Source organism: Echiichthys vipera (assembly GCF_963691815.1).
Source record: "Echiichthys vipera genome assembly, chromosome: 10".
Lineage (NCBI taxonomy): Eukaryota > Metazoa > Chordata > Actinopteri > Perciformes > Trachinidae > Echiichthys > Echiichthys vipera.
Window position 1 is genome coordinate 17,776,631 of NC_139835.1, and position 72,089 is coordinate 17,848,719.

General features: G+C 39.8%; 4 protein-coding genes across 4 annotated transcripts in view; 3 read left to right on the forward strand and 1 right to left on the reverse strand.

The window, feature by feature from the left end:
• Positions 1–662: 662 nt before the first annotated feature.
• Positions 663–12,925, forward strand: ttc21b (tetratricopeptide repeat domain 21B; the record flags this gene model as incomplete). Its single annotated transcript, XM_083920986.1, has 29 exons — positions 663–686; positions 1,039–1,168; positions 1,272–1,382; positions 1,504–1,670; positions 1,783–1,905; positions 2,208–2,365; positions 3,030–3,114; positions 3,248–3,346; positions 3,476–3,668; positions 3,770–3,867; positions 4,209–4,409; positions 4,630–4,759; positions 5,206–5,363; positions 5,886–6,110; positions 6,625–6,863; positions 7,295–7,367; positions 7,875–7,985; positions 8,346–8,484; positions 8,827–8,933; positions 9,618–9,806; positions 10,003–10,113; positions 10,215–10,296; positions 10,398–10,548; positions 10,639–10,800; positions 11,188–11,383; positions 11,706–11,930; positions 12,093–12,213; positions 12,312–12,379; positions 12,462–12,925. The coding sequence occupies 29 exons, from the start codon at positions 663–665 to the stop codon at positions 12,537–12,539; spliced, it is 3,954 nt and encodes a 1,317-aa protein (XP_083777112.1). The 3' UTR covers positions 12,540–12,925.
• An 874-nt stretch (positions 12,926–13,799) lies between these two features.
• galnt3 (UDP-N-acetyl-alpha-D-galactosamine:polypeptide N-acetylgalactosaminyltransferase 3 (GalNAc-T3)) lies at positions 13,800–23,805 on the forward strand. The gene is made up of 12 exons (XM_083922242.1): positions 13,800–13,857; positions 14,012–14,300; positions 15,246–15,785; positions 16,558–16,730; positions 18,274–18,423; positions 18,640–18,874; positions 18,974–19,091; positions 19,242–19,442; positions 21,134–21,265; positions 21,500–21,601; positions 21,695–21,847; positions 21,952–23,805. Exons 3-12 carry the CDS (start codon positions 15,289–15,291, stop codon positions 22,063–22,065), a joined length of 1,875 nt encoding a protein of 624 aa, XP_083778368.1. The 5' UTR covers positions 13,800–13,857; positions 14,012–14,300; positions 15,246–15,288; the 3' UTR covers positions 22,066–23,805.
• Positions 23,806–27,360: 3,555 nt separating this feature from the next.
• csrnp3 (cysteine-serine-rich nuclear protein 3) lies at positions 27,361–32,203 on the reverse strand (the record flags this gene model as incomplete). Its single annotated transcript, XM_083921881.1, has 4 exons — positions 27,361–28,488; positions 29,055–29,351; positions 29,502–29,761; positions 32,041–32,203. 4 exons carry the CDS (start codon positions 32,201–32,203, stop codon positions 27,361–27,363), a joined length of 1,848 nt encoding a protein of 615 aa, XP_083778007.1.
• Positions 32,204–68,652: 36,449 nt separating this feature from the next.
• Positions 68,653–72,089, forward strand: part of xirp2b (xin actin binding repeat containing 2b) — a 17,677-nt gene continuing 14,240 nt past the window's right edge. Inside the window, exons 1-3 of the mRNA XM_083921437.1 lie at positions 68,653–68,797; positions 71,141–71,304; positions 71,691–71,819. Of these exons, the coding sequence (XP_083777563.1) occupies positions 71,254–71,304; positions 71,691–71,819 (180 nt within the window). The 5' untranslated portion in view covers positions 68,653–68,797; positions 71,141–71,253. The remainder of the gene's footprint in view (positions 68,798–71,140; positions 71,305–71,690; positions 71,820–72,089) is intronic.

Sequence of the window (72,089 nt, forward strand, 5' to 3'; positions counted from 1 at the left end):
ATAGGCTACAGCCACTTCCCCTTCATCATAATTGCCTGTGATTACCATCTTATTATTATTATTATTGTTATTATTATTATTATTATTATTATTATTATTATTATTATTATTATTATTATTATTATTATTAGCACCAGCAGTAACAGCATACGTAATAATAACAGCAGCATTGGTAATGGTTATCACATTTTATAAAAGGATGAGTGCGCCACCTGGAGATACAGAGGCGAAACTGGCGCGACTCAAATATAAAGATGGCGTCATAAAGTGATTGTATTTTCCCTGAGCTTGGTCTTTCAGGCTTCATTCCAGTCTGTGAGGCCCGCACTGGTCAAATCATCGCCCGAAAAATCTTTAGCAAGTAAATCTTTAATAATGTAGAATCAGTATAAACTATGGTTGGAGTTCGGATATGCCAGTCAATCTTACCAAATGTGGCTAAATATTAAGCAGCCGGTGGACAAGTGATGCTTGAAAGACAAAGCACAGGGAATAAATGCCCCACTCTATCTAGCTGTTACTAAGTTACCGGATAACGCTAAAGGAGTTGATGCAAGATGGCGAAAACACAACGAAACCTACAATAATATTGTTCTTATACCGAAGCACACTTCAGACATGTTCAATTAGTTACTGTTTAAGCACAACGCATCTCAGTCAAGATGGAGGATGAAGAGACAACGTTGGTAGGTGAACACGTTTTAATGATACAGCAACCCAAGGCTCCACATATAACATGTTTACGCTAACGCCATTACGCCAGTTCGTGGCAAAATTATAGAGATGTGGCATAGTTAACTTTGCAATAAATGAGGGAGGACTTTTCAAAACGCTTAATAATAACTGTTAGTTGTGACGGTGGGGATGAGGACTGATATCGACTGTGTGTATGTCAACTTAGCTGACATAGCCTGCTGAAGCTAAACGCAGGGTTCCTCTTTTGACTTTGGTTCCCATGGTAACTTTGTTCTGTTATTAAAGAAAAAAGAACATTGGTTGCAGCAGTGATATGTGCCTTCTTTATGTGTTTTTCCACAGGCTTTGATCAGGTGCTATTGTTATGAAAAGTATTTCAATCACGCCGTAAACGCTGCAGCAGCTGCTCAGAGGAAATTCAGCAATGATCCGATCTACATTTTTTTCCACGCATATGGTGCCCTTATGCAAGGTAAACTTGAAATAATACAATAATAGCATGGTCCATTTGGGGTTAGACTAGTGTCCCTTTGCCACTTCCCAACGTGCATTTATGTCTTTTTTTTTTTTTACAGATCAACTTCAAGAAGCCTCAATAGAGTTGGACACAATAAAAGATAGTCGAGATGTGTCTCTCTGCACATTAATGGCCATTGTCTATGCTGAGAGAAAAAAGTCAAACCCGGGTAAGCCAGCATAGGCCTTTTTATTCATGTCATGTGGTTTATTATTATTATTATTATTATTATTGCCTAAAGGACACACTTGATGGTAATATTCTAATTGTGAGTGGCTTTGTATTCACAGACAGAGAAGTTATTCAAGAACTTGATGCTAAGGTCAAAGAAGATCGTAAAAGTGCATCTCCCAAGAGTCTGTACTATGCTGGGATGTTTCTCTGGCTGTTAGGGCGAAATGATAAGGCAAGGGAGTACACAGAGAGAATGATCAAACTCTCCAGTGGCTCGAGAGAGGTAAGATTTGCATTTTTGTGATTTGTTCAAGAACATGCGTCAGTATTAGCCTACTTAGAGAGGCATCATCTATTTTCACTGTTGTAAAATTGGACTGATATTTGTTGTTCAGGGGATAATCCTAAAAGCCTGGATAGATGTGACATCTGGTAAAGACGCCTACGCCAGAAAGGCTGGAAAGTACTTTGATGAGGGACTGAAGGAGAGAGCAGATGTTTTTGCCCTGATGGGAAAGGTGAGTCACAGCTGTATATGCTACGATGCTATCGTTTCTCATATTTCCCATCTTAAAGTTTTTATAATTTATTTGTGTTTTTATTTAATGTGTCTCTTGCAAACACTGTGATTGTTGCATTTTTACATTTTTTTTTCTGTTTAGTTCAGCCATTCCATTCATCATATGTAATATCTTTCAGTTCTTTTTGACAGTTTTCGATAGACACTTTGTTTTTGAAGACATTTTAAGACGTTCTGTTCATATTAAAAACTAAAGTAACTCATATGATACACCCTAAGTGATGTTCCATCTGTCTATAGGCACAATACTATGAATATCGTCAGAACTACTCGGGAGCATTGGAGATGGTTAACCAAGTCATTGTTAGTTTCCCTGGGTTCTTGCCTGCCCTCATCAAGAAGATGAAACTGTTGCTCAGCCTTCAAGACTGGGAGCAAACCCTAGATGCAGCACACAGGTAATTGATGGGTTGGTAGGAGGTTTCTCCGGAGTTACACACAGTTTACGTCTTTCTTAGTGTAAGCCCATCCGAGGTTATAATGTCTCTGGAGTAATCATAAAGCGCAAAATCATTCGCAATCATCACCAGGGATGTAAGAAAATACACCGTCTGCTTTTACAAATGGCTCAGCATTCAAGTGCAAATGGGACACTAGCATGATGCCTCAAACCAGTGTATACTGATTAAGCCATTGTTTGTGCTAGCCCCTCTGGAACTGCGGCAGTGTCAGACAGCATAAAAAGGCCTTTGAGCCAGAAGTGCAGCAGTCTTAGGGCGTACTCACACTGTCCTTCCGCACCGCACACAATTCCAATGATTCACTATTGCAGGTTTTCTGAACAAGAAGAAGAGTAATAACTCAAGTTGAACCAAGCATAGAGCCACATCCACTTTAGATGTTGTACAGTGGGAGGGGTGCAGGCAGCATGCGGTACACTTAACATCCTTTGGCAGCCTTCAAAAGTTTCTTTTAGTTTTAATGTTATTGGTCGTATTTGTCTGGAAGCTCAGCTCAGTTCTGTAGTAGTATCATATATCCTATTACTATTAATTTAAGAAATCCAAGCTTATCAAGTCGAGGTTATGGACTTCATTCATATCACCTTGTGTCACATTTCAGGCTTTTACAGAAGGATAAGAATAACCTGGAGGCACTACGGATGCTAGCTCTACATTCTTTATGTAGAGAAGGAGATATTACTGAGGTAAAGTTCACATTTGCTCATGTTCATATTGTGAACGGGTAGGGATGCAAATCAGCGCAAATTAAAATAACATTGTAAATACTGGTGTTCATGGATCAATTTACAGATGCTCTTTTTTTGTCCCTCTTGTCAGTCGGTAAAGCAGATTTCAAACCTCATCAGCAGCTTGGAGATTCTTGAACCACACAATCCAGAGCTTTTCTACAGGTTGTCTCTAGCCTTCACACGTGTTGTAAGACAATTTTCACTATTCTCTCTAAAAAAATTTTTTAAAAGGCTACAGTTTTGGTCCCCTTTATATCTGAGGAGTTGTATGACTTGTAAGGAATTACAGCATTTACAGTGTTTCTTGTTGTCATAGTGTGGACGAAATGAGAAAGTGATTGAGCAGACGTTTAAGATGGTGTCAAGAGCCTTCTCTATGGCATCAGGGGACTCCGATTTAGCCACAGAGCTGGGTTACCAGATGGTGCTTCAGGGCAGAATCAAGGAGGCTATGAAGTGGTACAAGACAGCCATGACTTTGGACGAGACAAGTGTTTCTGCTTTGACAGGTAATGTCTTGCAATAATGAATCTGCTTTCGACATGACACGTCCATATGTAGTTTTTTTTATTTCTTAAGGTATAATGTTTTTTTAATTTTTGCTATGCAGGAATAATTCATTGCCAGCTGATAGAGGGCCAACTTGAAGAAGCAGAACAACAGTTGGAATTTCTCAGAGAGATTCAACAATCTATTGGAAAATCAGGGGTAAACATCTTTTTATGTGATAACATCAAATGTGTTTCACACTAGTAAGAGTATCCTACAGGAAGAGGCTTATCATGGTTTAGAATAATTTATTATGTTTAATTTATATTGTTTGAAAAGCACTAAGCAAGAGCACCTGGCAAGGTAGGCAGCAGCTGCTCCTGTAGGCCTTTCAGTGTTTTCTCTTAAGTTATTCCTCCTGAGAGACTTGTTTATTTGATCCATCTCTTACAGAATTCTTTGTAAGGTTTTCCTCTCTGCTACTTCCCTCTTTTCTTGTATCAAATTATCTTTTGCATTTTCCCTTCTAATAAAGTCAATTTGTTTTCTGTCTCCCTCAGGAGCTTCTCTACCTTTGTGCCCTTCTGGCTGTGAAAAAGCACCGGCCCCAGGAAGAGGTGACCATTCTGTTGAATGATGCTGTGGACACACACTTTTCCACACTGCAGGGTCTGCCTTTAGGAGTGGAGTACTTTGAGAAGCTGAACCCTGACTTCCTGTTGGACATTGTCAAAGACTATCTAGCACTGTGTCCTGCTAAGGTAACTGGGAGACCCATCAATGACTCGGTGTCAGTGTTGTCCTTTAAATGTCTATATAAAGTGAAAGAGAGCCTCAGTCAGTTATGTATTTATTTTACCATTAATTATTGTGTGTATTGCACACATTTGATATGCATATGCATCCTGTTGAACTGAGACTCATCATAAAAACGTTTGAGAATCACTGCAGTAAATATAACAGTTACTGTTCATGTTTTAGCCTCCAGCCCAAGGCCAGCCTCCTGCTCCTCAGCTCCAGCACTGTGCCACATTGTTGGATACTGTGGTCAAGATTGTGCCAGGTATCCCCCAGGGGGTCTTCCTGCTAGCCAAAGTCAGATATCAGTCTGGTGAGTACCGCATTTAAAATATGTTTTGGTTTACTTTCTGAGCGAAGGAGAGTTTTACACGGGTCACGTTGCAAGGACATCAGAAAACCATGTTAGGAAAAGATAGATGCAAATCACAGTTAGGAAATATGAAAAAAAAACAAACACCAGTTATTTCCATAAGTATTTTCTTGTTTTTCAAAAATGTGTGTTTCAGGGTCTAGAAAAATACACATATACGATAGTACTTTCAAGATTCAAGAGTTTATTGTCATCACAGCCATATACACAGTACACAGGGCATTGAGCTAACGTTTCCCTAGAACCTCGGTGCTACTTAGAACACAACATACATATGTGTACTATATATATCTACACATATAGGGAGAGCCACCATAACACAACCAACATCTTGTATTATAGAGAAAAGGTTTTTATCTCATACTCTTGATTCTGTGTTCATCCAGGTGACATTGACGCTGCTCAGAGCAGTCTACAACATTGTCTGGACCAGTGTCCTTCTCTTGCAGATGCTCATCTGCTAATGGCCCAGATCCATCTGCTGCAGGGTAACTTCACACTATGTTCCCAGTCTCTTGAACTCTGCCTCAGCCATAACTTTGAGGTAAGATCACCATCAAAATGGACAGTATTATTGGCTTCTAAATGTTAAAAAAAAAAACAGTGTTCAGGCTCGTATTCGACCCATGGTAAATGTGCAAATACAATGCAGCTCTGCCACCAGCTGTAACATTAAGGAGCATGTCAGCTTGTCCACAGTTAAGCATACAGAAAAGGATATAGGTGACAGGATGAAGAATGTTGAGTCCAGTTAATACTTTGTCTCCACAGAGGGGAACATTGAAGATATTGTCAGCAGTGACAGGATATCAGTGTGTATTGTTAAATGCCGTCCCTTGCAAAATGTTTTGGTTATGTAGTCAGCTTTGGGCTCATTAAAAAGTGCAGTGGCTTGAGCATAAGTCAATAATATAGAATCAATTTCTGTCATCTATGACAGTTTAGCTGGGCTGTGATGATCAAAATGACTTCTGTGGTGACCGTTATTTCTTGCTACAATTAGGAACTAAGAGGTCACTGCAGGGATTACATGTCTGAATGGGTCATCATTTCTTGTCCATTACAGATTCGAGAACATCCATTGTACCACCTGATCAAGGCTCAGGCTAAGAAGAAAATGGGTGAGCTGACGGAGGCTATTCAGACACTACAGATGGCCATGAGTCTTCCAGGTGTCCGTAGAGCTGGATCATCGTCCAAGTCTAAGAACAAGAAGATTGAGTTGAGTCCTGCTGACTGTCTCTCTGTCTTCTTGGAGTTAGCTGAAGCCCTGTGGCTCAACGGAGAACAGGTACAAATTTTGACTTTTGATGTTAGAAAACTTGCACATGATACTATCCTGTTCAAAGCACTCTAGATTAGGGCTGGGGAATGATCACATTTTATTTTCAATTACAATTTTGGCTTCCAACTATCATAAAAACAAGACAATCAAGATAAAACGATTATTGTACCGCATTCCGCTTCACAATGATACACTTATGAGGCAAGAGGGTTCCTGGTTCGAATCCGGGGTGGGGCCCTTCTGTGTGGAGTTTGCATTTTCTCCCCTTGTCTGTGTGGGTTCTCTCGGGTTCTCAAGCTTCCTCCCACAGTCCAAAGACATGTTGTAAGGTTAATTTATGACTCTGAATTGCCCATAGGTATGAATGTGAGTGTGAATGGCTGTCTGTCTCTATGTGCCCTGGGATAGACTGGCGTCCTGTCCAATGTCAGCTGGCTCCAGCCCCCCACGACCCCGTCAGGGACAAGCGGTTGCAGATGTAGATGGATGGTTACACTTATGAATTAATTTTATATTTCAGCATGAAGCAGCAAAGGTGATGCAGGATGCCATCAATGAGTTCTCTGGAACCCCGGAGGAGCTACGTGTCACTATTGCCAATGCAGACCTGGCCCTGCTGCGTGGTGACACTGAGCTGGCACTGAGTATGCTCAGAAACATTACCCCTGAGCAGCCCTACTACATCCAAGCCAAGGAGAAAATGGCAGACATATATCTGAACCACAGAAAAGAGAAACGTCTGTATGCAAGCTGTTACAGGTGAGCAGTAAATTTGGATCCAAATGAACAAAAGCAAATAATCTTGATGTACGATGGTAGCCGTACCAACCAGGAAAGTCCATCTGAAACCTAATGCACTGTAAATATTATGTCTGGACAATAATGACTGAAACTTAATTAAATACATGACTCTAGGATATTTAGCCACAGTGCACCAATCTAATCCATCCAGCTGTGTCTTTAGTAGGATTTAGAAGACCACATGCATAAACTCAATTGAAAAAAATTAACCAAAGCCATTTATCCAGTAAAGATGAAATGTGCTCAGTTGCCTCAGGTCTTCTGCTGTTTTCTGATGCTACTTGCATGAGCAGCTGAGACAGAGTAAAGCATGACTGAACCTCAGACCGGCAGAGCAATACTGTACATCTGAACACCTGCATAATGTGATATATCATTCTTTTCTTCAGAGAAATGGTGGAGAAGCTGCCCAGCCCTCATACATTCCTCTTACTAGGTGATGCCTATATGAACATTCAAGATGTAAGTGCGACATGTGATTCACATTTGTCTTATGATGATATTTTTTTTATGATTTGTGTGGATATTGACTAACTTACAATGGCTTTATGAAAAGTGCTATATGCTTCAAATAAGCATATTTTTTATGATGTGTTGTCTAATCCCAGTTTTATTTTGGTCCAGTTTTTACACCTTTTCCAAAAAGTCAAAGGTGTAAAAACTATCCTTCATAAAGAGATTATAAATAGAGGTGTTGTAGGTGTTTAGCCTTCATGTAATGTAATCACTGTTTCGTTACACTCCTACATTCCTGTTCTCACTATTCAACACCGGATGTCCCTATTCCAATCCATGCCCTGTAGTTGAGAGCAGTCTGATGAAACAGAATGGTTTTGGGGGAACTTTTCTGTAGGTGTAGAATACTTACAAGAGCAGACTTATTTACAATTCCTGAATAATATTTACCAAAAACTTCAAACCCAACAACAAGTTGTGACATCGCTTACCATTTAATTTGTTTATCCTCAGCCTGAGAAAGCCATTGAGGTTTATGAAAATGCTTTGAAGAAAAACCCCAAAGATGGTGCTTTAGCCAGCAAGATTGGGAAAGCCCTGGTCAAGACTCATAACTACGTCAAGGTTTGTGTTATACACTCCTTTAAAGATAAACATGACTGTATAAGTGTTTGTGTAAGTGTGTATGTTAGCATGAGTTTGTGTATTGTTATGTATTGCATTGTTTGTGCGGATGTAGCGTGGGGATATATGAGGATGTGTGTAGAAAATATATATGTATATATGCTGTGGTGTTTGTTTTCGGGGAATTGGATCGAACAGAAGGAGCTTTGGACTTGCAACATGGTCCCCATTATCTATGAATCATATTTGTCATATGTTATATGTCGGATGTGTTACATGTTGTAAATGTTATTTGTCACAATAAAAAAGACAATGTAATCACAGAAAAAACAGTGTTGACACAAAGCTGCAATTCCACAGGCAATAAATTACTATGAAGCAGCCCTGAAGACGGAGCAGCAGAACTTCCTGCGCTACGACCTGGCTGAGCTGCTGTTGAAGATGAAGCAGTATCAGCACTGTGAGAGAGTCCTGCATGACGCTCTGCTCCATGAGCCAGGTACTGAAGAAGTCACAGTATTTTACACACACACTCACTCACTCACTCACTCACTCACTCACTCACTCACTCACTCACTCACTCACTCACTCACTCACTCAACTCCTGATGACAAAAACACCACAAGAGAATCAAGTCATGATGACAGTTTGTGACTCGCAAATAATGCCCAAGTATAAACAAGTTGATGCAAAGATAAAAACAAAATATTTGCAAATATTGTATATGGCTGTGCCAAATTGGTTTGTATTTGTAAAGAACATCCAAATATCCCTCTACTGTGTTGTACTGATTCATTTTAGTTGTTTAGAGTTTTTTAACTTATCTAATTTCTTATTCCAGTGAATGAACTGCTGGCACTCTCAGATGATTGCCGTTATCTGGTCCTCTTAGCCAAGGTCCAGAATAGGGTTGAGAAAAATGAGGAAGCTTTACTTTCCCTACAAAAAGTAAGTGGTTGCAGTTGTTTGGCCCTCTTAGACTTTGGCTACGTTCACACTGCAAGCCTTAGTGCTTCATTTCTATTTATTGCTCAGATCTGAATTTTTTTTGTTTGGCTTTTAACGTTATTTTTTTAATGTGACCCATGTCAGATTCCACTGTGAACTGGTCACAGTCCTGAACTGAACCGCTTGCGTGAAAAAGAACAATAACAACACACTGTCGTACAAAGTAAATATGAAGGCCACTGAAGTCTTTATGTTTTTATTTATAAGTTGATGAGCGGTCAGTGGAAGCCAGCGAATTCATGAGCAGAAGATAAATTCTTTCTGTGTGTGCGTGTGTGTGTGTGTGTGTGTGTGGGGGGGGGGGGTCATGACGTGGCTTCACTAAAACATATTTATTCCAGATTTCAGGATGTCAAGGGCTACTTATAACTACATGTTCCGGTATGAAAAAAAAAAACCCAGATCTGAGTCATATATGAGCAAAAAAATATAAATCACATCTGGGCCACTTTTGCTTGCAGTTTGAACATAGCTTTGGTCATCTTTTCACATTTTCCATCAAATATTTTTGCATGATTATTTCCAAGCAAAACTTATGGATCTGCCTAAAAAGACAGACAGTGAGTCACATAATAAGGATGATGTTTATTATTGTTTTCAAAATGCGGTTTTTGCTGTGTGTAGGCCCGGGATGTGCAGGCCAAGGTGCTGAAGCGGGTGCAGTTGGAGCAGCCTGACGCTGTTCCCGTGCAGAAGCAGCTTGCTGCCGAGATCTGCGCTGAGATCGCTAAACACTACACAAGTCAGAGGGGCTATGAGAGAGCAGTCAAATTCTACAAAGAAGCTCTTGTGTATTGTGAGACTGATCGCAAGGTCAGTGCAGCTGAATCAAAAACGTCCTGTGTACTCACTGCAGCTGTGCTTAACAAGCACTGGCATCTTTCAGAGTCTGGTGCTTGTGTTAGTGAAATTTTGTGATCTTAGTTGTGGAAAGATTTAATTTATATAGTCTGCATTATTCTACCAAAAATGTCACATGAATTCAAATGAATGCACTCGCTGTTTCTAGGTGATGCTGGAGTTGGCACAGTTGTACCTCACTCTAGCTGAGGTTGATGCGTGCCAGGAGCAATGCAGCATCATTTTGAAGAATGATCAGTTTAATGAAGATGCAACTCTGGTTTGTTCTGTTTGTCTGTCACATCAGTTTTGACCATAAATGTTTTGTTGTTTTTTTAAAGAAAGTCATACAAGTTATTTCTTACATATGTTTGTCCTTAGATGATGGCTGACATTATGTTTAGGAAGCAGGACTATGAACAGGCAGTTTTCCACTTTCAACAACTCCTGGAGCGCAAACCAGGTGCAATAGAGTCACCTTTCCAAAAAATTGCAGTAAATGTGAATTGATGATTTGACCATTCCTAAATGGAAAGCATAATGACTTACACCTGTTGCTTTCAGACAACTACCAAACACTGTCACGTCTCATTGACTTGTTGAGGAGGGCTGGGAAGTTGGAAGAAATTCCCAGATTTCTTGATATGGCAGAAAAACATTCTTCCAGGACCAGGTTTGACCCTGGGTTCAACTACTGCAAAGGACTTTATCTCTGGTAAGTCTGGAGGAGCCTTTCCTCAGAATATGATATAAAATGATGATCTAATAATATTAAGATTAAGATAAACTTGTTCTTGCTGCTCAGGTTCACAGGAGAACCTAATGATGCTCTGCAACACTTTAACAAAGCACGGAAAGACAACGATTGGGGTCAAAATGCTGTGTACAGCATGATCGAAATCTACCTAAACCCTGACAACGCCACCATAGGAGGAGAAGTATTTGAGAATTTAGATGGTGAAATTGGGTGAGTGGCAGTAGGCGCATAGTAAGGGCACACTCACACTTGGCATTCGTACCGTGCCCTAGCATGATTCAGGGCTAAAGTATAGTTTGTTTGACCAGTGTGAGTGCAACCATACCCTGCCTAAGTACAGCATGCATCCTGGTCCGGTTGAAAGAGGTGGGCTTCGGCACGGCATGATTGCACATGATCTTTTGAAGCAGTGTGAGTGCAGGCTGGGCCTGGCCAGCAGGGGAGGAGGAGGGAGGGGGGATAATCGCGCTTAAGCAAGGCACAGATCGACCAGGCCAAGTGTGAGTGCCCCCTTGGACTCTAGACTTAATGCAGTATATATTCTTTTGTTTGAAACCCACAGACTTACTTCTAATGCTCACCTGCGTCTCTCACCAGGAACTCCACAGAGAAGCAGGCGTCAGAGCAGATTATTTTGAGAACAGCCGAGAAGCTGCTGAAGGAGTTAAAGCCTCAGACACCAGGAGGACAAGTACAGATCCGCATCCTGGAGCACTACTGCTTCCTGGCCACTAAACAGAAGGCCAATGTAGAGAAAGCCCTCAGTGTTTTCACAGAGATTGCAAACAATGAGGTAAGTAAACCCCAGCTGGTGTGCACTCTCTCTTGTGTAAATATATCCACGGCAGGAGCTGGGCATTAAGTCAGGCTCCCTCTTAATGTCACTCATTCCATTTGGTTGTGAACTACGCATTACACTGTGTCAGGCTGAATTTTAATACAGTTTGTAATTGGTAGTATGGGTGTAGTTCAGTTTTGTGAATTGTATTTGTTAAATAGACATTAGCTGTGTACTGATGTGAAGTCAGTATGGTTTCAGTGTAAACAAATAGAAATGGGATGGGGGGTGTTGTCAGATTGATCCTGTCTCACCAGGATTTTCTGGTTGAATTCAGAAAGACCACGTGCCAGCGCTATTGGCCATGGCGACAGCTTATATGATGCTGAAACAGACTCCAAGAGCCAGGAACCAGCTCAAACGCATAGCTAAGATGAACTGGAGCATTGTTGACGCCGATGAGTTTGAGAAGAGCTGGCTGCTCTTAGCAGACATCTACATCCATTCGGGAAAGTATGACATGGCCGGGGACCTCTTGAAGAGATGCCTCAATCATAACAAGGTCAGGCTGAAAAATAGTGTTACAGTTTGAATATTATGTCGTTTACAAAACAGTCCAATTCACATAAAAACCTTTCCCCATTTGGAGATTTGTTTTACTTTGTAAGGCTGTCTTTTATGTCAATTTCTTTGTGATAATAATTGCACTTTTTTTTACCCACAGTCATGCTGTAAAGCTTATGAATATCTGGGCTACATAATGGAAAAGGAGCAGGCATTCCGTGATGCAGCACTCAATTATGAACTGGCTTGGAAATATGGAAATCAGACTAACCCAACTATTGGTATTTCAATTAAAATCACATGTCCTGTTCTATTTATAAGGGAAGAAATGGATTAAAATAAATAAATTTCTAACATGCACCACCGGTTTTTACTTCAGGATACAAACTTGCTTTCAACTACTTAAAGGCGAAGAGGCATGTTGATGCCATAGATGTGTGTCATAAGGTGAGACACCTGCGGATGTTTAACATTCAACAGAGATTAGATCTGAATTTATCCCGCGAATAATCTTTGCTTCCGTCCACAGGTTCTGTCTGCTCATCCAAATTATCCGAAAATGAGAAAGGACATCCTGGACAAAGCTCGTGCTGCCCTGAGATCTTAGTGTTAAAAGTGTGTGTGCGTGTGCGTGTGCGTGTGCGTGCGCGTGTGCGTGAAGCTGATGTTTCTGTGATAAAATGAATTATGTTGATTGAATCCACTTGTATTGTTTGGCATTTGCTGTCAAGTTAAAAGCATGTGCGGCTATTTGTCTTATTTCTTTGGGGGAAAGCCCTTAAACACATGGTTATGTAAATTTGAGTGTATGCATAGTTGGGTGCTGGCAATCCTGAGAGAAAACACAGAGCAGAGGGGTTCAGGCACATACAGCTGAAAGCATTTTTCTTTCATTCCTCACAAAGCCAAACTCCAAACATTTCAACTGATTTTGGAGCATAAAACAAGGGATTTAGTGTGCTGCCCCTGTCTGACAACCTTTTCATTTTGAAACATGACAAATTCTTATTGTCCTTCTAATGATTTTCTACAATTAATTCACATGAAAATCAATTTTATATTGTTTTATCTTGTATTTGAGTAATGGGATGCACATGTCTGTTATTTATAAGCTTATATTTAAATAAACGTATTTAGATATATGCTCTTGTCTCTTTGGCCTGCTTTTTTGTTTCTAACTAAAGCTCGAACTGATGCGTTAATAAGCACATGTACACCCTCCTGATTAGGACATATTCTGAATAGACAATTTACATCATCAAACAATTTGCCACATAGACAAACGTTTCCAACCGTGACTCGGGGGGAGTAGGACACACGGTGAACGTTTTAATGGACATAATAAACTGGATTCCTGCCGTGAATAGGAAGTGCTGGGGAACACAGTCACTACAGATGGAGTCACTGTGCAAGTCAAAGGCAGAAAGTCAAACAGGGCACAAGAGCGGGCTCCCTGCGGCTGGAATCCGCGTCTTTAGACCGTCCGCTGTGGGGAACCTGGGGAATTAAAGGATTAGACAAACTACAGAGTCTGTTGGTGAGTTAACAACTTTTATCTTAAGCAACGATAGCTCAGATGTTATTAATGATCCACGCGGATCCGTGCGAAAAAAGCGAAACGTTCCAGAATTCGCGCTGGTACATGTGCGTTTTTTTATTTATTCAGTTCGTGCATAAATTGAAGCTCGGTGTGCGAGATGTGGTGTTTTTTTCTCAGAGAAGCTGATTGGATGCGGTGGGATGTGAGAGTTGCATAGCGCGTTCCTCCATTATTTGTAACCCAGCAACTGTCCCAGTGAATGACCAGTTGAACAAATCCCATTAATGGCACCATCATTGAATCTGAGGAGCTCAGTGGAGAACACCGCCTGTACTATTGCTGAAGTCAAAGTGACTGCAGAGCACTCTAGCGTATCTATCAAGAGGTATGTCACGAATATCCTGCATGTTTGGTTCAACATTGATCTATTTTATATATATATATATTTGTAAAATGTTCTCACAGGACAACCCAAGTCGAAGTGCCATCGCTAAACTTGATTAACTTGTCCAGATTTCTCACATGTTGGGTTATTTCAGGTGCGCCTGTATGGACTGTGACCATTGTGACACGCAGAAGTTCTCTCTGCGCAGGCGCGCCGGCACGTCTCCTCCCTCTACCTGAGCGCACCTGGATCCAAGTAGACGGAAGTTTTGTGGAGTCAGAAGAGCACAGAGCGAATCTGTCTTTCGTCTCCGCGAAAAAGTTTCTTTGGAATTCCAGCAGCAAATGAAGGATCGCTAGGCGAAGCAGGATGTCATTCGTTGACATCTTTAGAACAATTTAAAGGACTTTTCTAACCGAAGGCTGTAGTTCAAGCGACTCATGGTGAGTAGTCTTTTTTTTTTTTTTTTTCTCCGAAGGAATCCAGAGCAGTGTGCTGATTTCACAATCCGATTTTAATGTGATTTGGAGATGACAGCAGGCTACTTTTATCGTCACCATGATCTGCTACATAGTTGATTTGTTTTATTTTTAAGACAAAAAGGGCTCTTAGGAGCTACTGACAGTATATCTGTCTAACTAGCCTCTCTTGTATCCTATATGTAAACCCCAATGTCTTAAGTTTGACAGCTAGCCCACATGGATGCTAGTTAATCATCATCATTTTCTCACAGATGCCTTTTTCCTATCATTCCAATTTTTCATGACTTTGTACATCAGTTTGTACCCAATGACTAAATCAAATGTTTATTCTGTAATTTTATTTCTGTTCTAATTAGTGTTACACAGTGTATAATGTGTAAAAATTACTCAATTGCATTTTATACAGTTTAATAGATAAAACAGGTGGATAAACTGTTTGCCATAGGTACTAATTCAAAATAACACACTATTAGGGGGGTAGAGGCAGTCTGTCAGTCATTTTGAGACAGATGCATCACTCATATTTCCTCCTAAGCTCTCTCTATATTAATTTACACAATATGCAGATAAACTGTAACTTCCGTAAAATAATAATCTGTATTATTTTTCTTCAGGTTGCATTAATTAAATAATGTTTTGAGAAGAAATAAGTTAACATTTTTTGCTGTGATTGTTGTTTCCTGTAGTGTACTCTTGGTCAGTAGTCCTTGTATGTTAAATATGTTGGTAGAATGAGGATTAAACATCCGAATGTTGTATGTTAAATATGTTGGTAGAATGAGGATTAAACATCTGAATGTTGTATGTTAAATATGTTGGTAGAATGAGGATTAAACATCTGAATGTCGTATGTTAAATATATTGGTAGCAAGAGGGTTAAACATCTGACTATATTTTTGGTTACAGCTTAATGTCAGTTCAAAGCTGGTCTGCTCTCCATTGAAGAAAAATGATAGCTCTCCGCAGAGTTCTTCGAAGGCGATTGCACCCAGTGAAACTGGTGATAGTCGCCCTTGTCTTTGTCACATTTGTATTCCTCATACAATGGGAAGTTGGGAGCCAAAGCCAACAGGAGGACCCATGGCTGAAGGAGATGGCAGTGAAGCGTGACGCCATGCTGGGCATGGTGATAGGAGCAGTCAATAACTTCCGGGACGTGATCCCAAAGATGCAGATCAGAGCCCCTGTGCGACAGCCGGACAACGCAGACAGCGTGTCCTGTCTGCCGGGTCACTACACCGCCGCTGAGCTCAGACCAGCTCTGGAGCGGCCACCTCAGAACCCTGTAGCTCCTGGAGCAGCCGGCAAAGCTTTCCACACAGACTCACTGAGCCCCGAGGAGCAGAAGGAGAAGGAGAGGGGTGAAGAGAAACACTGCTTTAACCTGTATGCCAGTGACCGCATCTCCTTGAGCAGAGACCTGGGCGCAGACACGAGACCACCAGAGTATGTCCAGTTGTACAATCTTTACCCTTTATATAAAGCTTTGCACCTAATGTTTTATTCCAAATGTGCGAGAGAGCTCAAGAAGTGATGTTGTTGTGTTAGCGAACACAGTAAACCAAATAATGTTTAAGTCATTGACTAAGGATTTAGGTTTATAAACAACATGTAATTGCACCACCTAGTGGGTGTAAGTAAAGCTTTGGGGCTTTTCAAGAAGTACAATTCTTTCCCTGTTACTACTCCCATGGATTGATGTGCTGGCCCAGAACATAACTTAAAATCACACATTGAAAAACACCCAAACAGATCAGTGTAATACAGATGGGGTGTAATCTAAATACATTAATAATATTTGCTTTATGCAACTGGGGAAAATCTCAGGCAGAAACCACAGAGATGATTGTTCCGAGCGGGACTTTGTTTCAGCATGCCTGCCCAGTTACTTTGGCCAGTTCAGAAAGAAGCACAGTTATGTTTGGCAAATTACAGTGCATGCAAGTGCATGTAAGTCCAAGAACGTGTCAGTAGATAGTCCCCACATGACACAGACATAAAAGCCTGTCCATGTATTGGCTATCTTATTAAGACCAATTACAAAGCCTCTCCCGCTCTGATATGGCAGGTATTTCAAAGGCTGTTAAACATGTGGTGTCGTGGCTGAAATGGACACCCCACAGGGGAACGTCTGCAGATGTAATAACTAGACCATTGTGCCACTCAGGAACTTTACAGGACAGTCAGATCTTTGTGCTCTTTCTCCTTCTTTCTGCAGATGTATTGAGCAAACCTTCAAGCGATGCCCCGCCTTACCGACCACCAGTGTGATAATTGTATTTCACAATGAGGCTTGGAGCACCTTGCTAAGGACAGTATACAGTGTCCTCCACAGCTCCCCTGCTATTCTCCTCAAGGAGATCATCCTAGTGGACGACGCCAGCGTGGATGGTAAAATTCAATGGAGACACTCAAGAACGCCCTGCTCTCTTTTTTTTGGGGGGGGGGGGGGGTGATTTCATGCAGCATGTTGGGTGGGCAGCTCTTTGGTGTGCCATGAAACGTGCAGAGGGGAGCTCCCTTCTTTTCTGTGGCCCATGAACTGGGTTACAACAGGAAGTGAGGGGCTGCTTGTGAATACTTTCCTAAGAGGAATTAATAATGGTTGTGCTTAGAAATGAGTCATCGAGTTAACTCTTGTAAACAGGTTTGATGTAGGAAGCAAACAGAATGCTGGAGAGGAGAGAAGGTAATACAGTCTATGTGACTCTCTTTAGCGAAGTTATTTGTAGCGAGCAGGCCACAGCTGGAAGCAGCTCTCCTGACAGCCAGTCATGTTGAAGATGAAAGGAAGACAGCATTGTCCTTTTTCATCTGTTTTGAGTCTCACCTTCCAGGCTGAGGACTGTGAATAGTAACTAGTATTAACTTAAGCAATACTGAAGACTTGCCGAGACTGTGTACAGGTTCAGTCGTGTATTATTTCATCAAATTTTCTTAAAGTTCCCGTATTGTAAAAAAGTGAAAAGTTTCCATGTCCTTTTTTTGATTATAAAGGAGGTGTAGGTGCTATATAGTCTTTCTTTGCCAGACTCCTCCAGCGGGGGAGGAGGGGAGGGAATCTGACTTGTTTGAATTTCTTTAAACCAATCACAGTCATCTTGGGTGGCACTAAGCTCCGGATGCAGCGACAGCACCTCTACCAAATAGTCTCAGGGGGGAAACCTGTTTTGGTGGAACAGTTGCACGTAGGGAGTCGAGCCCTGACATTAAAATTACTTGTTAAAACCGTAGATGATTTCCTATCTATATGTCACTCTTGCAGAAACTTGTTAAATTGTTATCACAGAGGTACATTGGTCAAGTCAATGTTGGAAGCTGAAGAGTTAAAATATGTGGGAAAGCAACTCTGATGGTCATGTCATAGAATCCTGTGAAGTTGTTTGGGCCTGCAACTTCAAACTCTGTGATACGTAGATTCGCTAAATGTAGGTTTGCTAGCTTGGTGGTTGTCACTGTTGTTTCTCGTAGTGATTTTGAGTACGGTAACGTGCAGATAGTGGAAGGGGAGCAAGGGGAGTGTGGCATTTGGCCAAATGTCAGGCTTTATCCCAGCCATGTACATCCACTGAGTGAGACTAGGTTGTATAGAAATACTACGAAAATATAAAAAAATCACACCTATACTAAATATAGGTAGAAGGGGCCATGCAATGGGGGTGAAGAGAAGTCAAGAGCACACATGCGGGAAATCCAGAAACTATGACCAATCTGAACAGACTGGGCTTTTTCAATGTTTTTTTAAGAGACAGGCACTAAAACAGATCATTTGTAGACAGAGGGTGAATACAGGTTTATTCAGACGGACAGAATGAGAAAAATAACTGTTATTGTACTGAAAAAATGTCATTGTAGAAACCCAAACTACAAGTATGAACCTGAGAAAGGCCATGGTACGGGACCTTTAATGTAGTCTAATATCCTGTTCTTTCAGATGTGTTAAAGGACAAGCTGGATGAGTATTTGAAGCAACTGAACATTGTTCGAGTCGTCCGCCAGCGAGAAAGGAAAGGACTCATCACCGCTCGGTTACTGGGGGCCTCTGTGGCCACGGGTGATACTCTCACCTTTCTGGACGCCCACTGTAAGTCAACACTACTGACATTTCTCACACTAAAACCAGTTGCATGTCAGACACACCCTTACTTACACCCACATAGCTCAACAACCTTATGTTTGCTCTTCTTAAAATCCTTGCCATGGTCTACATGGCTTTTTGCGTTCCAAAACTAGCCCTTTAGTGGTTATTCTGAAAGAAAGAAAGAAAGAAATGTAACGACTGGTTTGCATGTGTTGACAGGTGAGTGCTTTAATGGTTGGCTGGAGCCCCTACTGGCTAGAATAGCAGAGAACCACACTGCAGTAGTGAGTCCTGATATAACCACTATTGATCTCAATACTTTTGAGTTTGTGAAACCGTCCCCATATGGCCAGAACCACAACCGGGGCAACTTTGACTGGAGCCTTTCCTTTGGCTGGGAGAGTCTACCAGATCATGAGAAACAAAGGAGGAAGGATGAAACGTACCCTATCAAGTAAGCAAAAAAAAACAAAAAAACATGCATGAATACATAACGTTGTATAAACTCTTGTATGAAATCATTAAAAAACCTTTTCACAAAATGTCTCTATAGGACACCCACATTTGCTGGTGGACTCTTCTCCATATCAAAAGAATATTTCTACCGTATTGGAAGCTACGATGAAAAAATGGAAATCTGGGGCGGTGAGAATATTGAAATGTCATTTAGGGTAAGGCATCACTAAGCTCGTTTGTCTGGTTGTGTACCAGTTTTGTTATTTTTACCTGTTCAGTCATTCCAGTATCCAAACAGGCTGTATGGGTGTGTCTAAGTGCATGTCATCATACATCTGTTTGCGCTGTCTCCCATTAAACCACAGGTGTGGCAGTGTGGCGGACAGCTGGAGATCCTCCCTTGCTCCATTGTGGGTCATGTTTTCCGCACTAAGAGCCCCCACACCTTTCCCAAGGGCACACAAGTGATTGCTCGTAACCAGGTTCGACTGGCGGAGGTCTGGATGGACGACTACAAGGAGATCTTTTACCGCCGTAATCAGCAAGCCGCGCAGATGGCAAAAGATGTACGTAGTTCTTTTGACACTAATGCACTTATCTAGCCTCTCAAATGCAGCAAATTGTTCTGCAGCATTATCTTTCACTAGTACTTCCCATGGTCATATGTAAGTGGCTTTAAAGACCACTCATCATTACTCACCTCCCCCACCCACCCTTAAGACATGTTTGAACAAATCCAACTCCTGTCTGTGAGTTACCAGCATTATGCCTGATCATGACTTACTTGATAAGCATATAATTACACACCGTAGCATTTCTCTGTTGTACTTCTCCTTGCATGAAGTCTGAAGAAATTAAACACATTCTCTGTAATGGAGGGAAATGTATTAGCTATTAGGGGCAGAGAAACAGGGGCCTGAAGGAAGTCAGCTCTATTAAATGACACAGGCTCGCAGCGTTTCCCAACATGTGGTCCCAGAGGTGCCATAAACGGTTCCCTCAGGGCTGTACCTCACAGATCCCTCTCTCACTGGCTTCAAAAAGAAGCCGACATCAACCGCTTCAAGGAATCCACTGCAGTAGCTATCAGTGTGCACTAGTATGAGTAACATCCTTCGTCATTATAGTAAGTACTCCCATTATTCAAGAGCATGAGGTGCCTGCAGAGCCCTTTTAAGTGTGTTGCTATGCATCCATTTGAAAGGAACAGTGATCGAATGTTTGTCTGTAGTTAGTTTGTTCAACAAAGGAGTGATAAGAGCACTGGCACACAGTTATTGATTTTTTAGAAAATAAAGTGATGATGATATTCAGAGATTGTGAGTTTTAAAAAAAATCAAAGTGGGAATATTCTCATTTTCTTTTAAAGGTTGCACATTTTATTTCTGTAATTGGATGTCAGCTCAGAACGGGGCTGTCAATCGATGCACCGCAGACTAAAATATCTCAACAAGATAACAGTCCATGAGCCCGAAGAATGAGACCTAATGACTTTGGTGATCCCCTGACTTTTTTCTGCTAGTGCCACTATGAGGTTGATAGTTTAGTTTTTTAGTGAAATATATCAATGCTTGACGAATGGATTGCAATTAAGTAAATCCTTCCACATCACCCTCAGGATGAACTGTAATAACTTTGATGATTCCTCAACTTTTTATTTAACCCTTCCCTCAGTTTAAATATTCTTACTACTATGTAGTTTGGTTTATGATTGAATACCTGCAAAACTAATGAAATTCCAGAGGATTTTTATTTTCCTAGTATTGCGAGGATATGATCCGCCCATACCTGGCCTCTTTTTGGCAACTCGTTGCCTTTGTTGGTGGGGTTAGTTAGGCCTGGGCATGAGGATTGAGACTGGTTAGGGGTAAGAAGGATAAGCCAATCAGAAGCAGAGATGGGCAGGTGATTCCTTTACCAACCAAGGAGATTGTTTCTAGATGGCAACCCAAGATCCGAGAATGTCTCACGAGATTATTAAGGTTAGGAGTTGACCTTGAGTTTAGTAGGTAATAGGTAGTCGGGGAGCGTGTCTCACAAGAGTTTTTCGCAAATCTAGGGTTACCAACCAACCCTAGGACAAAAATCCATATTAGCCTCATCCGAACAGTACTGAGTTCAGTGCTAAATAGCAAATGTTAGCATGGTAACATGCTAAACTAACATGTTAGTATCCAGCATGCCTCCACTGTGTTGTTGTGTTGATGATCAATGTAAAGGAACTGCTTTGCTCTCCTGCCTGCCGTTGTTTTAACAGAGGGACTTTGGAGACATTTCCAAACGCGTGGACCTCCGTGTTCGACTGCAGTGCAAGAGCTTCTCGTGGTATTTGCAGAACGTTTATCCAGAAGCCTTCATGCCTGATCTCAACCCACTCCACTTTGGCTCAGTAAGATCACACAGCCCACCACCGGCTCTCCTTTTTCCAAACCTCAGAGCTCTGTCTAGCCACTGTGGGTTTCCACTTGGGATCTCCAGAGGGTACTGAGCAATTCCAATTTGACACCACTGAAAAGCACTCCAGAGACTAAAGTTGTTTGAACAGCTTGCACTGGATGTTAGTTTTTCATTTTGTTTCCTCTCACAGCTCTACCCTTCTCTTCCCTCCTCTCTCTCTCTGTAGGTGAAAAATGTCGGCAAAGACTCATGTCTGGATGTCGGCGAGAACAATGTGGGCGGGAAACAGCTGATCATGTACCCGTGTCACGGACTAGGAGGGAATCAGGTCAGTCAGAAAATGTACCTTCTATCTCTGACAGAAATCACGTAAATCAAAGAGGGTGATGGCATTTTTTCCCCCTGTTTTCCTGTGCTGTAGTATTTTGAGTTCTCCACACATCGTGAGATTAGACACAACATTCAGAAGGAGCTGTGTTTGCACGGGGCAGAGGGGACTGTGAGGCTGGAGGACTGCCAGTATAAAGGCAGGAGCACATTTGTTGGACCAGAGCAAAAATGGGAACTGAAGGATGTGAGTTTGGTCTTTTTTTTTCGTTTTCTGTGTAGTGATTTGTGATTTCAGACACTTGGGTTGTCTTTTTAGGAAAGTAATAGTAATGTCTTCTCTTCATATAGAACCAGTTATTCTACAACCCCGGATGGAACATGTGTCTTAGTGCCCGTCACGAGCATCCCTCTCTGGCCCTCTGCAACCCCTCAGACAGATACCAGTTCTGGTCCTTCATCTGAGTGTGCAAACTACCGTTTTGCAAAATAGCCACTCTTGATGCATAGGCATACTAGGACATGAGTATACTATACTGTATGCAGTTAACGTGCAGTGTTTTTTGTTTTTTTAGATTGACATTGAGTTTTAATTTATTTTTATACATAGAAGAACTAAACTGCTGCTGAAGTCTAGACTGTAGAGAGAAACCACATTGTGCCACTGCTGGAAGGAAGCATTGACACAATGCTCCCAATCAGACTGTGAACTGAGATGCTTGGAACAATGAAGATGCACTGTGCTGAAAAGTGCCTTTTTTGCGTTTAAAATGTATTCACTACTCCAAGTCTTGGCAACCGACACATGCAGTATTAGGTTTATAAAGACTGTACATTTTCCAGTGAAATCAAACAAAATCATACAAAAAAATACAGTAGATGATGTATATTGTAAACAACTTGGACACACAAAAATTCCAAATGTTATGCACCAAAGAGACTAGAAGTGAAACCCTGAAACCTGAGTATGATGTGCATTGTCCCCACTTTTAAAAATTACTTTTTAACAATGCAAAACCTCTTATTTGCTACCGTCCAGTGCCTTAGATGTGATTTTATGCTGATGGGTGGAGTGGTGGAGGGATGGGTGGTGGTGTAGTGGGGTTGATGGAGAAAAATGGCTTCTATAGTGTTGTGATCAAAAAAGGGTATTCAGAACAGGATTGGAGTCAATACACTTAAATTCAGTTATTTACAGAGTTTATTTTTATTTATTTATTTGTTTTTTCAAACACTGACCAGAAAAATCTTGCAAGACAAATATCTTGTGATTTCTTTACATTAAGTTGCCGGTTTTAAGGTACAGTACACGTGGCGAATGCAGTCTAATACAACAACCCTGTGATGAATCATCCCTTCACTAAGGTTATAATGTGGTTGTGTTGCATCCTACTGGGGCAATTTTTTAGTAGAGTAAATTTTGGAAACACTTCTCTGTACAACTTAACTACAACGGCATCAAAATGATCGTAAAGTTGAATCACCTCTCTGTCAACCAAAAAACTGAACATATTACAACCTTCATAAAGGTAGGATCTGCTGCAGGGCTGTTGTTAGACTGCATTAGTTTTATCTAGGTGTACCTAATAAACTGGCATCTGAGTGTAGAGACCTCAAGAATAAAGAATTATTATGTGAATATCAGTTTGGACCTGCATTTTGAATTAGAAAATTTTAAATAATTCCACTTAAATTATGTATTTAAAATGGGGGAACAGGCCAATCTTGCTTTCAATTACGATAATTGAAACTGCTCATTCAGATTGAGCTTCGATTTAGAAGTGAAATTTCTCAATAACAAAGAGAAATTTACTTTGTTATTGAAGATTGAAATTGTAACTACAGTCAACGCTTTAGTAAACACCATAACAGATTTTTAAGATGCACCATTCTCTTTTTAATTTCAGCAATCTTTACCTGTATTATTCCAAATGTTATGCTTTGGTGTGAATCAAAAGGTAAATTTCAGTGTGAAATGAATGCACCGAAGGATCTATATTTGTTGATCAAATGTCTGAAACTTTCCCTCTACATCTGAACTGGAGTCCACTAATGAATTCCTGGTGCAGGCACTAGTGTTAAGACGGCTATTGTAAATAACTTTTAAGTTTGAGACTGGGTGAGGATTGAATGTGTGTGTTGTCTATGTTTGTCTCTGTATTAAGAGGTCTTATTTTTTAGGTCAATAAAGTCAGCGGGATAGTACTGAGAGCCACTCTGTCTCATTTCTCCCTGTGACCTGCAGAGGGCGCTTTGCACTCAAAAAATCACTGAACTGTAAATGTTGGCTAGCAATTTTAATTCAATTTATTTCAAAACCATGGTAAAAATGAAACAACTGAAGTGAATGAAGTTGGCTCTATCTACAGTTGGAAAACCAAAGACATTGAAAACATTTGTACCATTTTGTGCAAAACATTTGCATTTCACAGAATAAGAAATAGAATGAAATACTGTAAATCAGGCACATGAAGCTTTACAACTCACAACCAGCATGGAACAAAAGACAATTTTAAGATCGTGAAGCAATTTACTCAATACAGACTTTTTAGTAAACCACAATAAATACACATTTCAATATATCGTTCATAATAAATACTGGGGGGGAAAAACCCCAACACAGGATTTTTAAATGGATGCGGTGTCATAGCCTTCTCACACTGAATGCTTTGGCACAATTATTCTGCACTATAGGCCGTGTTGATACCACTGATTGCCTGAAAGCAGTCTGTACACTTCTTTTGTAACACCAAGGTGAGAGGAGAGGTCCCAGCTGCTCGACAGCTACACAGAACCACCAAAACTCCGGTACTGACCCTTCTGATTATGAAATATGGGCAGATATTTGCAAGCTTGAAAGATGAACAAATATCTGTATTCATGCAGGAGCAGAGAGCTCAAGGTAAAGAACTTCAGCAACACATTACAGTAATACTATGCACTCAATTATTGCAGTCCCCCACTTGTTGAGCGGTCACTCCAATTTCCTATTTGTCAGGGATTTTATAAAGATGTGTTCAAAGGTTATTAACAGATATTTGGTAAACATTTTCTTTTTAATATCTGGCTTTTAAGTCATTTTCAATGGCTCATAGGACTCAGGAGTCATATTTGTAGCTGTTAATTACTGATATGAATCATATTTGATAAGCTTTGATTGTCAACCTTGAACATTTGCTTCCCCCGTATACAATTATCAAAACAGTGGCATGTTTTTAATCAAACTAACGGTGCTTTAAGTACAATGTCAAGTGACAGTCAATTAAAATAAATCTCAGTCCCCTCAACTGAGGATCTTAAAAAAAAAAATACCCTCAAACTATTGCACTTAACACTTCAATAGAGCAAATCATTATTTGGTCCACATAAATAAACATCTTTAGTCATTAGACAGTGGAATGTGGCTCATACAGTGCTCAAAATCAGAAATTTATGAAATGCTGCTGAATTATCTCGAGTCAATATTTTGTCTACAGAACTTTGATGGAGACGGATTACTGATGAAGCCTATCATGCATTATAATTCAATGAGAAATATTGTGTTCTGTTACCTATGATGAATGAATAGTTTCTCATACTTTTGGAGATATGTCAAGGTGCTACCACTATTAATATCCCTTTATCAATGAAATGCTTCAAACAATAAGTCTTCATTTGTAGTGGCGGCTGCAAATCACGAAATAATAAGAGTGAACAGTGAAGAGAAAAAAATCAAGTGCGGGGCCATATTTTTTCCACAGTTCAAGTATGTATCAGTTAAAACCGACTGCATGCCACTGGACCCCCACACATAAGTGCATAAGGCTGTGAATTGATTTCTTGACATATTATGCAACTGGTATTGTATTCCAAAGATACAAATAAGATTTCAGGTTTGTTCATGCTTTTCAAAACCATAGAAAAGCAGCTAATAGTGACAAAAAACAGAAGAAATGTACATTATGTACACAACACATTTTATATAAAACAATGGCGCTTTTTTTCCTCCTAAATGTCACAGCATGCGTATTGTTATCAAAACATTTCCAATATATAAGTATACACATAATTCAGAAACAATAAATAAACTGACAATAAAACTTTTTTGCACAATTGACACATACAGTAGACATAGAAAAGTTCCATCTACAGTACAATATCTGCTTAAAACTAGAACTTTACATCTGAAATTACAAGATACATTGCACAGCATGACATAACTGATGTTTTAAAATGTTTTTTCTGATCTATTTCATCTTGCAGTTAAGCATACACTGTAGTGGAGAAACCTTCAGGAGTGAAAGACTCCTCAAAAACATTTCCATCAGGATCCTATGGCTTTATAGTTACAGATGAAAACGTATGATGCTGTAAATGGCTTTGAAACTGAACGGGGAACTACACCCATTTTCAAAATTCATACATGTTATTCCTGTTATTGGTCTTACAGTCCAAAAAAGATTAGTAAACATGAATAACTTCCTCCCAAATCCAAAACCTAGTGTGCTAAATCTCAAATGTGTGATGTCATCAAGCAAAGTGTTGAACTACGGAAGCCCTAAAAGGTCATAGATTACATACATTTTATTTCCTCCGTTTTCTCGTGATAACAAGATCATTTTGATCTGTTTTCTCGTGATAACAAGATAATCAGTTTGCGATCTGGAGAATTAATGTAGCAATGTCAGAGAAGCAGGAGAATATTGATCACCATCACGTATCTCTTCAAGCAAGGCCTGACAGGCTGAGATAACTTTATGCCGTTTTATTGCAGATAATGTACACATTAGTGTGCTTCATCTAAGAAGACAGTTAGTAAGGCTTTAGCTTTATCAGAGGCGCATATGAGCCTGATATCATCATTAACTCCATTTTTTTTGTTTTTTAAACAAACTTTATTGTCAACAATATTATATTACAACAACATAAATACCAGTGCAGGGAGGAGTTTTACAATGTGCACATAACGATTACAGTTAAATTTCATAACAGTAAATAACCAACTGAAATCATCTGTCAGTGTTGTCTATAGTGTTCTTCAAGATATGAGAAGTCTTATGAGGCATGACATGTCAAGTGTGATGGAAATCTCAGGTCTATCACGTTTCATTCATTATTTATCAAATGAATTATCCCTTTATCTTGGGAAAATGAAGGAAAATGATCTCGCTATCACGAGAATTGGATCAAAATTATCTTGTCATCACGAGAAAATGGAGGGAAATTATCTTGTTATCACGAGAAAACGGATTCAAATGATCTCATTATCACAGGAAATCAGGAGAAATAAAATGTATGTTATGTATGACCGTTTAGGGATACCGTAGAAACTGCTCCATAGACAATGAATTGTGAATTATCTCATAGATGACACCGAGAGCACCCAGAGGAATGTTCTGAGTATATGGATACAGTTTGTGTTTCAGAACTGACAACATTACAATAAAATAAAGCTCATTTGGTGATCAAAAAAAAGAAAACACACATTGTGTGGGTTCACAAAATCGTCTCCAATTCATTGTCTATGGAACAGCACCAGACTTGATGACATCACAAGTTTTAGACTTCCTCTCTCGTTTCTGGCTTTAAGAGAGAGTATAGATTGAAATTCCCTAGGCTATAGAAATAACATGAATTCCTTAATTCCAGTAGTGTTCCCCTTTAAGGTCAGATGAGCAAAAAAAAAAAAAAAGGCCATGATTATGTTTCCTTGAAATACCACTTGGTCAGGCTCAAGTAAATACGTAATAAAGAAAGAACACTTCAAAGGGGCGAGGTCCACTAAATGGCTGTGACCTCAGGGCAATGGTCTGGTAAAGGGAGGTTCTTAGTGTTGTTTCCTAGTAAGGTCAGGTCAGAGTGGCCATTAACACTGGAGTCTTGCTGCGGCTGTTCGGCTGTCATACACGAGCTGCTGTAGGTATTCTGGGTGTTATTGTTCAGGTAGTTTTGAAACTTTGTCTGGTTCTGGCTGTCAGACTGCTCCGCAAACGCTGCTTTGGACGACACTTTCTTCTCCTGATCAGGTGCGTAGCAGGTCAATGGGGCGGCAGGAGCACCGTTGGTCATAGAGAAACGATGATTAGCTGCGTATTGTTCCTCAGCTTGATTAGAGTAGTCTGTGCTGTACTGCTCGGCAGACATGTTGAAAGGTCCTTGGGCTGTGCTGCCGTTGGTTGTGTTGACTGGATCCTGGAATGCTAAGGCTTCCCCGTAGGGTTCACTGGGTCCGCTGCTTTGGCCATTTGAGATGGCACCGGCGTTCTTCAGCTGATAGTACTCAGCTGAAGGGGAGTTAATTAAATAAGTGTTTCCATTCAAGTGGTTATCATTAACCACGGAGCCATCGCTGTAACACAGCACAGAGGACAAAGGGACAACTTCAGTATGAGACACCGATGGGCTCGTCATAGACTTCCCTTCGTCTTCATCATCCTCCTCCTCATCCTCAGAGTCGCTGTTGGCTAAGCTCTGGGTGCTGGAGTCAGATAACCCACTGCAAACACTGCTACTATCCTCCTCCTCCTCATCGTCTTCTTCGTTCTCCTCTTCTTCCTCTTCCTCCTCCTCGTCTTCATCTTCTTCCTCATCTTCATCGTCTAGAGGTTCCTCCATCTCGTCCGCAGCCTGTAGGTGCATGCCGGCCGTCTGTGGGACGGTGTCTGTCAGAGAGTACTCCAATCTGTGCTGGGACTGAACGAGAGGGTTTCCGCCTCCCAGGTCATTAGTTTCGCTACGGTAACCATTGGTAGGGGAAGCCTGCTGTTGCTCACGGCTCTTCTCCAGCTCCAGCTTCATTATGGTGTGAAGGAAATGGGTCCGAACACGGATAGGATTAAACTCCACTCTCCCAGTTGAATTGGTGCAGCCCTCTTTTGTGCAGCCACATGGAAATGACATACGGTCCACCTAAGGAAAACATAACATTTACTATGATATTCATTTTATTTTAAACTGATGACCTGTCTTGTTTGATAATGAAATGATTGAACCAAATTAATCAAGGTCCCGTATTGACCTGTTTTATCTGTGTTTTGTTTTAAAGCAGGATTAATTAGCTGGAGAGGTTCTGTTTCTGTTTTTGTTTGTGTAGTTTACTGAATTAGCAACTCTTATTTTTTTAAGAGTCCTCTTTTGTTTTTTTTGTTTCTATGTTTTAAACAGCACCCACATGCCCTTTTCCTTTGTGGTTTGTCCTATTTAGATTTGTAGAAACACTTTATACAACGATAAATATATAACTTTATTTTTACCAACAACAACTGGTTTTATGTTGCTTCCCTTTCCCCTCACAAGTGTAACAATGATTAATTGCACACAGCCCATATTCAGAAACTGCACCTTACTCTATTATATATATATATATATATATATATACACATATCAATAAGAACCTTCCCTTCAAATATACAGAATGTTTTTTCTGTTTACAAGGGTGAGGATATAACTGAAAACATACATGTCGTGGGATTTACCTGGCACTTGATCCCTGCGATGCTGCAGGCACATGTCTCTGGATCACAGAAGACTCTGCAATCACAGCCACAGTCCTCTCTGGACATCCGGATCGCCCGCAGCTCATGTTTCTCTTCCACGTCAATCTTCTTTACTCCAGAGGACCGCAGCAGTGCCCGGCGCTTTTTAGTGGTAAGAGGCTGCAGGAAGAAGTACTCGTCTACCTCTGTGTTATCCAGATCGATGTCGTCGTCAGAAATGTCCTCTGCTGTGAGCATGTTGGCCTCTTCAGACTCTTCCGTGCCATTCTTAGTAAGCTGAAATCACAGCCAAGCCATTTCATAAGTGAGAGAGCAAATACAAGGTGTTGTTTAATATAAAGATTAAATTCATATCATTATTAATGTAATGTTTATACAGCCCTTTGTGCAGAAAACTTTCTCAGACACAGATTACAAAGCCTTTACCTTGAGTTTGATTGAGTTAAGTTTCTCCTCCTTCAGGTGATCTCTGAGCATGTCTCTGTGGATCCTTTCCTGCTCCACGGCAAACTCACCCAGGGAGTACTGCCTGATCCAGGTGTGCCTATTGGACATGCCCAGCGTGCTGCCTCCCTGGCTGGGCACGCTGGTAAAACCCTGCAGCCGGCTGAAGTAGTACACGGTCACATTCTCAAAATGCACCCTCCTCGTCCGCAAGCGCTTCTCTCGCTTCAATATCGAGTCAGCTGCAAGGGAAGATGGGAATATTAAAAAAAGCAGTATGCCTTGTGTACTTGTCATCATGTAAACATCCCTTTTGAAAATTCATTAATGCAATGTCCAAAAAATTAAAGCAACACTGCGTCAACAACACTTTCAGTTGATTTAAAAAAAAAAAGATATCATTCTCTCTTGTCGGAGCAGAACAGCTTTATAGCCATGTAAAAGCCTGTTAAGATAAGTGACATTTGTACGGCAATATGTGGGACACAGACATGCTGAGAGTATTGTCCTTAAATGCCTGAAATGTGAGGAAGTCTTTCTTGCCAGCTTTACAGTCAGCTTCTACATATCTTAGCATGGCTTTGTAGAGAAGGATTTCATCACATCTCTGTGCTTCCGCTTGGCATGCAAGTCCTCAGTGTATCTTTTTAAGGAGAGCTCTAAAAGAGGGAGAGGCAGAGAGGAGGGCAACAGTGGAGCATAAATAATCCCCTGCCTGCCCAGAGATGAAGAGTGCTGGTTCACAGAAGCAGTGTTCCCAGCGTTCACCCTCTATCAGACATACAAGACAAATAAAAACCATCTGGTTCCAGCAGCTCTCCACCCCACGCAAGAGGGACAATGCATTTCATTACAGATGTAGAGCTTTCAGACTGAGCAGAGCCGAGTTTCATTATCTACAAAGAGAAATGCGAACAGCTATCAGCTTGTTTCAGGTGTAAAAACAGATAGCAGATGTACACAGGTGCTTTTCAAAGTTTTGCAAGCAATAATCAGCAAGTGTTCCTTTTACCCTCTCAACGAACACATTACAGATAAGGTTAACCTCCTCTCTCTAACCAGACCAGCATGAAGATGTAAAACCATTTAGGATTTAATTGTTCAATCTCCCTGCCAAGACAGTCAATCACTATGCATGCAAATGTCACTTCATCGAGGTGAGGTCTTCATAGTGCACAGCTCCCTTGTTGCTGTCAGCTGACCTTCTTCCCAGCTAGCAGCAGCTGCAGCTGGCACAGAGGCCAAGCTCAGCCTCTAGGGACGCAGCACCCCACCCATGTCTCGCTACAGGGAGGGGGGCCCTGTCACCCATCTGCATGTCATTCACACAGATTAAACTAATTAAATTCCAAACACAAATTCATTGTTGACCTTGACCTTGACCTTAATTAATTTAAAGTTAAAACAAAAATAACAACTTGTTTTTGTTTACTCTTCTTTTTAGAAAAATAAATGAAAACTATGTAGCCATATTGTGCACATACACACACAGGCACACATACACACATGCATCCTGTCCCAATGTGACTGCTTTCTTTTATTCTTAAAAATTACATTATTAATCCTCCAAAAGAATGAATAAACTACAACTGTGTTATCTATTTCACTCACATCCTGTCTCATCTCTTACACATTAAGATCAAGACGTGCACTGTGTTACTCAGTAGTGATGTCTGTGGTGTCCTTTTGAACCTGCAGGAGACATTTTCTCTCTTTTGTGGTTGGTTTATCTTCAACTTAAGACTGCATTATTTAATATAAAGTCAGTTCAAGTTAGAAATAACTGGAATCACTCAGTAGTAAACCTCTTTCAGAACTGGTGAGCTTCACAGAATCTTAGCTCTGACCTTATAGTAAAACAAAACAAGCTTTGCAGATCTGCAGCTGTTTAGCCCTTGTTACAGGACATATCTATCTTAATGCTGCAGAAGCATCAATTAATCCAGTAGTCGATGAACAGAAAATGAATCTCCAACTATTTTGACGATTGATAAATTTCTCTTTTCTCACCACTACATTTTGTAGACTCTGGAAATGAATAAGTTATTTATCAAGAAAATAATCGGCAGCTCTATCCATAATGAAAATAAAAGTGACCTTAGAGAGTGGTACATTTAAATGCACACACACACACACAGCTTGAGACTGCATCAGATCATTCATCTGGCTGGGCCTGTACATTGATGCTGTTCCTAATGAGGGAGGCTGTGCACCCTTCCCCTTTATTACAGCCCTGGACTCTTAGCATCTCTCCTCTCCTCTCCTCTCCTCTGACTGTAAATTAATATTACGCTCCCTTATCTACAGACATGCAGATTAGTTTTCTCTGACCTGCATCCTGCATTGATTGTGAGATATAAAGCCAGGCTGTCTCTGAGTGTTATTCCCTTCTTGATTAAAAATCCCTTTCAGTGCTTTGGCAGGTTTTTTTTCCTTGAGATGAAATGAGGACATAAGTCTTACTGTCGATAGCGCACGTTAGCCACACTGAACTCAATGCATGAATTGAACAGACACTCACGGATGAAAGGGCCTGAGGCAGAGGGGTTGACACTGTCACTGCTATCCCCACTCTCACTGCAGGAGACCTCATCGTCAGACTCCCGCAAGGAAGAGCACGGGGAGGAGGAGGCTTCCACCTCCTCAAATTTCCTCTTCAGTATTCCACTCATGGCCCGCTGCATCTGCACCTGAAACCGAAAGACAGCAGAGGGGCCACGCATTATTTAATATCCAGTTTAGGGCCTTCATAATCCTCAACACACTCAATTAGCAATGAGACCCAGACCCCCCCCCCTCTCCTCCTTTCACACACACACACACATACACACACACACACACACACACACACACACACACACACACACACATGCATAATCTCTCCCGTCGCTTTCCCAGCTCCCAGGCGTTCCCTGGGCGATTGATCACCTTGGCACAAAGGAGCTGAGATGGAAGGAGAACGCTGCTAATTACATACTACGTCTGCCTTACAGGAAGTTTGCTACACTGTCTTTGATTGAGAGGCTGGAGAAAAAAAGAGACTCACTTGTCTTATACTGCATGGGGAGATTATATACAATATATTATGTCCAGTATGTGATTATGTGCATTTAACGGCTGATAAAATAACAGTAATATCCACTGGCTTAAGATGTATTACATTGCATCTTATAACAAGAAAAAAAAAATCTGCAGCTTTACAAAAACAATGCATCTGAAGCATTGGTTTGGTGTTTAAATGCATTTATACAGGTGCACACACATGCTGATGGGCACTTGTAGCCATTGAAGTGTGGCAACGATCTGCACAACACTGATTTTCCAAAACAATGATTTGTACATCTATCACACATCATGCAGCGCTAGAGGAGGAATAGGTGAAGCTGTTGTTGACAGGATAATGAATGACATCCTGTACATCTGTTATGAGCTTCTGTTAGGTCAGATGCTTCCTACAGGAAAAAAAAGGCAAATGCAGTACAGTCAGTACTTGCACTAGTGCACTTTATCAGGCTCTAATTTTCTTTACAATCTGCAATAAAGTCAATAATCACAAAATAATGTCTAGCAATGAAAAAAGCAAACATTTCAGTCATCATAATAAAATGAAACAGGCATGTCTTCCATCCATTTACATGGTAGCAGCACTTGTAATACAGTGAAATAATAAGAAAATAATAACAGCGAAGGCTCTTTGTATGACTGTGTAGGTGCAGCTTAATGTTGGCTGTCGTAACAGAAGTGTTACAGACCACTTCAATGCCAATTGAGAGAAGCCATTAACTCCCTCTGAATGATGATGCACTTAGAGAAATAAACATAACAAGCTCATCACTCAACTACACTAAAGCCAATCTCCATTACACTGGAACTACTGCATTGTAACTGTCAAACTATAGATTATTTTTAATAACTGTTTTTTAATAATATTCTTCCATTATTCTTCAGTGTGTATTGGATTATAATATTGCAATACTTTCTTAATCACAATTCACATTATGAGTCATTGTTAAAAAAAAAATGCACTCCTTTAATGTATTTAGCTGAAGATCCTTCTCTTGTTTTGACAGCAGCAGCTGGAATGTCATGTCACATTTTAAAATAAACCCAACAACACAACAGTACTGCCGTAGAACAGCTATGACTGGCAGCTTTTCCCTCTCTGCTTGGAAACTGGAATCAGTAAAGACAGCATGCATCTTCACCCAGTCCCACTGTCTATCTGCCAGAGCAGCTTGTGTGGGGAGAACAGCCACAGTGTTTCATCTGGGCTCTGCTATCGAGTCATTACAGATGCAAATGCTGCCTGAGAAAAAGAGGTGCAACCCAGAGAGGACTAGCACTGCCGGCAAGGGGGTCGTTGTTCCCAGCAGGCTGTGCTTTTTCAGTGTGGTGACATGGTACCACCAGCATTTGGACAACCTCCAGAGTCAACCACTCAACCTTCAACTAAGGTATGAGAGGCATCCTCAAACTGGGAGAAAGTGGAGGGGAGAGGAGTCTGTCAGGGTAACCTGCCAGACAAGATTTCCTCTCAGAAAGAACTGATATTAATCTGGAAGTAAAATTTTAAAGAGGCTGCTCTCTGAGCAGGAGTTTCTTAGTCTAAAGCAAATAACTTAGCTGGCTGACAAGAAACCTCTATCCACTTTATCTTTAGTGCGTTTCTGACGAGACATAATGACATAAACTAATTAAGTAACCGGGGGCGCCTGGTGACTCAGTGATTAGAACAGGTGCCCCACATACAGAGGCTTTAAGTCTTTGCTCCAGCGGCCTGGGTCCGACTCCGACCTGCGGCCCTTTGCTGCAAGGCATGAAAGGCCAAAATAATACCCTTAAAAAAAAACCAAACCAATAAAGTAATCCTGAAATATATTTGTGAGATTTAAAGGTGTTTTACTTGATAGCCAGAACAATAATACTGCAGCAGACAAATGTTTCCTTTGTAAAGATGTAGTAATGGCGTCCTGAGTAGAGAATTATCCCATGGTCTTTTTCGGCAATTACATACCTCAAATAAGCCAATGTGTAGGGACTCTTATCATGCTACTGTAGAGGTTTGGTGTTATTTTGAGTAGTATTAGGGGTTAGAAAAGCCGCTTTAATGCCATCACCGTAATGCCCTGAGCTAATCAGTGTTAGCCACGTCCAGCCGTTAGCGTCTTTACCGGGTTTCTCCATTAATAGTTCATACATGATGGCTTATTTGACGTATGTAAGTGCCGAAAAAGACGGAACACTTTAAGTCACTCTCCTTCCCTGTATTGTAATCTGAGATTCCTGTTTGTTGTGGCGGTCTGTTTGGTTCGCGCGTGCATGTTAGTGAATGAAGTATCGAGGTGAGAGCTGTGTGGAGGCAATACAAACCCACTTTTTTGTATTTCGAGTAGAGCACCTTTAAAATGCCGGAGCTGCTAATCTCACATCTAAACAGCAAAGAAACAGATTTTTTTCACAATCCACTTCATGTGCACATTTCCCCCAGAAATTACCTATGTAATTTTAGTCCATTTCCTAGCGAGGGTCCTAATTAGATGCCATTGTTGGAAACCTATTTGTATGCCCTCAGCTGATGCTGCATAGCCTTTGATAGCAAAAGTGGTTTCCATGGAGATTCTTATGTACTCTCACAAGTAGTGCTTTCCCAAATGACAGTGTTGCCAGTGCTATATACTATGTACAAAGGTTCTTTATACTCAATTCCCAATGATAGTTAATATATAAGCAAATGATGTGTACAGTATATCTTTATCACAGTTCCTTTCTAATGCTAATTATTAGCATTCTGTTATGACGGCATGATATCAGAGTTCCAATCTTTACCCTGGATGGGCATGACATCACAGCCCACAGAGCTATGGGTAATTTACGGTGAACCTCTTTCATCATGGCTAAATTAAAAAGAGATTGTTGCTCCTCTGTAACAGCCATTTCTATGTCTTCACTGTTGCCTTACCACTAATCATGGCTGGGCAGCATACACCTATGATACAAGGGAGAAAATCCCAGAGAAAATAATGCAGCAAAAGCCAGCTTGGAAAGCCCCTCCCTGTGTTTGCCTCTCAGTGCACACACATCAACTGTGGAAATCAACTCCTGTCCTTAATCAACAGCGCTTACTGCACTGTAGCACACTTGCATTCTTAATATTTCCCCCCTTGTCATTTAAACAGTTCCCACAGTCACAATAAAACCGATGTGACAACACGCTGCTTAAAACACTCATCGAAAGTGATGCCAACAAGCCTGTGGCATCTGGTGCAAGTCATGACACATCACTCTTATGATGACAAGATTACACTTTTGAGCTGGCCCTTACAGGAAAAACTGACCTGTATCCAGTGGCAGGCTGTGACTTCTTTCACCTCTTCTCACAGCAGCACAGCCACACAGTCATTAATGTGGCTATTCAAAAAAGGTGAAACATGATGAGTGAAGAGGTTCCCATTTTGTTTCAGCCCACTGACTTGCAGACCCCTGAGCTCCACGGGCATGAGAAAAAAGGGTGCAGGAGTGTGAGAGAGACATGTAAATTTCCAGATCTTACTGCACTGTCTGTACCATATGCTTTATTGTTGCAAGACGACAGTCTTTCTCACTTGAACTCCCCGTCTGTCACTGTGTTCCTCTCTCCCTCCCTCTCTCTCTCTCTCTCTCTTTCTCTCTCTCTCTCTCTCTCTCTCTCTCTCTCTCTCTCTCTCTCTATCTCTCTCTCTTCTCTCTCTCTCTCTCTATTTGGCCACACAAAGGCTCATTAGCTGCAGCCGGCTGAAAGGCAGAAGCCTGACTGGAGCGGAGTGGAGCAAAGCAGAGGCAGCCTGTGAGCTCACATGGGTGGGATGTCTGAGAGAGAGGGAGAGAGAGAGAGAGAGAGAGAGAGAGAGAGAGAGAGAGAGAGAGAGAGAGAGAGAGAGAGAGAGAGAGAGAGAGAGAGAGAGAGAGTCAGGCGTGCCTCTGCTCCTGCTGTCTGCAGATATTTTTACCAACATGAGCTGGGGAAGGGGGGGGGGGCAGAGGTACAGGGGGGGTCAGAAAGAGGGAGAAAGGCAGAATGTTGGAGAATGGATAAGGGGGAAGGGTGTATAGGAGATGCAGGGCAGTGGGAAAGGAGCCAGAGGGGGAGGTGGGTGGGTAGAACAGAGATGCTGAGAGGAGGGGATTCAGGGGGGAATAGTAAAGGGGAGGGGGAGAATGAGGAAGAGGTGGAGTGGGAGAGGGCAGGGACTAGGGAGGTGGAAAGGATAGAGAGTGGGGTAAAGAAAAGAACGGAAAAAGGGAAACATCTGATGCCAAGAACAACACAATAGGACTGCAAAGAGAGCATAAAACTACAAAAAAAAAAAAGTTAAATGACAAGATAAAGTATTCCAGAGTAAATCAAATTGAATGATTTAATATTACACACTGTTTATACAAAATGTTGGATTATCGTTGCATCCAGCTGCAATAACATACAAAATCTGAACATATACCTGGAAGAGGTTGACAAGAAAATATCAACATGTCAGCACTGTGGTAAACATGATCCCAACATTTCCTGCCAGGAAGTTCTGTAGAAGAGTTAGTGGAGCCTCAGATTGTGCAGTCAGAGAGCCATTATATCATTCTTGAACTCAATTGAACTGTATGTCAACATTTTTTTTTTTACAGTTTTTACCCAATAAATGACAATTTCTGAACAGTATGTAAGAATAGTATACAGTAATAAGTCACATTGTTATCCCTGATTGCATGATTTAAATCCATTGTGGGTTTGTTAGGTTTGTTATACAATGTCTGTAAAAGTCAACAATTACTGACAATTTTATGTGAAAGGATTCATTCAAGACAATTGTCATTCGACTCTACAATGTGTCTTGCATCCTCACCCGGCCTCACTGAACCTCTTCTCGACAGCACCGCGCTCCTCCTCCATCCCTGTTGTCTCATCGTCACACTGCACATACTGTACCGCCTCTTTCTTTTATACTAACATCATCCAGCAGACACATTATAGCAAGCAGCAGTAAGTAATAATTTGATCTTGTACCTTCAAAGATCATCATAGATCTGAAGTGTTTTAAAACAGACATCAGTATGAAATCAACCTGTACTGTGTCACATCCTGTGTCAGGAAATGATTACATGAAGTTGGTACTACTGTTAAGTAATCTGAGCTGTATTTCTATACAACATGCTACACTTAATCTAGGAGTAATAGTAGTAGTAGTAGCAGTAGTAGTGGGATTAGTGTATTAGTTAAGGGTTTATATCCCTTCTAAGAAAAATGGTTCCTTTTCAACATGCGGTCAGCACACAGTGGAAGTGTACTAACAGTACTCTGGCTGACAGACCCGGCTGAGCACTCAAAGATTACAATCGGCTATTATGGCTGAATCAGAAGTCCAGAACAAAGAACAAGCAAGCATCATAACACGACTGCAGTAGCAACAAGATACACACACTATACTTCCAGGGGGTAGACACAATAAGAGGAAAACCTGTTCAGTCTTATGCAGTAAGTTAGATCTCCAATTAAAAAATGCACTATTTATATCTAATATTTATTTTGTTCCTGATCTGCATGTATCTCTGACACAAACAAAAATGCAGTATACTGTATATTGCAAGGCTAAGTGTAGCTACTGGATTATTGTACTATTGTCGTTGTTACTGTTTGGAAAATACACAATTTAATCAAGGAACACAACAAAAAAACAATAATTTGATTGTGACTATCATGGATGTCCTCACGAGTGACTTGACCGGAGAATTGATTGCTGTTTCCAACTGTTTTTTTTCTTTAACCGTAATAATGATTCATAGCCTATAAACAACAATTGAAATCAAGTAGAAAATCCATCTTAAAGGAGAATTAGAAAGTGAAAGCATCCGTTGCATGTTTAATTGTCATCCCTTTGCATTCATTTATCATCCTGATTCACAGGTGTTCTGTTTGCTATTGGCTTTTTCATACTTAATATGAATTTAAATAAATTAAAGATCTATTAATACATCCTGATTTTCGTAAGCTTTTTAGCTTCTAAAGCTAAACTCTGACTGCCATATACTAAACACCATTACACACTTCCAACCCAGCAGGTTTAATAATTGTGACAAAAAAAATATTATCCCCTGATCAACCTGACCGAGCACTGTTCAGCTGTCATGTTCCCTTCAAATGTCAGAATTCTTTTGTCTGATTTTAATAAAACAGGTTTTCTCCTAATTATAGTACAGATTAAATTTTCAATGTGAAAATAACTATGATTGTATGATTATACATATACACACAATATATTCATCCATTTTTCCCCAGCCCTTTTTGTTCTTCTAACCACTTTGATGAAATGTGTTATTAGACGATCTCATCTGCATCCCTCTAATGATCCATCCATGAGCATCACACATATATGCTGCCCTATTACAGAAAAATGCAAAACATAAACTGGAGAGATGACATTTATTACACCATTGCACCAGTGATGGTGACCTATATTTGCTCGCACTTTGAAGAGGCTTTCTTATTTCAGTAAAGGAAATTAAAGACAGCAGGCAAAAATAAACAAAGGTTTAGAATAAATCATTTGTGAACGTATATTGTAATTGAGGTCATATGCAAAAGTCCTGCCCAACTCCCAACACAGTAACAGATGAAAGGTAAATTCTAAAATTGTAATAACGTCTCCGAACAGAGTCCTTTTGTCCAACACAAATAAGCTAATGGAGAAACGCTTGTTATTTCTCACAACAGATACTGTATATATTTTGGAAGCAGGAGAAGAAGAGAGCACTCGCTTTTTGTCTGTAGTCTGACACATGATCTTTCTCATCAAAAACATTCCTGCAATAGCTATTTCCAGGGTCTTTGCACAACATTAGTGATAAAGGCTGTGCATGTGTTGAATTTAAATGCAAATTGTAAAAGCAATCATTACATAAATCCTTCAGTGATCTCGCCAAAACATTTGACTCCGAACTGTCTGGCTTCATGACATCATGTCAGCAACTGTTAAGCAGCAGTGGCACAAATCAGAACCTTTAATGGCAGAAACTGGAATGAACCCAGGATGAATCACTGCAACAGCCCTGCTTCATCACAGACATTATCCATCTCAACACTTAACACAGCCATCTCACACTATGTTAAAATACCATACAGAACAGATACAGGTTATTTAACCTATATAGATTCAAGGTCAAGGGTCCTTATCAGGTTGCCATCAGCTGTATATTACAGCTCTACTATGAAGCTGCAGCATATAGAACGTAATGCCATCTGCCATCATTTAGAACAAGATCTGCAGTGCACTCATGGTGCATACAAAGACATAAAAGACACCTGGAGTGGCCATAAACATTAAGTGGGTAGAAGTTATTCTGGACTGTGCCACATCCCCACATGTGCCGTAGATCACTTTGCCTACGTTGGCAGTTCGTCTCTCCTTACAGCAAATACTGACAGAGAAATACATAATCGGTTACAAAAGTGGGCTTATTCCAAACTCAGTTGTCTACTGCGCTTTGTGGCACAGAGGCCTGGGACACTAAAGTTCAGATCTGAGAGCCCTGCAAAATTCATACCAGACCTGCTTCCTGAAAAACATGGACATCCACTGAGAGGGGTTCATAAATAGTACTTTGGAAGAGGAAACAAATATTTACTGGCTTTCTATCATAACCATCAAACACCTGCTATGTAGATACAATGTCTACTGGCAAATGTTCATACTGTACATTCAGTAGAATGTGATTCTACCTCAGCTTGACTGAGGTTGGGAAAAGATCATCGTCTCTGCAGCTATGAGCTCATTAATTTTGGTTCACTGGCCGGACTCAGACTGTATGGTTGAGTCTCACAATCTTCATGATCTCACACCTATAAGGCAGCAGGCAGCTGTCTCTTACACACCCAGATCATGGATGTTTTAGGAAAAAATCACATTCCACAATTATGCTCCAATCATTCCCATCAAAGCTGCTCACTAGGAGCATACAACAAAAAGTTTTTCTTTTCTTAAGTGGGCTTCTGTGGTTTTAGGCCCACAGAGCATGTGCACTGGAGCACTTCACCAGCCGAGCCAGTTGAGAGCTAGTGGAAAATGTCAAGCATTTAGCAAGCTAAAGAACCAGATATTTTGTCCAGGTGATGGGGACCAAAAGGGCCAGTAAGCAGAAGACTGACATTATTCAGAAACACGACTTTAGAAATCCACATTGTTCTTTGTCTGTAGGTAATGTAATAATGTAGTGTTTCCTAACATATTAAATTAGTCAGTAGTATTAACAGCTGTGCTTCAGCTGAGTTTGCATTGAGTTTGCTGAGTATTTCTGTCCCTGGTGGCTAAAAAAAGCTTGTTGACGCATTCAATGTTTCTAATAGCGACAGTGACATCCAAAGTCTGTGTCAAAGCCAATCGCCCTCCACACACTCACCTTCCCTGCACTACATGAGCATCCTATATCCCTTCGGATAAAATATTGGAGATTAATATATGTAAGATATTCATTTGTTTTTGGCATATAGACATCATTTTTAGTAGATGCAGTTACTCCAGGAGGACCATCCAACTCCTCTTTGAACGATGGTCATGTGTATGTGTGTGGCGGTAGGAGTGGATTTATAAGCGTATAGATTGTATATCTGTATCTGCCAAATGCCTATGCCATTCAATATGGCTCGTTGCATCGCAGACTACTAGTGTTTCCACAGTGATGAAGCACACATTTATATAGCCCAGATGGCTTGGCAGATCTTTTTATATTTTTTTCTTCTTCTTTTTATAATATGAAAAATTTTATTTTTTTTGTATTCCGGTAGAACCAACTGATGGGATCACAGAGCTAAGACCAACCCTGAAACCACAAAAGATCCTGGGCCATGCAGCCAGCCATCCATCACTGGTGTCACACTCTCAGCCGTACACGGCAACCTTGGAAGAGAGAGAGAAAGCTAGGCAGAACAAGAGACAGCTAGATATATGTAAAGAGAGAGAGGGTAGCTAGGTCTCAGCTGGACTCCCCTGAGGAGACGCTGTGGCCTGGATGATTATACAGCTACAGATGATGTCAGTGGAGGATCCCTGCCTCAGAGAACACAAACACGCTTCTCATATATTCATTGATGCTGTTTTGTAGAGGGGGTGAGATAGATTCCTAAATTATACATGAAAAGGCAACAGTAGAAAGTGTTTTGTGATAGGTCAGGGGGGCATCTGTCTTAATCTGTATGTGCTAGCATCAGGAATAACACAATAAACACAGTCATTTGTGATGTCATCCTGTCCCTGGAGAACACGTAGGGACCACATACCAAATATAAATGTATGCAAAGGATGGATAAAATCAAAGCTTGTGTATAAAAACATAACAGGGAATAATCAGCAGCAGAAAATAATGATAATAATCCATGTTCAGATGCTGCAATTATGCTATAATATGTTTCATCTTCAAATATTTTATCCTTTTTAACCCATTGCCATATTTACCACTGTCTGTCATTACTTATATTCGGGACAGAACACTGAAAAAACACCTGCCAATGTGACAGTAAACATTTTATCCTTTTGTTTTTTTTTAATGTACTGCCTCAAAGGTAAGATGGACAAATTGTTCAAATAAATAGCACTAATTGTCAAATACGGTCACCTTTATTCTTAGTCAGGCTTTAAAGAATTCCATACGCTCAAGGAAAAAATATATTCAGCAATTAAACACAAAGGAATCCATTTAAGGAAATGTAGCGACATCTACAGATTTATGCAAATGAGGCTTCACATGCGTTCTGTACATTTGTTAACTTGCACTTGCCTGAGGCAGCAGACAGATCTGCTGCACACACATGAAAGGAACGATGGAGGGGGTGGGGGGTAGCAGGAAGGAAAAAGAGAGAGGCAGAGTGCAACCCACTGCTCAGCACTCAGCACACGGAGGAGCCGCAGCCTGGTGATGCCTGCTGCAGCCTCCCTCCCGCAGCTACAGTACAGCCGAGTGCTGGGAATCATTGATCTGTTCTTCCTCCTCATAGAACAATAGAGGAAGCACGGCTCCGGATTAACCATATGGGGCGAGAGCAAAGGGTGATTCCAAATGTAATAATACACATCTACTGTAGCTGCACTAGTTTGATTTTAACATTGTATGAAAGCATAACACGTTGTAAATAACTGCCAGTATTATGAGTGGCCAGTACTATAAATGGCTTGAACGACAATATTCGGACTAGAACTTGTTGTGAACTAAATGGACTCCTGGCATGATCTTTGGTTTCTTCTTTCACACCAAACAGCATTAGCAGCGTCTAAATAAAATGGAGCTGCATGCTTATATTGAAGTGTAATCTTTAAAAAAATAATTCACACAGCATCTCAACCATCTCTGTTGTTACAAGCAGTGATCAAAATACGCCAAAGCAGACAAGCGCGAACGAACAAGCTCCACATTCAGACTAATGTTTTGATTTGCTGTTATTCAAGTCACACAGTGCGGAGGCATAATCAGGTACTCTCACCCTCATGTCAATCACAAAGCTCGCCTAAATTATTCATGGCTCTATATTTTATTTATGACTATATTTTCCCATGCCACCTGAAAGTTCGAAAAAGACGTTTTTTGCTGGCAGAAACAGAGCTGCCAAAGCATTTCATAGAGACAGGGCCGCTTTCATCTCTCACACAGGCTGGGAAAGCTGTGGGATGTGGAGTTCATATTCTGCAGACAAGCCTTATCATTTATATATAGCCAGTATCATGTTGAGATCTGGAATTCTTTTTTTTTAATATGCAAAACATCCACACTGTTATCTGAGGAAATTCGTGAAGTAGGCCAGCCCTGCATGTGATTACAGAATATGGTGAATTAGTGTCACATGAAATACTTCCTGAGAAAAATCCATATGACCTGTTATCCAGGATACACATCTAATATAAAGGTGGTTAATCAATGTGTTGTTGGTTAGATTTTAGATTAGATTGAGATTGTTAACGTGTGAAATAGGTTTTATTGTGCTAATTTTCACCTATAGATGGAAACATTCTTGATCGATAGGTAGGACATTTGTATTCACTTAAATGATGATTCAAATATACACTATGAAACACTAAGAGTACTAATTATTTTAATTTTGGAGAATTATCAGCACTTTTATCTACATGGCTACATTGTTGATTAGATAGCCAATGAAAGATTAGCCAGACATTTGGTTAAACTGTGCTGAAATGACGAAAAAAACGTTCCAAACATCTGCACACATATCACACATCATTGTGCAAAATATATTATCAAAGCCTTTGGTCACAAATTTGTGAAGAAGTTTAAGCTTAAGCTGGGGGTTTTATTTCAGAAATAAATCTTGTTTTGTTTTGTTTTCTTAATGCAAAAAGGAGACTTGTTGCTGCTACTTTTATATCTGGAATTAACTATGGTGATGTGTTATACATGCATGAATATCCCCAATGCCTTCACACATTAGATACTGTACCATTGAGTATTTGGTTTTATTACAAATCTTAAGGCAATCTTTCGCCCTCTCACCCTGTGTGCTAGGGTTTGGTTGATCTGCATTGTCCATCCATAGACTTAATCACTGGTCCCTATTTATAAGGCAATTTTTAACTTGCTTCCCTCATATCTATGTAAATGTATGCATCTAAAAAATGCTGCAAGCTACCTTCCTTGCTCTGTGACATATTGTAAGACCTGCTATCTGTCCCCAACATCCGTCTTAAAATGGAAAAAGGGCTTTTAGGAACGTTGCTCCTGCGGCTTGGAATTGACTGCAGACTGATTTGGCTCTTGAAGGAGTTGGAGGAAGGTACATCAGGTTGTAGATGCTTTGAATGAACGATTCCCCCCTATGTGATCTAGGACACAATTACCTGAGTCTTATTTTTGGTATAATCATGGTGTGATTTGAAATTTTATTGTCTGTAACTGTTATGTGTGGGGAACTTTGTGTAATGTGCTTCTGCTGTCTTGGCTAGGGCATCCTTGTAGAGGAGATATTTTTAATGAGGCTTTTCCTGGTTAAATAAATTCTACATAAATAAACAGTAAACCAAAAAAATCTAATTCCAACACACACTAGGATGTCAGAGTTGATATAGTTCTATTAACAACTAAACAAACTATAAGGAGCAAACTATACACATTTCACATGGTGCTTCATCTGATTCCCTCTGTAATAAATATATAAATACATATAAAATATAAATATATAAAAAACTTTAGCACAACATGAAGCATTCCAAAATGTGTCAACACATGCAAAACATTTTGTATGAAGTGTTTTGAGGCTGTAAAAGACTAGAACATGTAACATGATATTATACATAGAAGCTGGTTGTAGAAATGCTTTCATTTTGATTATATTAACATCCAATAGGCATAATTAAATAGGCTAAGTATCATACATTTAAAGCTAGAAAAATAGCCATGGTTTGACTATTGTGTAAGAATCCAACAGTCAGAACCATTGCTTTAATAGGACTGTGTGAGTGTGGTTTGATCAATTTGAGAGTGATAAAACTAACCCACTAACTGTTATCACATTATGTGTGAAAGTATGTGGCATCATGTTTTTTCCAGCAAAGCCCCGTCTACTCCAGACCATAAACCAAGGAAACGAATAGAGACAAAAACACAGAAATTGCTACCTTTGCCTAAAAATTGCTGAAAAGAAGCTGATTGAGAGATTATATTTTGTATGTATTTTAAATCAATAGAGACCTGCACAAAATGGCAGAATAGAGTAGTTGACCATTAATTTACATTTTTATGGAGCTCAACAAAACAGAGCATGTGAAGCACTGAAGAAGTAGACAAACTGTTTTTAAAAAACACATTTCCAAATGTTTTTGAATAAAGTGTATCTTAAGCCACGAGTGCATAAATAGTATCTGAAATCACTAGAGATCCCCTTAGTTTAAACCTACTACAAATATGTAAATGTCAGTGGCATTAGTATAACTGAATAAGAATATCGAAATTAAAATTGGAATGTTTAATCTGTACTGTTTTTAGAATATTTACAATAATAACAGAATCACTTCAGCTGTTTATGTCTCTTCACATTGGCTTATCTATATAAAGCATTTATGTGGTGGCTGAGCACTGACAAATAAAACTCATTAAGGCAGAGAAATATGTCTTTTTTTAATACTTAATTAGCTGGCAACAGACAAAAGATTCCAAATAGGTGTCATGGCAACATCTCAAGAGATCACAGTCCTGAACCGTGAAAGCCCAGAGCGCAGCCAGGAAGGAGCCAGAGACACAAAAAGGGTCACTTCAAAAGCTTCTAAATTGGAACCATGGACCCTGGTGAGATGCACAACGCTGCTCTGTAATCTAAAGCGTTGATATTAGTTCACACTACAATCCTATACTCAACGTGCATCATATATTTATATAATTGAGGCTGCAATTTTAATTAGATTAGAAAAAAAAAAAACTGTACAGTGACAATTAATGCAAGACAGACTGAATAAAGAATTAGTGAGAGTGCCAATTAAATAGTTTGTACTGTATCTCAGCACATCTCTGATCCAAAAGACAAATACCCATATAAAATTGGAGAATGCTGTCTGGTCTACAAATATAAAATGTTGCTCCTTTTACCTGCCTTATATAGTTTTCTTGTCTTGTCCCAATTATTTGAATTCATTCAAAAATCCTGTTCCAACAACATTTTCAATAAGCAGGAAAATCTCCTAATTTTAGGAATATACCTTTTATATCTCATTTTCTATGGTCACTGGGGTAAAACTAGGGGGGGGGCTCATGGTACCATTTGTGTGCAGGAATACAGTAAATGTGAATGAGCTATGTACTATTTCTAAATGTGTAAGTAGATGTCTTCTTTTTACAGTATATTGTAATTCATACAATTTAGGATATTATATTTAAAACATTTTGCATGTTGGGGACACAAGAAGGTAGGGCTGAGCGATGTGATGATATCTATCATCAAAAGGACAAATGTCCATGCACTGCATTTACATCATTTGGACGATGCTTAATGTTCTGCACATTAAATTTCATCTTGCACCAGAGTTCTGCAAAAAATGAGAAAAATGCTAACTAGGCTATACTTCTCAAGTATTTAGTTCACATAGGAGCATACAACAATAGGCATTACCAAGCGATTATTTCATATAGATTATTTATTTATTTAATTACCAGAAAACATGCTATATCCTGATAAATATTGGTATCGATATATGAAATATCCCTATATCGGGATGGAAGATTTGGACATAATGTCCAGTCCTAGAAGTAGTTTAAGTTATTTTATGTGTATTTTGGGATACTTTTTAGTATATAACTTGGAAAATACAAAAAAAGACAATAATATCCGACTATAATGTTTTTTGGATTAATCTCACTTAACTTAGCATCCCATAGCAGATTGTTTTAATTTCTTGCTAAACCTAAATCACAATCCAGCAAGTCTTCCCCACATCAATGTACAATCTGACCTATGACCTCACTCAGTAAATCTACCTGAACCTCCGGGTGGAGCTTAAAGCTATACATTCTTGTTGTTCCTACATAAAAGGAAACAAAATTGATTTAGCTGTGCATATGAACCTTCACCCACACTACAGCCTCCTGCAGAGAGGCTCTTCTTAGTGCTGTTAAGCCATAACACCTTTCCTGTGAATCTTTAATGGACCGCATTCACTGTTATCAAGCTTCAGCCATCTGTGTTACAGTATGTAATAGCAGCATGGCTGAATCACTTATTCAAATAAGCCAGCTTAATGATGCAGCTTTTTGCAAGAAAATACATCTACTTACTGTTGCAATGTCCTTTAACTCAGTGCCACATGTACTAATTAAATTCTGCTCCTCTGAGTACTGGGTGCTGATACATTAAGGAGACAGATGGATTGAGGAGGAAAGATACACAGTCACAAGAAAAGAGTCCCAACACACATTGCTTACCCCCACCCCAATCCCACCCGCACTTCCCCACCTTTCAGATCTCAATCACAAAGATGGAAAAGGTTGTGCTTGGTCGTGTGCATGCTTTTGCACAAGGATAGACTGTTGGTGATGCCTTTTCCTTCTGACAAAAGAGGCTGGCAGGGGATAAATGAAGAAGGCATAGAAGGGTAATGATGCTGCCGTGTTAGAGCCTAATATGTAACAGTTTACATAACTGCATCGTTTGATTACATTAACAGTTGCATATTGTTAAAAGTGAGATTTCCATGGTTTTTTTTAAATTATAAAGCAGTTGGAGGTGTTATATAAATACTGTGAAAGTATCATACGCTCAATCCACAGAGAAATGCACACCGTCTGTATTCAGAAACTGTGCCTTTAAATGCGCCGTCACGACTCCTGTACGGTTGTGATGTCAGACTATACTACTGTATTTTTTGCACTATAGGCCGTACTTAAAAGCCTTTAATTATCTCAAAAAACTACAGTGTGCCTTATAGTCCGAAGTGCCTTATATATTAATTCTGGTTGTGCTGACTTTGGTAAACTACAAAGCTGCATTACGGCTACTCTAGCCAGGAGCATCGCGGAGTAATACATACTGTGGTTCACTATATTATTACAGTTTGTGTGTAAGGACCCCAAAATGGCACCTGTCAAAAGACACGCTTAAGACGCAGACTTCAAACTCAAGGCTATCAGTCGTGCAGTAGAACATGGGAATAGAGCAGCTGCGAGAGGATTCATCATTAATGAATCAATGGTACCGAAGAGGAGGAAGCAAGAAGATGACCTGTGCCAAGTAAAGAAAACCACACAGAGCTAAGGTATTAGTCTGAACTGTGGTCCAAGCTTTCACAAAGGCCGGAATCATCACTGAACTGCCAGTTAACAGCAACGATACTGACTCGGATAATGGGGAGAGGGATTTGGGCATGTTGGATGCCGTAATCACTGTGTTTTTTACTTGTTACAACTGAACAAGGTGGGGAGTTATTGTGAAAACGCTCATTATCGTTTAAACAATGTTTAAGAAAGTTTAAGTGACTGACTTATCTGACTGTTTTGTTTCGCTTAATGCTCCTTATAGTCTGGTACGCTTTATATATGAAAAAGATCAAAACTAGACCATTCATTGACAGTGCGCCTTATAATCCAGTGCACCCTACAGTGCAAAAAATACAGTATATGTAGGTAGAAAGTGCTGCTACAGTCCTATTACAGTCCTTCCCCGGCTGCATTGACAGTGCAGAGATGCAGCGAGTGCAGATGCAGAAGACCTGGAAATGCTGGTCAATCAGAGCAGACTGGGCTTTTTCAAGAAGGGGTTTTAAAGAGACAGGTAGTAAAACGGATTGTTTCAGACGGAGGGTGAATACAGGTTTATTCCGACAGACAAATTAAGTGATTTTCAAACATTATATCATGTAAACATGTTCTAGCAGAAACCCAAAACACAGGAATGGGTCTGAACATGAGCATAATATGGGACCATTAATGTAAATGTCTTTGAAAATGGACTACTATTGATCTTTGGTCTCAAAACAAAAAAAATAAAGACACCCGTCAGTCTTCATTGCCTTGGAAATATGTCAAAGCCTGTGATTTTTGAATTTGTGTACTCATTGTTGAATTGCTTGAGAACATTAATATCAAGCATATAGCATACAACGTACTCAAGAAAGAATATGTCCCCTTTTCATCCTTTTGATATCAGAGGCATCCCTCCAGTAGCGTAAAATCCTGTGAGAATAACGCAGCTGTCTGTTTTAACTAAACACTGTTGTCTGCATCAACATCACATCATATCTTGTTATCAGAGGATCTTTTGTGGCAGCGTAGCAACAGTTGTGCAAGCTTTTGAACCCCATCAATCTCTCAGAGGCATGAATTCAACATGCTAATGTGTTGTGAAGAAGGCTGGCACTGTGATATTGCAGACGGCGGAAGGAGATGTGGTCTTACCTTTAGGAAAATATATTAAACTGCAGCGACCCGCCTCTGTTCTGTGTAAAAGAGAGAGAAAGAGAAATTAAAGAAAATTGATTTAGTCTGCAACCAATGTAACAGAGAGATTGAGCAAAAGGGGACTTTAAAATCATTGATTATGCTGTTTGTTGTACCAGCTAACACAAGGTGTCGTTTCGAGATGAACACAAAGCCTGGATTTTGTAATGCACATGTATGTAGTACAAAGGTTTTGTCAGGGAAACTGATGTATAGACGATTGACAGAGCTTTATCCAAAATCTCTTTGTGAGACACTTTTATAGCTGGGGAGGTTAGAGGGGGCATCGACACGGAGGCAGTAAGGAGGGGAACATGCTTTCTGCCTCCTCTGCCTGTTCTGCAGGAGACTCTGCAGGGAAGCAGACTCTCTTCTCCCTGTGGTCTGCATGAGATGCTCTCAGCCAGTTGGCCAAATACCAGTGAGCCGGCTCCTACAATATGAGACACATGTGCAACCTGAAAATGCATATACAAAGGGGAGGGGGGGGGGGGGGGGGTCTCTTAACATGTGCAGCAGTGAACCTTTTGTTCACAAAGTGTTTGAGCAATAAAATGCTCAATGGTTCGGAAAATGTGGTCGTTAAGTATTGATATAGTTCTCACATTTAAACGAGTATTTAGTTCCCATGTCACAAGCAGACTGAGGCGATGCTCAGAAGAGTTTGACAAATGAACCATTTAGGTAATAGGTCCCAACATATTGAGGTAGTACAACAGCAGACAACATGTCTAATTACTTTATGCAACAGAGAAAATCCCAAGAAACAAAGATAGCAGTGGAGCTTATGATTTCCCCATCTAATCAATGCATGTGTTCAAATACAGGCCTTAGATTTATCATACTCACCATTCATTTCGTTACTATCATCAGCATGCAGCCAGTCAATGACGCCCCTCTCTCAATGGACTTCACAGTGTTTCCCTAAACCAGTTTTCCTCAGCGGAAATCCTCCAGCGCTGTGAGATCATTCAAAAACCGATACCGGATTTCCACAGTACTATTTGACTAACCGGCACAATTGTCGCATATAACGGTGCTTTGACAAGCACTCCTTCCGGCTGCTCGGGGAACAATGGTGCAGCATCGGACTGACAGCTTCACGGACAACGTGACTCAGTCTGTCCAATCATGGTTTTACAAACCAGGAATCAGCCGCAGAGCTGCTGCTGCTGCTGCTGCTGCTGCTGCTGCTGCTGCTGCTGCTGCTGCTGCTGCTGCTGCTGCTGCTGCTGCTGCTGCTGCTGCTGCTGCTGCTGCTGCTGCTGCTGCTGCTGCTGCTGCTGCCCACTGTAGGCTTCCACGCACAGCCCACTGTGTCATCATGTGTGTCCACTGATGCCAAACACGTCCAGTTTTATCATGCCTTTGAAGCATATTAACAGGGATTCATAGTGTCTTATATATTGATTCATAATGCTTATTATATCATTTGCAAATTAACTAATCGTATGCTTGTCTTTGAAGACTATAAATCATTCAGATTCAGTTCATTTTCTTATTAGATATGTTATTCTCTTGTCTCCAGCCTCGGCTGCAGATGTTAATTAGCTTAGCCTATAGCTGACTCAGATAACAAGCTGTGCACTGTCCCTGCTATATAAACAAAATAAATACATTTTTAAAAGTGCATTGCCAAGTGGGTTTTCACCTACAACAATCTAACTTGGTGGTGTTTGCAGACAGCTAATATATTCAGATTTAAACAAATACATAAATAAATAAATAAATAAAAGCCAAAGCAACAGTCATGACATAAATATATAATAGAAAAAAATGCAATACAAATATGAAACATTTACTTCAAAAGTACTATAACAAACACCATAACAAATGCCTACAACAACAGTTTGAGAACTGGAAAGCTGTACAGTTTTGTGCAGGGGGATGAAAAAATGTTATTCAGGGGATGTGCAAAGATTCACAAGTTTGAGTGAAAGGGTATCTCAAAGTAAATCATTGATTGGATTTTCTGTTTCATTCTAGATTAAATCCTTAAAATCTACGTATGTATGGGCATAGCTTTTCCTATTTTAGAAAAAAAAAGTTGTCTTCACTAGGCTTTAAGTTATTTTGGAAGCGGAACTTTGCACCACTGCTGCAAAATGTGTATGACATCCCTCTTAAATGTGTAGTAGGCCTATTACAGTAATATCTGTAATAAATATGGTTTTCAAACAAGCCACACATGGTAATGAAACTGAGGAAGAGGCTTATAAAAACAAACAACTGCCTTGGCAAACTCCCATAGCCCCACTATTTCAAATTGAATTAGCTCCTGCTGGGTTATGTAAGTTTCATGTAAAGGGTCCCTGTAAAGTTGGTTTTTATGTTGTATGTTTTAGTGAAAATGAAATATTCAGCATCAACACATGGCTTCTCGGGATGGAGGGTTTTAATAAATCAGTGAAGCACACCGCCATCTGGTGGTTAAACAACAGATGTTCTGCAGGCCCAAACAGATTCAAAAATGCCATCATGATCATTTCCAAACAGAGCCAAAAGTGTGGGTGGGTGTAAGGCTGCTTCTGAGTCTGCTGAGATTAAGAGGAGAGAGAATTATGCTCTTCACTCATGTTCAGTCTGATTTATTTTAGTGTGCGTGTTAAATGCTAAACATGAATGTTGCATTTGGAATATTTCAGAATTAGAGTGTCTTTATTTAGCCAGAGAAAGTGTAGTAGCACGTATGTTTTTGCGGAAAACAGAAAAGGTGTTATTCATAACAAAAACATAATGGCTTTGTTCTATTCATGTGCACAATGACAGTGATACAGTGAGCCAGCATAAACAAAACCATGTTAAAATGTATTGCATTTGCATACATTGCATAAAGGTATCAGGAAGACTGCCTGTGCTTCTCATAAAGAGCAGTAGATGATGCTGAAGAGCTCATTCTAGGGAAAAAAAAAAAAAAAAACATTTATGCAGTTACATCTGAAAAAGTGTCAGTCCAACCATAGTTCCTTACCTGGGGACGCTTTACACAAGGTCAACAGAGACAGCACTGTATCAGCCATGCCATGTAAAGTTAGCCTACCCTGAAAGAGTTGTTCAAACACTACCTCACCTTCATGTAAGGAGCATGAAAAGACGATCTCAAGGGGGTAGAGGGTGGCATGTGTAGTATTGTAGTTTAAAAAACAAAGTACAAAGTATACAGTATTTAAATTTAAAACAGCTACAAATAATACAACACAGAAATAGGTGAGGTCTCATCTCATCTCATCTTCAACTGCTTATCCGGGGCGGGTCGCGGGGGCAGCAGCTCAGGGGACCCCAAACTTCTCTCCACCTAGTCCTGGGTCTTCCCATATATTCAGGTATTTTTTTAATCTCCTCCTTAGAATCCACACATGATGCCCTAAAATCAAGTATATTATTTTTCCATATTTCAGATTATGCCCAAGAGGGATAAACATTGAATCAGAGAGCAGTCTCAACCTGTAACTTGGTAGCAACAGGTTAGCTGACTTTCCTGTTAGCAGAAACACTTAACAACATACACATCCTTACCTGGTCCATTTGTAGTAGTGGCTGACATGGAGTAACCTGACTCAGCCGGATGGATTGCTGCTCTGCATATCCATCTGGAAACTCTCAGTTGGAGATCTTTTGGGAATGGGAAAAAATACTGGTTGCTGATTGTATTGGATAAATCATCGGTATTACATAAATTACAGTCTTTTCACATGTTGACAGCAATCATTTTCTGTGTTATAAAATAAATATCAGAATTTTCTTTATAAAGACTTTAAAATAACTAAAGCTTAATGTAGTGGAGTTGAAAGGACTATATTTCCCTCTGACATGTAGCGGAGTGGAAGCATAAAGTAGCATACAATGGAAATAGTATGCCAGTAAGTATACCACAAGTACCTCAAAATTTAAGTTACTTTCCACCCCTGTCAAATTAGGTATAGTATTATATTCTAGTTTGGGAGCATTGCTGTACTATGTGCTCTTATAGTGTCTGTCTGTTAACTTCTCAATTAAATAATTATTCTTATTACCATAAATAATTAAAGAGGGCCTATAATAAGCTCAGAGGGACAACATACTCTAACAAAAAGCTTTAAACAGAGCTATACCCAAACTGCAATTATTTTTCAAGTATTTTACTTAAGTTCTTATTGCATTACATGCAAGAATAAATAAATAAGTAAACACTGTCAGCAAATTGGATTCTGAAATTGACAGTGCACCAACTGTTGTCACATAAAGTGTCTTCATTTCAAAATCCAAATGAAGTTTTATGCTTTTATCCTCCCAAGTGCTATTTCATTTCAGCATGACTCTGTTTTGGAATCCTCATTAGTGATAATGAAGATTTGCTGTTCCCACAAAGCCTTTTACATTAGTACCTAGCAAATGAAAAAAAAAGATAACTCATAATGAAAAATGTGTGTAATATTTCACATGAGGTGAATTACAGGAAAAATCTGTCTTCCACTTTTCTGAGTCGTCCCCTATCAGTGTAACCTGATGGCTGTGAAGCCAAAAAGGAAAAGGCTACACGTGACATTCTTCTCTAGCCTTTCTGAATTATGCATTCCTCGCAGGTTAACAGTGGCTATCCAGTTTCCTTCATTCGACACATCACAGTGGAAAGATCTATCGTGACTATTTTTTCTTGTGTATTTTTTCATCCTCAGCAGCCACAAAAAACATTTTTGACAATTTTAAAAGCAAGGTGAGTTTGTGTCAGATCAGGTACATTATTTTATACATTGTCTATGTTATGTTGTGTGAATATGTGTGTTGTTTGTTGGAGTGTTTACCTGTGTGTGGAAGGCCTCTGTCATTCATAGTACCAGAAGCGCTAAGCGTGGCTCTCTTTAGGTAGCTCAGGCGAGCTTTTGTGCACAGCCTGTCAATCCTCTGCCACGGACAGGGGCCCCTCAGGCTGCAAAGAAAGTGGAACCCTATTGAGTGTGATGACCTCCTGTAGTCAGAGTAGCTGGTGATACAATTGTACCACAATGGTAATTCATTCAGGAGATGGACCGGAGTGAGCAGCAACCACTCTCCTGTCCCACTCCTGCTGTCCTGTTAATCGATCAATTAATCAAAAGCGTCACTTTAAATTAATCTGGATTCAAGAAACGTCAATATTGGGAGCTGGTTTGGAGTGAAGATTGATTTAACTTTCACCAACTGTAAGTACTATTATTGTTATTATATGTCAGGTCCTTTTTTTAGGAAGTGTTTAATAGTTGTCACCAGCAGCATCCTAAGCTTTGTATAGTAACCACCTTATATGTGATGATTGTGTGAAGTGAAGAGTGACATGTTGTTTATTGGTGGGTGTCTTGCTAAGGCATCATTGATACGGATAAGAATGGCCACAGATATGGTCAACCATATCAGACAATGCAGATGGGGGAAGCAAAAAAGCAGCAATATGCTTATTCTGCTCAAAGGAATCAACTAAAAGGCAATACAGAGTACCATTAAAGGAACTGTACTAAACATTCAGAGCATTAATATAGAAGTAAACAAATATTTGCTATGTAAAGATACAGTGGCATAATTTCGACCTGAGCAGAGAATAAAGTCTGAAGAAGAATGATTTGGCCAGTCTGGCTGCATGTGCATATTAGTGCATGTGGCTGTGAATAAACGAAGGTTATGATATTGTAACCCTATTTCTATTAGCACAGGCCGAGCCCTTTAACTGGACTCTATGGATAATACACTCCACCAATACCAAGCATGCACCCGATGAAATATGCATAAACTTAGCCAGCCAATCACAACATGCCTGCCTGAATAAGTGCAGACACCACAGTATAAGGCAGTGCACACCACTTCCTTATACTACATCCTCTTCAGCGAGCAGCATAGGAGTGACAGGGCCCATGGGTAAGTAGGTAGTTATCTACTGGACTCTATGGGTTCAGAGGGTGGAGCCCGATAAATGAACGTCATGTCCCAACATAACATCGACCCAACCACACCGGCCTTGACTGTCTAAATGCCAGACACAGCGGCGAGAACCATATGAATGGACACGGTGTAGACCACGACGCTGCCGTCATGGCTTGGGGGATCACAACGCCATCTTTCAAGGCAGTTCTTGGACAGGTCTTTGCCAGCCACACTGTTCAGTACGTCTGATGGGGGCTGTGCATTCAAAATAACATGCCAACACATGAACTGGGCAAAGCAGATGCAACTTTGCCTCCCTGTACCCTGCATGGAGTGGAGGACAAAGCGCATCCAGGCATATAACCCTTGACCAAAAAGTAGTTCTAGGAAACAAAAGAGGGATTTGTTCTGTGAGTAGCCCCGCTGCATTCACCATGAAGCAGCAAGCAACTGGGGTGCACCAACAGGGTGGTTAGCCGAGTGTGTGGATCGGTGCAAGCAGCAAAGCAGTACTGAATGGCAAACGCATCCGAGAGGAGTGCTCCAGAGGCTCGATGGGATCCTTCATCAAGGCACCAACAATTGTCCCCATTGAGGGGAGGAAGGACGCATCACCGGGCAGTGTCTCCTTACCCCCTACAGCAACCGCTTCACAGGAGGGTTACCAAAGACTTGTCTGTCGCCAAAACCCTTGCACGAAGAGATGGTTGCATCAAACACCTTAATAGTAGAATGAGACAGCCCTCTATCCATCCATTATTGCAAATAGGAGAGAACACCCACCTGCATCGGGAGAAGACGTCACTGATGAAGTTCCTGAAGCAAAGACTCCATCCTTAGAGAAAGTCATCAGTGGGCAAATCGCTGTTCACTGAAGAGAAAAAGGATAGCAGACATAGCAGATGTGTGTACTGCCTTATAGACTGACAACTTTGTAGTCCTCTGCAGGTTTAACATCTTTAAGCTTTTGATTTTAAAGGGGAATACGCCCAATTTCAGAATTAATTTAATTACATTCCTGTGGTCTAAGACAATCCAACAGTGTTAGAAAACATAAATGACTTTTTCCCAAATCCAAAAGCTACAGTGCTTAAACTCAAATTTGTGATGTCATCACATATAAGGAACTGCTCCATAGATAATAGCCATTTCTCAATACCAAGTATTCCAAGTTCAGACTTGTGAGCTTAGAAGTTCAGACTTGTGAGCTTAGAAGTTCAGACTTGGCAAGCTCGACTCGGGAGTCCACACTCTTGAGGACGGTAGGATGCAGTAGGACCGTTAATGTGCAATGCATTCTGGGATACCTGGCTGTCCAAAGTCTACACAAGTCACCACCGATGCATCATCGACAAAATGGGCGGAGCAAGTCACATCCGGGCATTTGGACTGTACTTGGCGGGATGCAGTCTATTGAATTGGAACAGTACTTGGGCTGCGACTGGTGATGTTTCTTTCATGTCTCCTGGATGTGCAATTAGGCAATGGTTTGCAAACATGCTTGCCAACAATGCTGCTTTAGCTTTGAGTTTAGTGTTAAGTCAGCACTGATTCAGAATCAACTCCTTACTAAAGCATGAGTTTGAGTGTGCTACTACGAGCAAGTATGAGAATACATAATTGGATGTTCTCAGTAATTGTACACTACCAAAAGAACAATGAGCATAATCAGTCCAAAATGAATGACTGTAATAGAGTAAGATAACTTGGCAGAAGGCATGATCAGCAGTGTGTGCGAGCCAATCATGACATATTCCAGCACTGTGAACAGCTGATGAATTTGATTGGGTCTCCGTGACAACTGTAACAAATGTGTGTGTGCACGATAGTAAATCCTCATTTAGTTTGAAAGACACCCGTGTGTTTGTCAAATGGGCCATGTAGCACATTAGCTGCCAGGATTGAACGATTTTCAGATCTCTCACTCCATCTCAGAGTACGCCACTAGAATTTCTTTTACATAAGTAATGAAACCAAAGGTATTGGATGAACATTACACTCTGTGGGGCTTAGGATCTGTGAATTACTGTTTGAGCGGGCTGGCTAGGCTTTGTGCATGTGGCTTATTTGCATTTCATTATAGGAGCAAGCAACAGGCGTGAGAAAATGCAGTTGATATATGTGCAGAATATATTATATATAAAATGTCTCCAGTTTGCTCATTTAACCTTAAATTTATTGTGTTGTTGATGTTGTGTTGTGTGATCAACATTAACAAAGGGGTTTTTATGTTTAGGGCAGTATAACAACTGACTCAGTTATTAACACTTCTCTGCTATTCATTTTATATTTGCAAAGCAGTTGTCTCTTCGCCTTCAGTAAAAAGAATGCAGGAAAATAATCTAACCTATCATCATACTGTAAATAATTAAGCTAGCGGAGAGAATTAATAAATCCCTTGTGCATCATTGTCTACTATCACGTATGCCAAACTAATGTTGTAGTAACTCTATTTTACCACAAGATGGCTGGTAGGTACACACAAATTACGAACGAGACTGCCATTGTTTGACAAGGATATTTTTTTGACTGGGTGAAGTTCTGATGTTCCTCATACAAGGGCAGATTATAACAGAATGAATTGTACAATAACTACTACTTATATAAGTTTGATTTGCAATTTGAAAGATCAGACAGAGCTAAAGTGGATCAAATGTATGTGCAGGTGGGGTATCTAAAAACCTCACCACTGCATACCACAACTAGATGAATGTCAGAAAATGAATGCCTGAGATCTATCAAATCCAAGTAAACATGTTTTATGCTTCTAACACAACATGAATAAAACATGTATTGTGTCTCCATTGCAAATCTTGAGACTCTATCAGTAATCTCTCATGAGTCAGAGTCTGTGCAATGCTTTTCCACTTTAGTTGAGGCTGATATGACTTCAGATTAATATTACTACACTACAAGACACTCACTGCAGCAAAGATTAATTCAGTATCATACATTTTGTATAATGGGCGCTTGTGTTTAGTACACAATTACAGTTAACATAAATCCCTATGGGTAGTCTGGTAATTAATGGAGGGATAAAAATCTGTCTCCTGGGTATATTTAACTCCTTACGCCATTATGTCTCTGTTGTTCACTCATACAGTTTAATGCTACATTAAATTAGTGTCTCATGACTGCCCTAATGACGTATGTTAGTCCAAGTGTTGTATATCAGTTGCAGTGCATTTAAGAACCTTATAAGGGCCTCAAGTTTAACACAGTTAAATTAAGTGTGTGTAGTTTAACATCTAATTGAATATTGCGCCTAATATACTGTAGAGCTTGGAGCTGATTTGAGTTTGGTTCTTGTTTCATATGTATTTTTTACATTGGATATGACTTTTCTGGCATCTATTTGTCTATATGACAATGTTTACCTCAAATCAAATGGCCATTACAGCACATACTGTATATAAACTGCATGGATGTAACAATAAATTTCCAATAAGGAATGTCCATGACCAATATGAATTACAGGTATATTCCCTTCTTAATGTTTACTGATTCATAGAAAGTTAATTTAGACAACATTATTTCATAACTGTTAATGTTGAATGTATTTAAAGTAAATCAAATTTATATACCAGACACATGTTTGCTTCTCTATTGAAATTATATGACTGGAAATTGTGACTTGAAGGATTCATTTTGTGAATCATTACTGCTGAGAAAACCAGAACTCATTTTGGTTTGGTGTCCAAGACTGTCGGTTCTTCAATACAAGCATGGGTCAGCATACTAAGCCAGAGCATGACTAACAAAGTAGGCTGAAGTGCAGCAGAATATATACTAAGTACACAAGGGGTCGAGCTGCTTGGCCTTGCAACAACATGTAGCAGAGAAATGAGCAGAATGTAACGTAACAGTGGTGTGTAAATAGATTTTTGACTGATTAGTGTCAAAGGGTTGACAAGTGCAGAAAGGAAGATGAATAAAGCTCAACTGTGATAGAGAAAGTCATCTTCATCTATATTCTGAATAACGTGACGAGACAATAAATTATATTAAAGTATTGTTGCAGATTTTGTGATAAGTGTTTAGGTAATGTGGTCTTTTCAAAAACGTTAAGAAAACATGGCTTTAATTTGTTTAAGATAAAGATGAAAATCTCCCATTCCCAATTGACTTTCACATTACATACAAATAGGTCTAATGAATCCTTATTCAGACTCGTAGAAATAAATTAGGATGCATTCTGCAATGCTGAGCATTTTATTGACAGTAATGTAGGTCACCCTTCTTTGAGTCATGGCACTTAGTCTTTTGTCACTTGAGACAGTTATTTTTAGGCTCTTTTTGAGTTTCCGTCGAGGCTTTTGGTGCCAAGATTGGGTGTCAGGCATGTCTATGTCATAGGACAAGCTGGGGCTAAATATATACGCCCTGTTGCTATGAATGTTGCTGATGTTGCATGTTTTTAAAAAAAAAATTGATTTTGTCATCGGGAGGCATCTAAAAATGTACAGGTGAATCAAGTGGAATGGGGTATTAGGTTTATCCTTGACCACTATGTGTCAACATTTATCTGTCTTATTTGTTGTTTCCCTCAGGCAGAATCTATCTTTTCTTTCTTTTTTTCAGCTTGTTGGTTATAAAGAGCCTTACATGTTGAGAAACAAAGTCTTGTTAGATCATGGTAAAAGTGTTGGGTGATTATTTTACAGACACCTGATACACTAATTGACGGACAGTAGTGGGTGGAGGCAGTCACTGTATCTGCCACAGTCCTACATGATGATCATAAGAAACACATACCTGCCATTCCATTTTAATGATGTTCCTCCTCTGCAAGAATGACCCAGATTCAAGGAAGCTACGATATTTCTTTCTGCAGATTTTCTCCATAGGAGTTAAGTTGATCAAATTGTAGTGGGATATGCGGAGCAAAAGCACATGAGAAAAATTCTCTTTGGAGTCATTGTAATTTTGTGTCATTTGAATCATTCTAAAGAGCAATCCTGCAAAGAAAGTTTTTTATGTCATATAATCATCCTTTGGATGCCACAGATCTAATTGGGGTCAGAATTGGTTTGTACTTCACTTGATTCTCCATCTTGTGTTTGCTGTGATATGGTGTTAATTTTTTACTGTCCCTTTGACTGTATGCAAGGTTGAGACTTGTAAAGTCAAAGAAATATTGTGCTTTGTTTAAACATTATTGCAAAACTGTATTTCCTTAATAACATTTCCCTGATTCACTAAACATGTTGAAATATTAAAAATGCCTAGATGCATTACAGTCACGTCAGCAGTAAGGGAGGGAGGGCGTGTGTGTGTGTGTGTGTTTTCTTTCTTTTTTAATTGTATATATTAATTTGAAGTCAGTCTCAGAACCGAACAGCTATCTATCTGATCATTTAGCCTCTGGGGGCAACAACTACTTCAGATAACCAGACCAAGTCTTTCTCTTCAGAGGGAGGTCATTGTTTAAGGTCTGATTAGCAACTTGAGATGTGAGAATGGAGCTAGAGTTAAAAGATGACATCCCTATAAACAGATAACTACATATGAATGCAGTTGAAGCTAAATCTTCATCAGACGTGATTGCATGATGGCCGTTACCCAAACCTTGTGCAGAATTTATTATAGAGGAAGTTGACACATGATCAAGGTTTTAGTGTCCCTTTCAGTAATATTTGGTTGCCACGGCAAAGCACTTGTATAGACAAGCTTATCGGTGAGAATTGAAAAAACAAATATGAATATGAATGGCTGGATGAATTATAATATTAATTATTTAATCGTAATGTGAATTCATAGAACATTAAGTTGTGTTCGCATATGAACTCCAGACAATGCCAGGAGAATCCGGAGCGGACATTAATGTTCAAAGTTGCTCTGTCATGTGCATGTATCACACAACAGGAGCTTCTCCATGTCAGATGCATTACCACTTACTGGAAATACTCCATATGGTTTAGATGAAGGGTGGCGCCTGGGTAGAGTGTGCAGGAGCCAGAACATGCAGGAGCCCAGATAACTCCATGGTCATGGAGCTGGTTCATATTTTGGTAATAAAAAAACATGTCTCTTGCTCTTCCTTGAATATGTCTGCGGATTTCAGTGTCTGCCCTTAGAAGTTCCCAAATTTCATTGTTTCTCCACTTAGACATTCTGTTGCCGTTATGTCTGATCCAGCTGAGTCATACAGTTATTGTCTATATTATTTTAGGTTTGTGGCATGCGTCTCATGCAGACCTGAAAATATATTTGTCCAACACTGAAGACCTCTTGATTTTAGTGTGGGACTTTGCCCTTGCAAAGGAGTGATTATTTTGTATTCAGGTGTGTGCAGCCCAGTTAATGGATACCTTTCTCCAAAGTTAGTGCCATATTGATTGGCAGTCACCCAAAACCCCCAGCATTTAACCTGCTGTGCCAATCCAGAAGTCTCCAAAGTTAATCTCAAACAGTTGGAAAACCACAGGAAAAACACACACACACACACACACACACACACACACACACACACACACACACACACACACACACACACACACACACACACACACACACACACACACACACACACACACACACACACACACACACACACACACACACAAACAATGTGTGTTAGGCAGACGCAGGCCCCACCCCACTGAGCATCTGAAACAAAGTGCTGCATGCTTTTTGTTCTCAGTAGGAGCTCTGAAAGCTGACTGGAGGCTGGGAACCACAAAGTACCTGTTTGTGTGTATGTGCAGGGGTAGGCAGTGCTAGAAAGAATTGATTATTTGCTCTAGAGGACACTTGCCTCTGTGCATCAAAGACCTCAGTCTAATATAAAGTCTCTGTTTATTTTACAGACTTTCCACTGTTTTCACAGGGCTTTTTAAAGAATTTATGAATCTCTCTTGTGTCATCATATGAGAAACAGAGAGGGTTTTGGACAGACTGACTAAGACAGAAGCAATTGAGTATGTTAAATCTGCCTTATGCAGACAGCTGAGGTACAGTGCAGCAATGCATTCCCTACATTCCTCCATAATTGCCAATTTGGATAATGGTCTTAAGTAAGAGAGTGAGTGTGGTTTAAGTGCAGTGTTCTGGATCTAGAGTATGATACATACATTTTTTTCCCTCAGTAACCTGACAGTAAGTTATTTAATATGTTTGAACAATGTTACAATTATCAGCCAGAGTAATATTTAATGTTTTTCAAGAAGTGTCATAATATTTTAGGCTGTGAGCTAGACACTAGCAAACACACAAAGGGCCAATTATGCATGAAATGATAAGAACATGAAAGAGGAGAGAGAGCTGCACTATAAATCAGACACTCCTTTCCAAGAGATTCACACATGAGCTGCTTCTATTCTGTCCATCAGTGTTCTCCAGTGAGGCTTTTCCAAAAGGCCAGCTTTAGATAGGCGAGAATCAGAGATTGGAGCTTCCACAGAAATGTCTTTTTTCTTTCTTCAGACTCTTATGAGGTGCAAACACTCACAGCTCAGTTTGACTCTATAATGTACATTAAGCAACCCCTTTCTGCATAGTGCTGGAAACAGAAGGTGATTAGCCTAATAATGTGAAGACTGGAAGAAGGAGGAGACGGCTAGCCTTGCTCTTTCAGTTCAAAAATAAACCTACCAGCCCACTGATTAGCACACTGTATCCAAGTGTATACAAGCAAAAATGTTTTAGCTAATTTGTGCTGCAACTTCTTGGTAAAAAAAAAAACTTCTTTGAACTACGTCTGCAGTGAGGTTGCCAGCTGGCAAACCAGCAGATACATTCCATAGAAGCCCTGGACGGATGATTAAACTGTTCATTAATATGCATCCATGACTCTAAAAAAAGAAAATGTTGTTTTTACATTATCTCCACAGATTTTCATTAATTAGTGAGCCTTAGAAGTGCGTTTAACCATTTTTTTGTACCTTTTAATCAGAGCTGGGCTAGTTGTTTCCCCCTGCTTCCAGTCTTCATTCTACTGTATGCTAAGCTAATCACCCCCTTGCTCAAACTATACTTTAAGGAGTACGCTGTCCACTTTTTCCAGTAAGTAACGTTACATTTCGCATGTTTTTCGCTAGCTGAAAAGCATCCCAATTAATATCACAGTTAACTTGAATTACAGAGGGGCCAGTACTGTACTTGGCAATGCTGGACTGGTATCCCCAGCTCACCCCTCTCATCCAAATATGGTCACTTCTGGCTAAAAAAAAACAAGACAGTAATGGCAAAAATACCAAACTCAAGACCTCAAAGCTGTAGTCCTTCCACAAACCATGGGTGATATTATTCTTTTATAGTCAAAAAATATATAGTCAAAAAAATTATTGCTTCTCACCTTTAAGTTGTGGAGGGACAAAATGATTTGTGCCGTTAGAAAATAATATCCTTCTATTTAAATGTATTACCTTGTCTGTTTCTTTTTGTTTGTTCTTTTTTTTTTCTTGTACATTATTTACATGACTTTAACCCATATGGCTTCCATTACCTGTGAGAGAGGGCTGTGAGTAGACAGTACCTTATTTTCAGAAGCATTAAGCAAAGGCTGACCATCACTGCAACATACAGTATAATACTATGCTCTTTCTAATATGACTTGATATAAATACTGTTTGTGTTATGTTGTGCAGTAGCCTACCCTAATGTTGATCATATACCCAGGCATTCCACTGCTTTTAGTTTTTGTCATGTTTTACATTCAGTGTTTTTTCATTTTTCACTCTGTGTGTGTTCATATTCAGTGATTCAGTCATCAGGTTGGAAACCACCATTCTGCAGCAGCAAGTGACCGACCAGCACTAAATATATCATGGACAAACATAGTCTAGTACTTTTTTTTACTGCCTTCTACTTTAACACTAAAATGAACTCTAAATCTGTGCGCAGTAGAACATGACCTTCATGATTTTATATCAGTGGTAGTGGGAGAGATATGAGATCACAGTGTCAATTTGAAAATGAGCATATACATTTAGAAGACATAAGGAAAGACTGAAGAGGCCCTAAGGACCAAGTCCAAGCTTTGTTTGAAAATATTCCTCGCTGCAGGTTCCAAGCACAAAGGTTTTGCTTTTAGACTTGTTCTATGTAACTTTGCAAAGAGGCAGAAGTAGAAGCACCTTCAGGGCCTTATTTAATTTGCTAACAATTTAAAAGCCAAAGCCCTGTGGTGCCGATTAGCAGCTAAGCGGCATATCCTCATCGCCCTCCTTATGCTGCCCCCCTGAGAGAATTTACATATATGAAGATAAAGATGTATGCATATTATTATCTTCTGTATCATTACTGTGTCCATTGCAGTAAGATAATCTACTCTGAAAGTGATCTCTGTTATGGAAGAGCTTAATTTTAGAAATGCAGATGATAAAGCACATCACATCTTGTATGTGCTTTGATTGTTTGAGACAAAACTGCAGATATGCAAGTTAGAAATCTCTCCGATGAGCGCCTTTTTTTTTGTATTGCAAAGACATTCATGGAAAAAGCTTTTGAACCTTCATTCATTGCTGCTAATTAATTTGTCTTAATTGTAAATGTCCATTTGTCTTGAAGACCTTTTGTAGTTTATTATTCTATGATTCTGTGGCAGCCACAGCACAGTGAAAAACATAACAGATTCACATCACATAATAACAGTAGTAGTGGTAATAATAGGTAGCGACAGTAGTCGTACAACATTGCAACATAGCATTGCAATATCTCAACAGCTACTGGATGAATTGACATAAAATTTGGTTCAGACATTCATGTTCCACTAATGAGGAATTTTACTAGCTTTGGTTATCCCCTGATATTTCAACTGGCACCATTGTCGCATTAAAAAACTAATGACATTCCCATCAGTCTCAGTTGTACTTTGTGTTAAGTGCTAATTACTGAAGTGGAAACAGACAACTCCCAAACCTTTCCAAACACTGCGTAACAGAGACAGTTATTACATATTTTCCGTCTTCTGATTTTAATATTGTTAGCGGTAGAAGCCTGGTTTCTGTCCAAAACAATAAACCACCATTAGAATCCCAATTTTAACCAGAAACCCTAATCTCAGTGCTTTGATAAGTAGTATTAATAAGTAGGCAGTTCTTGTTATTCCCTGATCTAGCTAAGTTTTTGTTTTTTTTGTCGCTCATCATTTTTGCCTCCTCCTAAAGTTAGGCTTTCCTCAGTTACTTCCGTTGTTTTACCATCCATCATTTACGCTACCTGATGATAGCTACTGTAAGCTATTTTGTTCAGTTGCCTCTTGCTAAAAGGCATTTTGTAACCAGGGTTCTCTGGCATGTTAACATCCTACCCGGAGTAATATCAGGTTTCTCTTCTGCTCATGTGCCAGGGTTAGAACACCGCACCCCACGGTGATGGCTTTTGACACGGAAATCGAATAAACCAGGAAGCACGGCACTGAAAACAACATGAAAAAAATAACAACAATAGAGTGTTACCTTTGAACCGTGGGAGGACATCGCCATGGCAAGTAACATCACTACCAAGAAGACCCATTTCTGACATAATTCTGTGCAAAAGTCAGCCGTTTTTCCCCCGCTTGTGATTTTGACATTGGTGAACCAGAAAATTAAGCCTTATTCCGACCAGCTGTATACTGGTGGAGCGCCACCTACTGTACAGGAGTTAGAGTTTCTCTCGTCATCTTCCCATCCAACCCCTTCTCATGTATACATGGGGAACTTCAATAACCTGATTATTCCCTAACCAGGGTAAGGCCATTTTCGGGTTACTGATGTGTATGTAAACGCACTGAATGTCTCGTCCTTCATTCTACATCTTAAACCCTTGTATACAAACTGATCATTTTATTTTTGTAAGCGAGTAGACATGTATGGTTATGATAGGCTGGAGCGGATGTGTCTCCCTTCAGTACTACCAAGTGGCCTGTGGTCAAAAGCACAAAATGATACTTTCTGTGTGTAGCAGTAGAGACAGAGCAGTGACTGTGTGGAGCTTAAAGAAGCTGCTGCTACTCTGCATGACGCCACAGTGTACAGACACTTTGGAGCTTCTTAAAATACAACATAGCACTGGCCTCTCACACCTGACATCATCTGTTTGGCTTGTCGGGCTTTATGGTAGATTTACACTCTTCATCTCACTTCATACACACTGTAACACATCATACTCGTCCACTAATTAACAGATATTCGAGTGAGAGAGATCACATGAAAAGTTTTCCTAATTCCTGATCTTGTTGGTTTGGTGTATTTTTATTCATCATTCTAAATGTGAGTGCAGTAAAAGAATAAGAAAAGTACATCTGCTAAATAAAAAATGCCTTTCTTCTCAAATGTGAATCGAAGAATTGTTGTTGTGATTCACTGCCTCACTTCTAATGGCATCTGGCAGAGATGTGGCTCATTGTCATGCAACCCATGGTGCTATCTGCCTGTGGTCTGCATGCAGTGCTCACTGATGTGAGCTACAGCATGCCTCTACTGGGGAGAGGATCAAAATGGAAACGCTGTTGGTAATATTTCAACAGAATTTACAAAAACAGTGAAATATGTGCTTATGGATGAAACCATACAGTTCTGATGAAATATATATGAAATTCCTTCATGTATCAGCAGTAATGTAGTAGAGCAGTGATCAAACAGGAAAAGACGTCCAGCAGCCATCATATTTTACTGTTATTGTAAATGAAATAACAATCATTGTTGTTGTGTTGTTGTTGTGTGATGTCATCGATGTCAAAGTAGTTAATGAGCAGTAACTCATTTCTTAATGCTTCTAAGATGACATATACACTTTGTCGAACTCTAGAGACAAACATTTGAATTGCAATTCATTGTCAGATGAATATTAACATTAGATCTGAAATCATTTTTATTCGTTTTACATTAATTTAACAAAAAAAATGTGTGGAAGTATTTACAGCTATAATTATTTATTACACATGAGGGTGCTGCTTGATGCAGATCTTTTTTTTTATTTATAGGTCAGCAACCATCCTATTAAGACACAAATTGTTATACTGAGTTGGTGGATAAATAGGGCCATGATTAGGCTTCGACATTATTTGATTATAATCTCCTGATTGCCTCTGACATCAAAACCACATTTGTTTTCAGTATCCCGATCATGTCAAGCGAAAAATGTCTCTCAGCCTTTGCGAATGTGACATTTCCTTAGTTTCCTCAGGAATCTAGTTTAATGTTGCAATGTAAACAGCCTCAGAGGCTTCTCTTTTGGGCTTCTCTCTTCTTTAATCAGGCACTGTGACAAAGAGCTCACAGATATTTACAGCCTCAGTCTGGGTGAGTAGTTGCAAGAGGAGTAAGGTTTAAAACACTGTAAGGCTCTCAACCAAATACTTGTGTTGTTTGGCAGTGAACCATTTCTCGGGAGAGAGCAGCCACGGGTTTGGTGTCCTGTTAAAGGTTATATTGAGAGAAGTTGTTGAGAAAGCAAAGAGAATTTCCTCACCAAGCCTGTCCTTATTTATTACAAATTATTGTTTTGTGTCCACATCTCCTTTGTTGTGTGTGTGTGTGTTTGAGAGAGAGAGAGAGAGAGAGAGAGAGAGAGAGAGAGAGAGAGAGAGAGAGAGAGAGAGAGAGAGAGAGAGAGAGAGAGAGAGAGAGAGAGAGAGAGAGAGCGAGCGAGAGAGAGAGAGAGAGGGAGCAGGTAAACAGTTTCATTTGCATCATTTCAGTCTGGTGAGGTTTGGCGGGAGCAGGTATCCCAAAGTGTCTCTGTAAAACAGGTGGTCTATGGAAATGCAGGTATGAGTTACACATGCTGAGGATGAACGGGGTTGTGCAGATGCCTGGCAAACATGTCTGGTCTCTGAACACTGACACTACTAGAGTCAGGCTGGCGCCACTGTCTCCAGCTGGGCCGAACAAGATGAGCTGGCTAGCTCTTCCACACTCAGAGGTGTCTCCTGTTGTATTTATGGCCCTGACCCTCCTCTTAACAAACAGCATTACATCACTGACCCCATTTCAGGCCAACACATTCCACTACCATTTACTGTCACCTGAATCTGCAACTGCTGACATCAACTTTACACTATTGAGGGGGAATAACAGAAGCAGTGAAAAAATTAATATTTGTTAGGGATTTGTATGTGTATAATTTGGCATAAAATGACAGGCGGTAACAGCTGCTGGAGTATACAGGGAACTGCTGGAAGCCGTGATGATGAAACCAGGGTGACTTGATTTATTAGTACATAAGCGTCTAGTCACAGGAAGTATTTCCATATGAATTTTTTCGTGGACATGACATGGGAGGCACGGGGGCCTCGCTCTCTAAAAAAAAACACACCCCAGGCCCATCTATTGCAAGTGGGGCGGAGGGTCTAAAATAAAATCAGCTGTCACTGTCTGCTCGTTGGACAGAGGTTAAAACATATTACTGGAGCTGGTCTCCAACACTGACTGGGATTTGCTTTTGGTTTGGAACGACCCGGCAGGCCGGGGGTGCAGTGGCCTTCGAGTGGGATTTTTATTTGCTGAGCTGATATTTTTATATTTCAATATCTTCCTTACCTGGTAAGTGATGAGCACTTAGAGAGCTGTGTTTGAGTTGAGTTGAATTATGTAAAAATATGTGATGTTTTTATGTTAATAAGTGTGGATGCAAAACTATGTAATGCATTATAAAATCTCCTTTTAATATCTGCAAAGACAAACATAAAAAGGCTGGCACTGAATTCTGAATTGTACTCTAAAATTCATTAACATTGTCTTAATGTTGAGTATCATTTTTTATGTACATAAAGACATAAAATACTAAATCAACTCTGGATCTTTAGTTTTAGGAAAGATTAGATTTATTGTAACTAATTCCCAAATACAGTAGATGGAGGTCTGAGCTGTACCAAGGCCAGTACCCCTAGGTGCTCCATTGCTGTACTTCCCTGTCGCCAGGCACGCCATGAAATGAGGAATACAAAATAAGGCACAAACACAAGGTTATCAGTGCATGCTATCTAAAAGCTTAGTGACAGGAAAACCTTGACCTACCAGCTTTCCTCTATATTTCACTGAGAAACACGACCCTTCATGGTTAAGTTTAAAATAGGCTTGATTTATTTTTGCAAGTACATGGCGCCTAGATTACTTCACTTTCTTGTTATTTGAGCTCTCAGCCCAACGTGTCATGAGATAGCCTCAAACTGTTGACAGTTTTTTTTTTGGCTACAAATTCTAGTTCCTACCACAATAATTTACAGTCTTTGCCCTTAATGTTAATATGCTGCAGTGGAGAATTTTCCACTCATAAAGTTTCACTGCTAAAGTTGAGGTTTGAACTAAAAATATGTACTCAGTAACTTCAATTCTCTAATCCTGAGAGTTGTGTAATATTTCAAATATTTGTCCGAACTGGCTGATTGGTTTACACAAACATACTACCATTCCTGCAATGCTAAAATAGATAATTTTAGGGGACTGGTAGGCTACGGATCAAACATAGCAAAATGTATATGCCAAGGGAAAGCAGCTAACAACAGTGCAAAGCACCAGTAGTTGTTTTAAAATGTACTTTTTCCATGAAATTTAGAAAGCAGCATTAATGGACAATTCCAGGTCCATGAGCTTCCAGCTTATTTTTATATCTTTAACTCAAATAATTTTGATCTGATTTGGTGTTTCACTGAGCCTGTCATTGTTGAGGTTTTAAATACTTTGGAAAATGTCATGCAGTGATTAAAACCTTAATTTAAATTTGATATTAAAGAGGTGAAATAATATCTACCATCGCCAGTCTAGCATCTTTTGCTGACAAAATTATTGATATTAAAATGAGTTGGATTTACACATGGCTTCAAGTATTCAATTATAATATATAAATATAATGTAAAAAAGGAGGGTTTCTTTATGTTGTTAGACTTCACAGTAATGGATATTCTTATTTTGATGCTGTACTTTTTCCAGACATCAAAACAGTCAAATTTCATCCTCTTATCTGCATCAGCACATTTATATCCTCAAGTGAACTGAGGTGTGAATACTTTGAATATATATAGACAAAAACGTTGTGTTAGCAACTAGCCGGATATGGAGTTAGTGGAAGAGTTAACAATCACACTGACCTGCAGGTTAAGACTTTTGGTTGACGCACTTCCAGATATAAAGTCTATATATGATATATAGATACATATATATATGTATATATGTATCTATAAGGGGATTTAAAGGCAAATTATTTTTTTATATACATATAAATCTGGAAAAAAACATCAGTTCAGTTGGAATTGATTCTAAATGTTTTCTGAGTAGGCATGGACGGAACTCACCTCACATCATGATAAAAATAACTGTCACTGCACAGTTGAATGCTGTGTTATATGTGATGGTACTACAGGTGTGTTAAGGATAAACCTAGAACATGCAGGCAGTAGTTCTCTTGTGAGTGTCAGAAGACAGGTGCATAATTCATTTAAATAAAAGACTTACATGGTATCATTCACAAGAGCACTACCTGCATTATGGTAGCACATGTAAAGCATTACTGTGGCTCACATTTGGTTGTCTTAGTCAATATATTTCCAAACTGGACGAATATCAAAAATGTTATTAATTTTTTTATGACAGATTGGTGCTTTTGTACGCATTATTTTTACTATTAATACACAAATGTAGAAAAATCACCATATGACTGACATGTGCAATATGGAACCAGGCTTATATTGTAACAACAACAACAACAACAATAATAATAATAATAATAATAATAATAATAATAATAATAATAATAATAATAACAAAGTCATGAAACATAAAAAGATTTTACACTGTAAGAAACGTCAATTGCATGTGTTTACAACACTAAGTATGGCATGCTGAGAAGCATTTTATTGCTTAACAGTTTTTTGGTTATTTGTGCTATAGCTGCTGGCAGTGACGGTTGAACCAGGGCAGGACTTCCTGAAAGAAATATAAACCAGAGGAACCGGATTCACTCTGCAGACTCAGAGGTCATCCCACTGACCAACTGTGCGGCCATGTACCAGCCAGCTGTCTCCGAGCGAGCAGACAATACCATCCCATGCGGGGTACTTTAGTTTGTGCATGTATTGAAAAGAAAATTTGTGAAATTGGAAGCCAACTTTTCTAATTACATTGTTTACTTACTCGGCTGTTGTATACAGTACAGTCTTGCATATAATATATAAATGGAGGGGAAACATGAGACTCCCATCACAGGGCAGAATAAAAAGAAAGGTTACAGAATACACAAAATATTGTTGTCTTTACATAATTCCTTATGTAAATTTGAAACTATTACAGGGAACAGCATATAATGTGAGAGAGCAAACCTCACGTATCACTAGCTGCACCGTGTTTGACGCCTGCACTGCAGAAGAGCCCTATTAAGCACCAGTTTGATTTCAGGTCATGTACAAGTGGAGGCAGCTAATGATATTTCCTGCTTCATTAGGTCATGGAGGCTTCGGAGGTCTGTTCCCTTCCTGGGGGACTTGCCAGTGTGAGGAAACAATTTGAGACCCAGGAAACAGCAACATCACACAGCGTATCCCAGGTCCATTTCCATCACAGAACTGTACAGGTACACATGTAGAACACTATATTAATTCATGAGGCTGACAGCATGAAATAAATGACTGTGGTCAAATGATGGTAACATTTCCTCCGACCTGAGCATGATTTCGTTTAGCTTCAGAATTGTGTGACTGCATGGGGAGCTTTGCAAGTAAAATATGCAAATTTAGGCTGAATATCAATACTGGAGCTCTTATTACATCTTATTGCACCAACACCAAAGTGTGTAGCAAAGTGTGTGGGTTTAAGTTACAGACATTACTTGACTTTTCTAACA

Excerpts from the sequence above, each read along its gene's own strand:
- galnt3 (XM_083922242.1), top strand. The coding sequence starts at position 15,289 with ATGATAGCTCTCCGCAGAGTTCTTCGAAGGCGATTGCACCCAGTGAAA. Across the intron at positions 18,424-18,639 it reads CACCTTTCTGGACGCCCACT|GTGAGTGCTTTAATGGTTGG; the intron begins GTAAGTCAACAC and ends ATGTGTTGACAG. Across the intron at positions 18,875-18,973 it reads GATGAAACGTACCCTATCAA|GACACCCACATTTGCTGGTG; the intron begins GTAAGCAAAAAA and ends ATGTCTCTATAG.